This window comes from Balaenoptera acutorostrata, chromosome 10, assembly GCF_949987535.1.
Source record: "Balaenoptera acutorostrata chromosome 10, mBalAcu1.1, whole genome shotgun sequence".
Classification (NCBI taxonomy): Eukaryota; Metazoa; Chordata; class Mammalia; order Artiodactyla; family Balaenopteridae; genus Balaenoptera; species Balaenoptera acutorostrata.
In genome coordinates, this window is record NC_080073.1 from 69,256,553 (window position 1) to 69,326,693 (window position 70,141).

Consider the following 70,141-nt stretch of genomic DNA (forward strand, 5'->3'; position numbering starts at 1 on the left):
TCTCTTTTTGGCACTTTTTAAACTATCAACAGCTACTTCCTTATCTTGATATTGTCCATCTCCGCAACTAGGATATTATCTCCACAAGAAAGGAATCTGTATCTCTGTTGTTCATTGCTGAATCCTCAGCACCTAGGATGGTGTCTGACACATAGCAGGTGCTTGAGGAAAACTGAATGAATGATGCTTACATTTGAATACTAAGTATGCCAGGCCTTCGACCAAAGTCTTTTTATTTTTTTTATTTTTTACTTTAAAATTTTATTATTATTACTGTTTTTTTTTTTTTTTTTTTTTTGGCTGCACCATGCATGGCTTGCAGGATCTTAGTTCACTGACCAGGGATTGGACCTGGGCCCTTGGCAGTGAAAGCATGGAGTCCTAACCACTGGACCGCCAGGGAATTCCCCATCAACCAAGGTCTTTTAGAGAGCATTTCATTTAATCCTCAGAGCACCATACCAGTGTTATCCTCATTTTATAGGTGAGGAAACTGAGGCTTGGAGAGATGCAGCCAAGAATCCCACAGCTAATTTGCAGCTGGGTCAGAACTAACAATAATGATAATGATGATAATAATAATAGCTAACTTTATGCGGCCCAGGCATCGTGCAGAACACTTTTCATGGATTATCTAATGGAATCCCCAGAACAGTGCTATCCGATAGAACTCTGTAAAGATGCAAATGTCCAGGGCCGCTGGCCACATATGGCCGCCAAGTACTTGACATCTGGCTAGTGTGAACGAGGAATTGAATTTTTCATTTTGTTTAATGTTAGTTAATTTAAATAACCACATAGGATTAGTGGCTACTGTATAGGGCAGCTTGGCTTAAAGCCGGCCCATGGGCGTAGGTCCTATTATTAATCACATCTGTGATGCGTGGTGGGATGCTCTGGAAATGCTCCTCTGGGAGATGGGCCAGAAGTTGCCAGAGTTCTTCCCTGTACTTGGCAGTGTGTCCCTCTGGCCCTGGGGAGGGGTTCTGGCCCCTCTGCAGTTTGCGTTGGATGGGTGGTTCTGCTGTGCCCTCTTCCTCCTGGCCTGGCTGACTTCTGTTCTCTCTCCTCAGATTTCTATCACTCTAAACGCCGGCTGATCAGCTCCAAGAGGAAGCCCTAACCCAGCCGCTGGAAGCTAGGTCCTCCTGGAAACAAGGGGGCCACTGCAGGCCTCTTCTACATCTTTTGCCTGATTCCTTCAGTTTGTGTGTCTTAATTATTATTTGTGTTTTAATTTAAACTCCTCCTCATGTATATACCCTGCTTGCCCCCTCCCTCCCCATACCCCCAGCCTCTGGCATTAGAATTATTTAAAAACAAATTAGATAGCAGAAAAATAGGCTTATTAGAGTGCTAGGTATTTTTATTATGTGAACTATTATTTAAGCCCTCCTCATCCTTTGCTGTCCATTTCCTCTCTCCCTGAGGTACGGTGAGGCTGGCAGAACCCTCACCCGCTGGCTGGTACTCTCTGGAGGTACCTGGCCCCTCCCCTCACCGTCTGATGGGTGTTACAAAATTCTGCCCCTTTCCCGCATTCTCAGACCTGAATTCCTTGTAATTTGAGAAGTAAACAGATAGCACTTTGAAGGGGACCCAACAGAGTGGGGGGCATCATCGAAACTTTGAGGTCCCCTCACTCCCCTCTAAGGTTGGGCAGGGTGACCTTGAAGTGGGCACAGCCTGGAACAAGGCTGGGGATTTGATACCCTCGTGGCCCTTGATAACCCCCTCGGTCCCGTGAAGGCGTGGGGAAGGTCGGGTCCCGTAGCAGACCACCCCACCTCCCCTCCACCCGCAGGGGAGCCGGCCTCAGTGTTTGGCTTCGCCTTCCCCTGCACTTTTCTAGGAGCCCCAGAGGCCCCTCTTTCCCAGCTGGGCTCTCAGTCCCTCTCTGCTCCTCTCCCTTCCTCCATGTCCTTTCCCTTTTGTACCTTCTCAGCCCTGGGTGGCAGCTCCGGGGTGCCTGTCCCCCCAACTCAGTGGACTGGAAGGGGAAGGGGCATGCTAGAAGTAGGGTTCCCCAGTTCTACCTCAGGCAGCTCAAGCAGTGACCACCCCCTCCTCTTAGCTCTTGGGATGGTGGTCCTGGATGGTCAGACAGGCCTCCTTGAATGGGGACCTCTCTATGTGAGGGGTATGTGGGTGAGGAGCAGGAGGGAGATTGTGACGCCAGCCCCTGGAACTCATCCAAGGACGTTTTCCATTTGCCCCACCCCTCCCCCATTTCATTGCACTTTGAATAGCAACTGAACAAGGAGTTAGGTGTTTTATGATGGCGGGAGTAGAGGCTATGGATAGGGTACACTAAGTGGGTGGATATGAGCCCGGGGAGCTGTGAGTTGTTGTCTTTCCTGGCAGTGAACCACTTGGTGGCTCTGACCCCAGACACCTTCCAGCTCCTGTAACATCCTGGCCTGGACTGTTTTCTCCTGGCTCCCATATGTCCTGGTTCTTCTGTCTCCACCTAGACTGTAAACCTCTCAAGGGCAGGGAATAAGTCCTGTACTGCCCTGTGTCCTTCAAAGCCCTTCCCACAGTGCTGGGTATACAATAGGTGCTCAATAAATATTTCTGGTGACTTCACTTGTAATATTACTGTTGTCGTCAATACACCTTGTTATTTATAAGAACAAGTAGGTGGAGGTTTTTTGGATTGTTTTTATAATTAAAAAAATTAAGCACTTAAATTTTAAAAATGCAGAAAGCTTAGCAAATAGAAAGACCAAGACTATAAAACAAAAAGCAGACAACAATAACAAAACAAAATAATAAATCATCACACCTCTGCAGATTGCCACTGTCAATATTTTGGTTTCTTGTGTGTGTGGTTTTTTTAGTAAAGAATATATTGTTACTCATCAGGGAAATGCAAATTAAAACCACAATAAGATACACACCTACCAGAATGACTAAGATGAAAAAGACTGACAATGCCAAATGTTGGCAAGGATATGGAGCAACTGGAACTCTTATACCTTCTGATGGAAGTATAAACTATTTTAACTACTTTGGAAAACTCTTTGGCAATATCTCCTAAAGATGCCTCCCCTCATGCCTGCCCCATGACCAGGAATTCTATTCTTAGGTTTGTTCTCAAGAGAAATGAGTACACATTTCTGCCAAAAGACATGTTCATAGCAGCATTATTCATAACAGAGCCAAACCAGAAACAACCTAAATGTCCATAACATAAGAAAAGATACATAAATTGTGGTATCTGTATATAGTGGAATACTATATGACATTAAAAAGAACAAAGTATTCCTACATGCATCTTCTGATTACCTATTCATAGTTAACAACCCTAAGACTTAGTAGCTTAAAACAATAATGATCTATTTGCTCTGGATTGTGCAATTTGGCCAAGAACTACTTTCCAAATGCTGAATAATTCTCTGCTGTGCAGGGCGTGGCTTTGCTCCAGAATCCTGGGGGTCTGAGATGAGGCTCTGCCTTTGGGGCTTTTGGAGACTTCACACTGTTTACTTATCACCCATGGATATTTCTAGTATCGTGGGATATGCTGGGTCATACATCCCAAGTGCTTGCCCCATATCAAGGACCTATTGCAGAGCCTCTTTTGCTCTGGACTCCACTTAAACAAGTCATCCAGTATATGGGCTGCAGCAGTATTTAGTATTCTGCCTCCAAAATCCTTATTGGCCACCAGCGCTATGCCTCTTTTTAGTGGTAGGATGTCCACAGTATAATAACTTGTCCTTTACCATAGAGGGAATGTCCCAGCATGCCCCAACTCATTTGACCATTTAAAACTTAACTAACGGGACTTCCCTGGTGGCGCAGTGGTTAAGAATCTGTCTGCCAATGCAAGGGACACAGGCTCGAGCCCTGGCCCGGGAAGATCCCATATGCCGTGGAGCAACTAAGCCTGTGTGCCACAACTACTGAGCCTGCGTTCAAGAGCCCGCACGCCACAACTACTGAGCCCACGTGCCACAACGACTGAAGCCTGCGCGCCTAGAGTCTGCACTCTGCAACAAGAGAAGCCACTGCGATGAGAAGCCCACGCACGGCAACAAAGAGTAGCCCCCACTCACCGCAACTAGAGAAAGCTCGCACACAGCAACGAAGACCCAACACAGCCAAAAATAAAAACAAACAGATAAATAAATTTATTTTAAAAAAATACTTAACTAATGTGATAGGTTTCTGAATTTTTGTGGGGAACATGGTCATGACCCACTTTTTTTTTTTTTTTGTCTGTGTTGGGCTTTGTCTTCGTTGCTGCGTGTGGGCTTTCTCTAGCTGTGGTGAGCGGGAGCTACTCTTTGTTGCGGTGCACGGGCTTCTCATCGTGGTGGCTTCTCTTGTTGCAGAGCACGGGCTCTAGGCGTGCAGACTTCAGTAGTTGTGGTGCGCAGGCTTCAGTAGTTGTGGCTCGCGGGCTCTAGAGCGCAGGCTTAGTAGTTGTGGCACATGGGCTTAGTTGCTCCGCGGCATGTGGGATCTTCCCGGACCAGGGCTCGAACCTGTGTCCCCTGCGTTAGCAGGCGGATTCTTAACCACTACGCCACCAGGGAAGTCCTCATGACACACTTTTGATCCGCTTTTCTGATATGGATTGGAAAGAATGCATTGGCCGTATTATTAGCTTCGTACAGTCAGAGGCCGTGGAGACTATTCTAGTAAAGATACCATATCTGATATAATGGCTGCAATTAGGGCTGCCTCATGGATAATCATCAATCACCATGTCACATTTGGTTTCTGTAAGAGCAAGATGGGGGGGTAGATTGGGAAACACTCTGTGTCCTTTAAGTTTTTGAAGGTAGGACTAACCTTTGTAATTCCACCAGGGATGTGGTATTGCTTCTGATTTACTATCTTGACCAGTGGGATAACTTAAGAGACTTCTACTCAGTCCTTTCCCTAATGGCTCTTATTCCACAGATTAGGGAACCAATGTGAGGGTTCTGTTAGCTGCTAAGTACATCCACACCGATTTGCATTCAGGGTTAGGAAATAGCCACAGACTCACTGGACCCATTGGACTCCGAGAGGGAGCCGCGCTGCCTGGCTTGTGGGACCTTAGTTCCCCGACCAGGAATTGAACCTGGGCCCTCGGCAGTGAGAGCACAGAGCCCTAACCACTGGACTGCCAGGGAATTCCCCAGGATGTTTAATCTTGAATCAAGAGAGAGGCTTCAATAAACACTCTCTTTAGGCACCTTGTATTCCTCATCTCCCCCAGCCCCAGTCCCATACCCCTGAGATCTCCTCCATGTGTTTCCCTGTTCCTACCAATACATACCAGCCAGACCTGTAGCTTTTTGCTAAGTTGCTTCCTCCAGTAACAGGGACTGTACTTTCCTGCTTGGGCAATGCTGAGACCTGACCCAATTATTGGTCTAAGAGAAGTGGCTGGCAAACCCCTACTCTGTGGACCAGCTGACCATTTTGGATAAAGTTTTACTTCAATATAGACACACCCATTTGCTTGTTGCCTATGGCTGTTTTTGCACTTTAAGTAGTACAAAAGCAGAAATGAGTAGTTGCGACAGAGACCACTTGGCCCACAAACCTAAAATATTTACTCTCTTGTCCTTAAGGTGTTTTGCTGACTCTTGTCTAGAGGCAGAGAGGGGAGGTGGGGTGAATCTTCATGTGACGGGAGAGTGTGGTCCTCTAGAGAGGGAGGGGGCATTCTGCAGGCCTGGAGGGCTCAGGGGAAGCTGGGAGTATAAGGTTCATCCATACAAACATCTCCATTCCAGGACTAAGCACCCCACTCTTTCTTTGCCAGCTGTGGCTGTGCATTCGGTCTCTCTTGTAGCTCCACCACCTTTATACCGGATCCTGGGGCTGATTATCAGCACAGACTGCTCTTGGGCCACAGGAGATGAGGGCCATTCAGAATGCTCTGATGGGGGTCTCCTGTCCCACACAGCCTGCCCTGAGTTGAGTCTGTGATTCTCCTTCTTCAAGACTTCTAGGGCAGTCAACAGAAGCCAGCCAACCCTGCAATCCTCATAATTACCATGGCCCCATATCTTTGTGTACCTCTCCCCGGTCCGCCTCCCACAGCTGGGTCTCTGTCACCATAAGGCTGCAGCCTATGTGGGGTTGGGGGTTATCACCGCCCCACTCACTGCTGACATCGGGCCTCCATTGTCATCTCACTGGTGAGGGATCCATTTTCAGAAGCCCACCTGCCATTTCTGCTACCAACTTTCTTGGACTTTTTTCCCTCAAAAGCAACCTGAGTTGCAACCTGACGTGTGTGTAGGTGGTTTACTTGGGAGGTGGTCCTGGAAGCACAAGCGGGAGAGCGGAGAGTGTGGGAAAGGAAAGGAGAAAGCCGATGGAGGTGTTGGTGAGCAAGTTCTGCTGTGTGCACCTGGGAGGTCTGAGGAGACCGTGTGGAATGCGCCCTAGGATTGTCCCTGGGGGTACTGACCTGGGTATCTCTGGGGTACTTAACCACTGACGCCAGCCATGGCTGACTGAGGGCAGCCTCCAGGGGCAAGTTCAGGTTGCTCCTTGGGTGGACCTAGTTCCTGTGATGCCAGAGAAAACCAGAAGGATGCAAGCATTTGAGGTGAGAAGCTATATCCCTGCCAGGAACTATTAACCAAAACTATTAACCAAGACATGGGCCTGGGGATGCAGGTGGGGCATCAGCAGTGGCTGCTGTAACTACGCTTCAGCCAGCCTAGTGCCCAGGTGAGCAAGCTGGCAAAAATCACTGCAGCTTTACCCCCTCCCACCCAGCCTACAGAAACACGAGCACCATGAGGGTTGGTCTTTGCCTCTTGTATTCACTGCTGTATCCCAGCACCTAGAAAGTTCCCAGCACATCATAGGTGCTCAATAAATATTTGTTGAATGATTCACTGCGGCTTGAATTTCCGTCTTGACCTGAGCATTCGTCTCCCAAGCTCCACCCCAGCCCCAATCCTCAACCCTACCCCCCACCCCCATCCCAGCTCTCACGTCACTGCCCCTCATCACTCGACAACCAGTCTGGCGTGTGAACAAGGCCACCTGCGAATTGCTAGGGTGGAGAAGTTGGAGGTTCTCTCAGTCTCTTTTTAACAATCACAAAAGTAACAACAGCTGACATTGATTATCATCTGCCTAACACCATTCCAAATGCATTATATGGTTTAGAGCACTGAATCCTTACAATACACAACCGAGGTGGGCACAATTATGGCTTCTGTTTTACAGATAAGAAATTGAGGCAACAAACCTTTACGTCACTTGCCTGAGGTCACACCCCTACGAAGTGGTGGGGCACCAGGATATTCACGCCGATGACCCAGGTCATATTGCCTGCTCAATAACCCAGAAAGGGGAAGTGCCTCGCCCAGGGCCACTGCTGCCATGACAGCTCTTCAGAGGAGGCTTTAGGGCACCTGTCTCCTTCTGCGTCCCTCCTCAGTCTTTGACGTAACTTAGGTTTTCTCAGTCTTAGGTAAAGCATGCTATGTAAATGCAACTTCGAAACTGGTTCCCTGGCCTTGCTTTCCCCTGAGATCACCACCCCGCCTAAGCTGGCTCTAAAGATAGTTTGGAGCCGGCAGCTGGAGGCAGGGGGACCCAGGTCTCCTAGTTTGAGCCCCAGATCTCACCACTGCACCCCAGAACAGAGAGTATCTTGCTTCAAGGTTTACTAAATTGTGCAGTGAATTCGAGTATCTTTAGGGAATTGAAAATTAGTGAGCGTGAAACTTTCCCATTCACAAAACGGTCTCACTATCTTTGATCCTTGTTCATTCATTCGGTTTTTGTAAAATTTAGTTTCTGAGCTCAGTCCAGTGACACTGTATTTTAAAATTAGTTCTACTGTTTCCAAAAAGGCCTGGATCTAACTTTTTTCCTAGCACCAGGCTATGTCCTCCTGTCAGCTGGCTCATGGGCAGGTTTTTCCTCTGCCCGGTGTGGAGGGCGAGGCCAGCCTGAGCTCTCACCACCTACAGGCTCAACTCTGTGACACTCCGGTTCCATCAGAGAGGGCTGTGGCCTCCCCCGGCCATCTCTGTGCCCCTTTATTTCCATCGTTGGGAGGTGGGGTGGTGGGGGGTAGGGGAAAGTGAACTGGGGATTTCTTGAGATGCTGGGGACTTGGTCTTAAAAATCCAAACTCACTCTATTCTCAGAGAAGTGGAGAGTCCCTCGCTGTAGATAAAAAGGTCCGGGATTTGTCACAATTGCCCAAATGCAGAAGCAAACACTGCTGGCCCTCCTTCCGGAATATACCCAGAGTCCAGTCGCATCTCATCGTCACCTCACGGCTGCCCTCCTGGTCCGAGCCATCACTTGTCTGGATTATTGTAACAGCCTCCCCTTCTTTCTGCCTGGTCTCCTGCTTCTTTCTGACTTTGCCTAATACAGTTTATTCTCCACAATGAAAGCAGCCACAAGGATCATTTTCAAACTTACATAGGATCATGTCATCCTCCAAATGGCTTCCATCTCACTTATAACAAAAATTCATGTCCTTACATGGCCTACAGGTCACACTGTCTGTCATCTCTGGCCTCATTTTACTCTACCCTCCACTACCTGCTCCAGCCATACTGGTCTCCTCACTGCTCCTCATGTACACAAAGAGAGCTCTTGCCTCAGGGCCTTTGCACTCACTGTTTCCTCTCTCTGAACATTCTTCTTCCAAAACTTTTTTTTTTTCTTTTTGGCCACGCAGCTTGCGGGATCTTAGTTCTCCCGACCAGATATAGAACCCGGGCCCCCTGCAGTGGAAGCGCGGAGTCCTAACCACCAGACGGCCAGGGAATTCTCCCAAAACTTCTTCCTCACATACTCTATTCCAATATCACCTCCTCAGACAAGCTTCCTCTGACCACCACTCCCCTATCTGAAATATACCATCCACCATTCTATCCCTTCACTCTGCTTTACTTTTCTTCATAACACTTATTGCTACCAGACATTATATTACATATGTTTTTTTTCCTATTTTTTTCACTTTTGTATCCTCAGTGCTGGCTCATATTAGACACTCAATAAAAATTTGTTGAATAAAAAAAATCAGTGTTTTATTTAGCTCAATAAAGCCACGGAAACTCTGAGTATCAATTTCTCAGTGGTAAGAAGGGGGTGAAAAGGATTGTTGGTTGTGAGAATATCTATTTATTTAGGAATTCAATTTATTAATTTTGAAATCTTTTTATTTTGAAATCGTTTCAGACATACAAAAAAGTTGCAAAAATAGTAAAATCATTTCCATAGACCCTTCACCAACAGTCCCTAAATGTTAACATTTTACCACATCTCCTTCATCATTCTCTCTTGAAGGAGAGAATGTACAAATGTACAAAAATTATTCTTAAAATAATGTACAAATTATTCTTAAATTTATTTTATTTTATTTTTTATAGTTGTATTAAATTCATTTTTGAATGGGTAATGTCTAACGATGGTACAAAATAAACAGTGAAATATAAATCTCCCTCCTTGTCCATTCCGATACTTGTCCCTCACTGCTACCAGTTTCTTGTCTATTCTGTCAAAAATATCCCATGCATTTACAAACATATATGACGGCATGTGCATTTATATGGCATAAATTTCATCCACAAACAAACACTTTTTTCTTCATGCAAAACTATACTCAACAATATCTTTTAGAGGGTGTAGAGAAAATGGAACCCTCTTGCACTGTTGGTGGGAATGTAAATTGGTACAGCCACTATGGAGAACAGTATGGAGGTTCCTTAAAAAACTAAAAATAGAACTACCATATGACCCAGCAATCCCACTACTGGACATATACCCTGAGAAAACCATAATTCAAAAAGAAACATGTACCACCATGTTCACTGCAGCACTATTTACAATAGCCAGGTCATGGAAGCAACCTAAATGTCCATCGACAGATGAATGGATAAAGAAGATGTGGTACATATATACCATGGAATAAAACGTCATAAAAAGGAATGAAATTGGGTCATTTGTAGAGACGTGGATGGACCTAGAGTCTGTCATACAGAGTGAAGTAAGTCAGAAAGGGAAAAACAAATATCGTATATTAAGGCATATATGTGGAATCTAGAAAAATGATACAGATGAACCTAACTGCAGGGCAGGAATGGAGACACAGACATAGAGAATGGACTTGTGGTCATGGGGGGGAGGGGGAAGGGGGTGAGATGAATTGGGAGATTGGGATTGACATATATACACTACCATGTGTAAAATAGATAGCTAGTGGGAACCTGCTGTATAGCACAGGGAGCTCAGCTCGGTGCTCTGTGGTGACCTAGATGGGTAGGATGGGGGTGGGGAGGGAGGTCCAAGAGGGAGGGGATATATGTACACATATAGATGTTTCACTTCTTTGTATAGAAGAAACTAACACAACATTGTAAAGCAACTATACCCCAATTTAAAAAAAAACACAATATCTTTTGAAGGTCATTCCATATCAGTCTACCCGGATCTTTCTCATTTTCCATCATATGCATGTATCAGAACTTATTTAACTAGTTTCCTGTTGGTGGAAATTTAGGTTGTTTCCAATCCTCTGCTACGACAGACAATGTTGTAATGAATATCCTTTTATATCGTCATTTTGTACATCACCCGTAGGACAAATGACTAGAACTGAAATTGCTGAGTAAAAAGCTTTTTGCATTTTAAATGTTGACAGATATTATCACATTACTTTTCATGAAAGGTGTACCAGTTTATGTTCTTACAAACGATCTGTGAAAATGTTTTTCTACATCCTTTACAACATGGCATGTTATTTTTTTGTTTGTTTGTTTTGTTTTGTTTTACCAACTGGATAACTTACAATGCTATTTCGTAGTTTTATTTTTTATTTATTTTATTATGAGTGAAGGTAAACATTTTTTCATGTGTCTAAAAGCCATATTTTTTCCCATGAGTTATCTATTCATATATGATAACAATTTCTCTAATGCATTACTGGTTTTACAGTGATCTGTAAGAACTCATGATATAAAAAGGAAATTAGCTTACTTTCTGTGCTATGTGCATATTTTTTCATAGTTTGTTTGCCTTTTTGTCAATGGTAATTTTTTTTTTTTTGTTTTTACCATTCATTTGTTTTATTTTTTTCTTTAAAAATTTCTATCTGGTGGATTGCCTCAGTCTTTTCTTTTACGGCTTCTTATGCTTTTTGATATGCCTGGAAAGGCCTTAAATGCTCCAAGATTATTTTTTAAATTATCCAATAATTTCTTTTGGCATTTGTTCAAACATACACAAAAGTAGAGAGAAGAATAGAAGGAGCCAGAGTTACTCTCATCAACTTCAACAGCAGTCAGAATAGGGCAGGGCCAGTCTCATTTCACCTATGTCCCACACATTCCCCCATCCCTTGACTATTTTGAAGCAAATTGCAAACAACATATAATTGTATGATTTTTTTAAATGCTGAAACTTTTGATCTGGAATTATTTTAGAGTTAGAGCTCCAACTTTGTTTTCTGCAGATACCTAGCCCATTCTTCCCACAGTTTACTGAATAAACCATTGTTTCTCCACTGATTTGTTTTTTTTTTAAAGTTTATTTTTTAACATATTTATTTATTTGTTTGTTTGTTTATATTTATTTTGGCTGCACTGGGTCTCAGCGGCAGTGCACAGGATCTTTGTTGTGGCATGCAGGATCTTTAGTTGTGGTATGTGAACTCTTAGTCACTGCATGCATGCAGGATCTAGTTCCCCAATCAGGGATTGAACCCGGGCCCCCTGCATTGGGAGCACGGAGTCTCACCCACTGGACCACCAGGGAAGTCCCTCTCCACTGATTTGAAATGCCACCTTTATCATACAATAAATTCCCATATATAGTGAGTCTGTTCCTTTCTATTCTTATTTATTTGTGGCTGCATTGGGTCTTCATTGCTGCTCGCGGGCTTTCCATAGTTGCAGTGAGTGGCGGCTACTCTTTGTTGTGGTGCGCAGGCTTCTCATTGCGGTGGCTTCTCTTGTTGCGGAGCACAGGCTCTAGGCTCGCGGGCTTCAGTAGTTGTGGCACGTGGACTCAGTAGTTGTGCTCACAGGCTCTAGAGCACAGACTCAGCAGGTGTGGTGCATGGGCTTAGTTGCTCTGTGGCATGTGAGATCTTCCCAGACCAGGGCTTGAACCCGTGTCCCCTGAATTGGCAGGCGGATTCTTAACCACTGCGCCACCAGGGAAGTCCCCCTTTCTATTCTTTATTTTGTCCCATCAGTTCATCCATTTATATTTATGCTCCAGTACCATGCAGTTCTGATGGATGTAGTTCTACAATATATTTTGGTGTTAGGTTAGACATTCCCTAGAAGATGCTTTGGGTGTGGGCCTCCGCTGGATTTTGAAGACGTGGTCTGAGAGTGAGGATCTAAGGTAAGGCATGGCGTATACACTCAGCTTTAGCCATAACTGCACCCTTCAACACTTTGGCTGGGATAAGGTGAGGCAGGCATCATTCTGGCAACCAGAGACTCGGGTCCAAGTTCTGGCTTTGCCACTGAGAACTGGATGACCTTACCCTGAAGAGCTTCTGTGGCCTCCCCACCAGCTCCAGCTTTCTCCAGTTCCAAGATTGTAAGGCTAGGGCTCCTCGGGAGTACCAGGCAAGATGGTGAAAGTGTAACCAGTGGTCACTTCAACAGGAAGTCCCATAGATTAACACAGGAGATTGGCTCCCCGGGGAACGGAAAGAGTGATTAAGCAAGAGGCAAGACTGTTAACAGTTCCAGAGCTCGTGGGCTCCTGGGGGCAGTGGTTGCCTCATTACCAGGTCCAGGAGGCACGGGGCTGCATGCACGATTGGGAGCATCTGAGAGGTGGGAGCTACCCTGGAGTTGCAATCCTTCTTTTCCTTGGCGGGGTGAGGATGGGGGAGGGAGCTGTGGTCCCCACCCAGCTCCTGGGACGAGGTGCAAAGGGCTAAGCCCTTTTTTCATGAATTTGGAGCTCTCTGCATCTAGCGGAAGGCACTTGGGCAGGAGACTTGGATAGATTACCTACCCTTAAATGGCCATGTGACCCTGGGCAAGTCACCTGGCTTCTCAGAGCCTCGGTTTCTCTATCAGGTTAGTGGGGGGAAGGGAGAGGATAAATATACTAGGAGGTCTCTCAGACCCACTGACATGGACAATTTGGGTTCTGTGACTATCGCTATTACTTGTAGTTATTGAAGTAGTTGGAGTGAAGCGCAGACCCAGTTCCTCGGCCCTTTGGAGAGAGAATGATGGAACTGGGAGAGGCCCTAAGGCAATCGCAGATGCTGTGATTCTGTCTCTGTCCCCCACAGCATCCTTCTTACAAGCCTCTCCACTTCCTGAGGGAAAGCCTGTGGTGCCTGCTTGCTGAACCGAATCCTACAGTGGGGAGCTGATTTCTGGGATGCCTGGGAGCAGGATTCATTTGCCCTCAAGTCTGGCCTCAAACTTTATATGATTTCTTGGGCGAGGAAGTGGGGAGAGGTAGTAGTGCTGTGGGTGCGTGTGTGTATGTGTGCTCCTGGCCAGGATGAGGTTTCCCACTGTTACAGGTATGAGGTAGTGATGATCAATAAGGGGAATGTGGGGACTTCCCTGGCGGTCCAGTGATTAGGACTCCGCGCTTCCGCTGCTGGGAGTCTGGGTTCGATCACTGGTTGGGGAACTAAGATCCCACAAGACACAGCACTCGGCCAAAAAAAAAAAAAAAATAAGGGGAATATGGCAGAGGAGGGGCCTCTGACAGAGGGCTGCCCCTGCTGGCTGACTCTGAGGGTGTTGTTCTGAGTGATTCTGAGAGGGCAGGGACCTTCATAGACGCCAGCAGCCGTGAGAGGTGTCCTGTCTGACTGTGAGAGTTGACCGTGAGGGAGGTGTGTGTGTGTGTGTGTGTGCGTGTGCACATATATGTGTGCACACACATGTACACACGTGAGGACTGACTGAAGGTCGTCCCCATTGTCTCTGAGTGGCCATACCTGGCCGTGATGGGGGCATAGACTGTTTTTAGGCGCACGTTGCAAAGCCGTGAGGGGGCAGTCCACTGTCCCTGACTGATGGTGGACAGGTGTGTTGAGACAGAACTGGCGGTAGGTCACCTGCTGCCTTTCTGCCCTAGGCCTCCTGACAGGCAAGGAGGGGGCCACCCAGTACCCTGCAGGGAGAGAAGGATTGACGGACTCAGAGGGCTGACGCTGAGGCCTTCGGCATAGCGGGGACTGGTGAGGTGTCCAGGAAGTGCTGCTTTCTTACAAAGTGCCAGGGGACTGATGGAAATGGGGTGCAGCTCGACTAGGAACTCCCGGACAGCGAGGTCAAGAGCATCCCATGTCCTGCGATGTGGTCACAGGGGATCTATTTCAGGATTCTAAACTCCCTTCACTTGTGGGAGCCTGACAGACTCAGTGACGTGGTACCCACATCACAGTAGACTCTTCCCCCAGCACTTCAGTTCTAGAAGCTTCCGCGCTGGGAATCTTATCTTGCTGCTTCATGTGTGTGTTATCTCCATCAACAGAAGTACACGTGGAACTTGAGTTCCCAAGTCTCACAGCCCGAGCAAAGCCTACCCACTCTGCCCTGTTCCAAAGTCCTGTCCCATCATGGCTGCTCTGTCGGGTGTCTGTGATCCACAGAGGGGCCTCCTGTCCGCCGAGGAGGTGTCTCTCCAAGAACTGGTCCTGGGGCAAGTCTGTCCCATGACAAACCAGGAGAGTGGATCTGGTGCCAGATTTGCTTCTGACATCATGGCTTGGGCAGGTCTCTGCCTTTCGGAGCCTACCTCCCTCAGTTTCCTCATCTGCTGAGTGGGGATAAATCATATCTGTACAGCACCCAACTTTTATGAGACTCAAATGGAATTTCACCCTCATCCATGTTGTCACCACAATTGTCATGGCTAACTTTACCTAGTGGTTGCTGTTTTCGGGGCATAGCTGTGAGTGCTTTACATGGATTATATATTCAACAAATATTTGCTAAGCGCCGACTGTATCCGAGGCACTGTCCTAGGCATTTGGGATAGAGCAGTGAACAAAAGAGTAAATTCCTTACTCACATGAGGCTTCTGTTTCAGTAAGAGGAGACACAAATTTTACCAAATAAATGAATAAAAATATTCTGGGAAGGTGACAAGCGCTAAGAGAAAATAAGGCCAGGGGACTTCCCTGGTGGTCCAGTGGTTAAGAATTTGTGTTTCCACTGTAGGGGGCATGGGTTCAATCCTTGGTCGGGGAACTAAGATCCCCAATCAAAAATAAATAAGTAAATTAATTTTAAAAAAAAAAGAAAGTAAGTAAAGCCAGAAGGGAGGTGGGCTCTGCTGGGAATGGGAAGTGGTGTTTCCACTTCAATTGTCTCCTCTCATCTTCACAACAACCCCGTGTGGTAAATATTAGTCTCATGTTCCAGTGAGGAGACTAAGGCACAGGGATGTTATGTGACTTGCCCAAGGTCACACAGCCAGTGAGCAGCAAGGCTCAGGAGGCAGTCTGTCTGACTCTAAAGCACTGGGACTGGAAGTCACTGCCTCTCTTGGCCACTTTTTCCACATTTATGGGTCAAGAGGGTAGGTTGGACTCTCTTCTGGTACTGACGCTCAGTGAGTGTTTCTTTGATTACAATACACAAGGCCCAAGGCCCAGCCCATTGGAGGGTCATGGGGTCATGGAGGGAGGGAGCTCCCCTCTTAGGGGGATGGTGAGTGAGGATAGATGTTGACCTCTGGGTGTGGACAGATGCACCCCAAGGAGGGGTGTGTATCTCATCATTGTTTCCAGAGGCAACATGGAGGGTGATGGGGGAGTGGGAGATACTAGCGGAAGGACAGTTAGATTTGTGGAGGAAATTCTCTATTCTAACCCCTGGAATCTCATTCTTGGCTCCCACCCTCACCCCGGTGTTTTGTTTTTGTTTTTGTTTTTTTGGCCGAACCATGGCTTGCGGGATTTCAGTTCCCCGACCAGGGATTGAACCTGGGCCCCGGCAGTGAGAGCATGAAGTCCTAACTACTGGACCGCCAGCGAATTCCTATCTCCCCTGCTTTTTATTAAGAAATCTTTCAAATCTACAAAGGAGTTGAGCAAATAGTTCAATGAATGCTATTGGACAGATGGCTAACAATTTGCCCCATTTACTCTCCCCCTCCCACCCACACTTATTTCCTGTTCACTTGCTTATGTATTTACTCAGAGCCATTTGAAAGTGAGATGCAGACATTATACACTTCAGCACGGATCCCTTAAAGACAAAGAGATTCTTCTACATGATCACAACACTTGTACCACACCTAAGAAATTTCACATTGCTCAGTGAATATCATCTAATATAAAGTCCATATTCAAATTTCCCTGGTTGCCCCCAAAATGTCCCTTATTCCTACTGTGTTTTTTTTTTAAATTAATTAATTAATTTATTTTTGGCTGCATTGGATCTTCATTGCTGTGCGCAGGCTTTCTCTAGTTGCGGCGAGCGGGGGCTACTCTTTCGTTCCGGTGTGCAGGCTTCTCATTGCGGTGGCTTCTCTTGTTGCGGAGCACGGGCTCTAGGCGCGCGGGCTTTAGTAGTTGTGGCACGTGGGCTCAGTAGTTGTGGCGCATGGGCTCAGTTGCTCCGCGGCATGTGGGATCTTCCCGGACCACGGCTCGAACCCGTGTCCCCTGCATTGGCAGGCGGATTCCCAACCACTGCGCCACCAGGGAAGCCCCCTACTGTTTTGTTTTTTGAAGGGAAATCCAATTAACGATTGCATGCTATATTCAGGTGCCATTTATCTTTATTCTCTTGAATATAGAACAGTCCCCCTGCTTTATTTTTTCTTTTACGACACTAATATTTTTTTGAGTCTACTCAGTTACCTAGTAGAACAACCCACATTCTGAAGGACAGTGTATGTCAGCGGAGGAAACAGTGAGTAACTGAGTGTCCAACACATGCCCAGAGCAAGGCTGGGCATCATGAGGGGATCCAGGGTTAAATCTGATCTCTCCTGCCCTGGAACTCACTGCTAAATTATGTCACCTCCCCCAGGAAGTCCTCCCTGATAGGCACTGGCGAGTTGTTCCTTTTGCAGTGCTCTCACAGCACTTGGCACACAGGTTTACTGCCCCTTCCACACTGTGCTGTAATTAATTTTGTGTCTTCTCCTGCATGAGGCTATGTGAGTGCCTCTAGGGGAGACCAGGAGTTAGTCCACCCCTATAACTACAGGGCCAGGGGCTCCACTTGGGTATGTATGTTGTGTCCTGTGCACGGGTACCTGGCCAAGGGGGTGAGTGGGGACTGGAATCCAGCCCACAGTCCACTTGCCAACCCGTGGGCCCTGGCACTGGGCTGCATCTGCCCAGAAGAAGGGGCACTTTTCCTAATTTGCCTAATGGAACCTCACACATCACAGCAGCCTCGTTTTCCACTGTGCCGGCATTCAGTCGGTGCTCAGTGAACAGTTGTTGCTTAAATGCATGCTAGATCTTGGGAAGGGTTTAGGCAGAGGAGATGTTCTGGTAACTGTTCTTTGGGGGAAAAAAACCCTGATCTGTAGCATATGCTGATTCCCATGGTGTAAATGCTCCCACAGCGGCTGATTGCAGGTGGCTGAGTTGGGAAGAGAGGTACACAATTGGCTCTTGCAAGCCTCTAATGTGTGGCCCCAGCACACCACTGCAGTTTTACATCTATAATCTTAAAACTGCATCTGAAGCAGACTTTGAAGGCCCCAAGAGAGAGACAGAAAGAGATATGGAGAGAAACAGGTAGAGAGAAAAAGCAGAAAGGGAAGAGAAAGAGGCAATAACTGATGAGGAGTCAGAGACTCTACTTCACTTTAAAGTTTGGGGCCTCCCCAAGGGTGAGGAATTGCTTCATTCAGGTTCTATGCAACCTGTGTGAAGGAACTTGCCCAAGGGGAGGCTAGACCAGTGGCTCCAGACCCCTGCAATGAGCCCGTTACCCCTGAGGCAGAGCCCACATCCCTCCATTCAGCCAGTCTGTGACCTTTGACCCCAACAGGAAAAGTCCAGGGTGGGTGTAGTGCTCCTGCTTCATCAGTCCCTTCACACATGCTGTCTGCTGCTTCTAAATCTTACCCGCTTCCTTTAGAGCTTGGCTCAAGTCTCAGCACCTGCAGGAAGCTGCCTATGTGCACATCAAACCCCTCCCACCCTATACAGTTCTACGTGCTCCAGACTTATTCTCACCTCCCCCTCGCCACCCCCCACTAGGACCAGACTCTACTCCTTCCAGACTCCAGCCTCCTTCTCTCCTACCTTGAGGCCTCACCTGGACAAATCCTTATCCATCAAAATCCTTATCAATTGACTAACTGACCTTGAGTGACAGATGAAAGTACCCCAATTAATGAATTTGACAACCCTTACTTGAGCACCTACTATGTGCTACGGAGCTGGGAGCAGTGTGGACCGAGGCACAGAGTAATATTCCTATAGGGGGAGCCCAGAACACCATGGGGTCACAGATAAAGGGGCATGAACCCTGCTTGAAGCATGGGGGAGCTTCAGGGAGGAGTTTAGACTCTAAGGTGAAGGAGGAAGAAGTATCAGCTAGGCAAGGGGGTGAGAGAATCAGGGAGGTTTGGGGCAAAGGGAGCAAGCGTGGGAGGGAATCTGGCATTCCAGAAATGGCGAGTGGTTCAGAAAGGTTGACATGGACCATGATGGGATGCAGAGGTGAGGGTGTGAAGGATACGCACGTCTTGAAAGGCCATAAAAGCCATGTGGGGGAGCTACGGATTCCCTGGTACATATGTGGAAGGAGTAGAGAAATGTTGTTGAGGAGGAAAAAGAGGTTGGAGGCCAGGTGAGGCTGAGAGAGGGAGGAAGGGAGGATGGAGAGAGCCCCTTCCGGAAGCTGTGATGTGAGGAGATAAGCTGGTAGAGCAGCAAGTTGCTTCTTTCTGGTCTTTCAGACAGTGAGGTCCTGGACCATCCTGTGTAACCACCCCCAAGTAAGGCAATAGAACCTATGATGTCTGGAGAAGACTTTTTTTTTTTTTTGGCCGTGTTGGGCCTTCGTTGCTGCCCGTGGGCTTTCTCTAGTTGCCACAAGCTGGGGCTACTCTTCGTTGCAGTACGCGGGCTTCTCATTGTGGTGGCTTCTCTTGTTGTGGAGCATGGGCTCTAGATGCACAGGCTTCACTAGTTGCAGCACGTGGGCTCAGTAGTTACGGCATGCAGGCCCTAGAGCATGCAGGCTTCAGTAGTTGTGGTGTGTGGGCTCGGTAGTTGTGGCTTGTGGGCTCTAGATCGCAGGCTCAGCAGTTGTGGCGCACGGGCTTAGTTGCTCCACGGCATGTGGGATCTTCCAGGGCCAGGGATCAAACCTGTGTCCCTTGCATTGGCAGGTGGATTCTTAACCACTGCGCCACCAGGGAAGTCCTGGAGAAGACTTTTGACAGTTGAACGGAGAATTGAAGGAGATGAGGGCATGTGGATACCTCAGGGAAGAGCATTCCAGGCGAGGGAACAGAAAGGGCAAAGGCCCTGAGCGGGATGTGTGGGAGGCCGTCAGCTGGGGGTGGGTGATGAGTCAGAGAGGCCAGCGCAAGTCAGATCAGGCAGGGCTTCGTCAGCCACCGTGGGTTTTCTCCAGGGGTGATGGGGAGTCATGGGAGAGTTTTGAGCAGGGAGTGACTGTGTTCAGCAGCCCAGTGTGCCCTCACCTCTCTGTCCCCAGGCCAAAGCACCATGGAGAGTGGACAGAGAGTGCCCCGAAAGGGCCGGAAGCTAGGCTCCAGCCGCCGGCGGCAGATGCGAGAGCCAGCTGATGGCCAGGATGCCTCTGTGGCCCCCGAGCCAGAGTCCTGGTCCTCCGAGTCAGCTGCAGAACTGCAGGGCTTCTTCCAGGACTGTGGTGCCAAGGAGAGGGGCTTTGTCACGCGAGAGGACCTGGCGGTGAGTCCAAGGCCCCATCCCCCTGAATCCCTTTTCCACAGCCTTCTGAGACTCTCCCATCCCAGGAAAGTAGAGCTTGTCTGCTGTTTTCCCTTTCTCTCATCTCAAATTTGCTCTTAGGAAAGGCTAGGAATTTGTTTATACTAATGTGTAAATGATTGATAAGGCCTTTTGTGTTACCCTCTTCCAGAAACATTTGCATATTAACAAAGGAAAGGTTTTAGGCCAAAGAAGTAACTTGCAAATGGTATAATTTCAGGCCCACTGAGCAGGGAAGTTTATCTTGGGGAGCAGTCAGGGCCCTGGAAATCAAACAATGTCAATGACTGCAAACTTCAGTGAAACAGAAGATCAGCCAAGGTTGTACATGCCAAGAAGTAATCTTAGGCTGTGACCTAGACCAAGATTGGCTGGATTTTTTTTTTTTTTTTTGGTTTCTCTTCATTTTCTACAAAGGGTCCTATGTGGGTTACTGGAGTCTCACTGGACCTGCTGTCTCCTCCTGATACTGTTCTATACTCCAGACTTTGTTCTTCCCCCATCAAAACTGACCCTTCCTATATTCCACCCTCAGGGCCACAGAAAAGTACAAATGGCTGATGTTAAAATATAATTTTCAAAATGGTTAAAAAAAAAAGACTTTTGAGTAAATATAAAATCAATACTTATCAAAGATCTATCTAATTCATTATTATTATCAATCAGTGAGGGAACCAGTAAGATGTTATGACAGGTTCAAGGAGCATTTGAGAAGCTGGAATATTTATAGGCAATTTGACAGAAGAGTGTTAGGATAAATTTGCTGAGTTCAGTTTTAAAAATGGCTAATGTCCAACAGGCCATAAATCTTTGAGGTTATCTGTACTACTAGACAAAAATTATTTTCACCTCTCCTGGACAAAATCTACAAGTTAACAAGTAACTTCGATAAGTCGAAGGGGACTTCTAATGAAAGGTAAACAATGAGATGAACTAAGTGCATTCCTCTCGTCTAGACAACACTTGAGTAGTCTTTACCCCCATATAATATTGAAAGGATGTGCTGTCTACCTTTTTGCCTTATTTCCAAGTTTCAGATAATTTCCTGTGATCATAAATAATCTCCAAAGCTTTTTATTTTTGACATAAAAAAGTCTGATCTCATTTGGTTTGGCTCGATCATTTCCTTAGATGCAGCGAGGGTGCAAATAAAGCATGTGGACCTCCTTGACTGGGCTCTGCAAATCTAGAATTTTGAAGTATTGAGCCATTTTAGCTTCTCTCCAGAAATTTTCATATGGAATCTTAGGTTGGACTTTTAAAACCTCTGTTATTCGTTCTTCTACCTAGAATGACCATCTGTCCCAGTTTGCCTGGGCTGGAGGGGTACCTGGGATGTGGGACTTTCAGTGTTGAAACTGGGAAAGTCTTGGACAAACTGGAACAAGTTGGCCTCCCTACTAATATGGAAACCAAGCATAAGACTCTCTCTAGCATCTTTCACCTGCAGCACCTATAAATGTGACGGACTTCCTCTTTTCTTGAGGTTCCCAATTTTTCTAAGGTCCCTCTCCTGCCCAGAAGTAACATTCCTTATCCCTGTTTCCAGGCCAGTTTCCTGCGAGAGCTCTGCAGGCATTGCTTCCACAAGTGCTCCTTGCAGTAGGCTTGTCACACTTGATTAAATGAGAATCATCTTTTAATACAACATCCAGTTACACAACTGATCTATTCAACTATATCCCAGTAAAAAGGAGGACAGATTCTTACTGAAACTGTGTAAATAACTATATTGCCAGAGAAAGGAAAGAGATTCAGGAAAAGTATTGGTTTCTGAATCAGGAGGGGTTCAGTGAGATTCAGATACCATTTTAAATGTTAAATTTCAGTTTATGAAAGCATAATTTCCTAAACTGAAGGTTAGAGACAGCTCAAGAAGACAGAGAGAAGATTTCCTCATACATCCATAAAAACAAAACAATAAAAAAATAATATCAACTATATTCCCAGCAAATAACTACAACTCAATTTCCTTCAACCATTCATTCAGTTCCATGTGATTAATTCTTGATCTACTGGATCTTGGGTGAGCTGGCTGCTTCTGGACTGAAAAGATTCCTAGAAATTGTGATCCACTGGCTCAGTCTGAAAGTCGGGTAATGCCAGCTTGGAATCCTGTACCCAAGTAAAGCATCAATAGTTCATAGAACCTGGTACAGTCCTTTTCCACAAGACTTTGAGTCTGTGCTTTGTGGAAGACACAAATTGCCCTGCAGCTTGTAACCAAGCCTTCAGGCAAGGGTAGGAAAGCAGAAATGTGTTTAGTAATGAGACTGAAAGCCTGTAGTTATTACAGTAACTAATAATATCATAATGGAAGAGAGTAAAATGTTCTATTGGGATACGGTATATAACTATTTCATAAGAGTTTGATCAGTGTTTCCCCTGAAGATAAGAACATATTTTGCATAGTAAAGACATTGAGAAATCTCTAGGGCCTTCCCCTAAAGCATGCAGTTTCTGAAATATTTATATTAAGAGTGTTTTACCTATGTAAACTTAGCCTAGGAAAGGCTGAATATCTTTTCTGATCTGACAGTTCTTCCCACGATGCTCTTGTAATAGTGTTGAGGTATTTAATAAATAAAGAGAAAGATATCCTGACATTTTTTTTTTATCCTGACATTTTAATTTAATTTTTTTTTTTTAATTTAGGATCTGATGTTGGGAAGGCAAAACCAAAGGAGCTATCAGAGAAGATAGAGCACTAGATTAAGATAGAATCATGGGATCCTGAGAAATAGTACTTGGTTTCCTACTTAATCAAAGTGACAATAAAATAAAACATTTTGAAATAAACATAGAAGGCAACACTATTGCAAGGATATTTAGCTCTTTTATAGGGGAAGTGGCTCTGCTTTTTGTTTTAAAGAAAATTAGAACATGATAAAGCCAAAATAAAGCAGAGAAAATTATTCTGCTGAGACATGGAATCAGTTTTCCAGGCAACTTACACAGAAGATTAATAGTAACCCCTTTTTAACCCTTACCTAGAGCTCTAAGACCAATTTATCATTTTAATAGAGATGGAGCCAAATTCTAGTTTTGCATTAATATAACATGTGGCAGTAAAACTTTCACAAGATTGATTGATTTTTTTTTTAAATAAATAAATTTATTTATTTATTTATTTATTTGGCTGTGTTGGGTCTTCGCTGCTGCGCACGGGCTTTCTCTAGTTGTGGTGAGCAGGGACTACTCTTCGTTGCAGTGCACGGGCTTTTCAGTTCTAGGCACGCGGGCTTCAGTAGTTGCGGCACACGGGCTCAGTAGTTGTGGCGCAAGGGCTCTAAAGCACAGACTCAGTAGCTCCACGGAATGTGGGATCTTCCCGGACCAGGGATCGAACCTGTGTCCCCTGCATTGGCAGGTGGATTCTCAACCACTGTGCCACCAGGGAAGCCCCCTATTGATTGAGTTTTAAACCCATCAAAACTGAGCCAAATTTAGCAAAATGTTAACATATACTTCATAGTCTATTTTCAGACTCAGGTATTATAAATCAAGACAAATAAGATTCCCTTTCAACAAATCCTCTACTACTCTCTATATCCATTCAGATTTTGCTTTTTCATGTTCTGGAACAACCAAGCACTTTAAGACAAAACCACTTCCCTTATCCCTTGGAAAGCAAAAGCACATCCCATTTTCCTTGCAGACACAGTTGTTTTTCTCTGTCACTCTTGTTCCTAGTATCATCTCAAACATCGGAGTGATTGTAACTTTTAACAAAGTAATTAAACTCTATTTCCCAGAAAAAACTAATGGGTAAATAATTGAGAACTGTCTTAGACAGCATTTTAGTAAACTAGCAAAGCTCACAAATACACAATATGACTTTCTACAATCACACATATCCCTTGCACAACTTGAAAAAAATTGTGATAAAATATACATAACTTAAAATTTGCCATTTTAGCCATTTTTATGTGCAGAGTTCAGTGACATTATGCTGTGCAACCATCACCATTACCACCATCCAACTCTAGATTTTCTTCATCTTCCCTAAAGAAGACTCTGTACCCATTGAATACTAACTCCCATTCTCCCAGCTCCCTCTCTCCTAGAAACCCCGACTCTACTTTGAATTTGACCACTCTAGGTCCCTCATATAAATGGAATCATATAGTATTTGTCTTTTTGTGATTGGCTTGTTTCACTTAACATAATGTCCTCAAGGTTCATCCACGTTGTAGCATGTGTCAGAATTCCCTTCCTTTTTAAGGCTGAATAATATTCCATTGTTTGTATATACCACATTTCGCCTATCCATTCATCCCTTGATGGACATTTGAGTTGCTTCCATCTTTTAGCTATTGTTAACATAGCTGATATGAATATAGGTAGACACATATCTACTTGAATCCCTGCTTTCCCTTGCATAACTATTTAAAGTGGAAAAAATGAATTCGCTCACTAACATGACCCAAAGAACAGCTGCTCTTTAGCATGTAAAAATAAGTAAAAAGATATATATTTAAAATTATGCTTAGCTATCAATGTTTCAGTATTAAATTTTTCTTAGAAATTTTCCAGGTAGCCAAAAATTATTTATCAATTAACTTAATTATTATTAGTTCAGTTTCAAGTTACCTAAGGCTCTCGGAAATTGTGTGTAAGGTGACACACTAAAAAAAATAAGTACTGTTGATATAAAATTTGTTACAATAATGAATCAACTGAGTTGAACACAAATTCACATTTTTAAAAAAAAAATTTATTGATTGATTGATTTTTGGCTGCATTGGGTCTTCATTGCTGTGCACGGGCTTTCTCTAGTTGCGGTGAGCAGGGGCTACTCTTCATTGCGGTGCGTGGGCTTCTTATTGCTGTGGCTTCTCTTGCTGCGGAGCATGGGCTCTAGGCACGCGAGCTTCAGTAGTTGCAGCAGGCGGGCTCAGTAGTTGTGGCTCACGGGCTCTAGAGCGCAGGCTCAGTAGTTGTAATGCACAGGCTTAGTTGCTCCAGGGCATGTGGGATCTTCCCGGACCAGGGATCGAATCCTGCATTGGCAGGGGATTCTTAACCACTGCACCACCAGGGAAGTCCCCAGATTCACATTTTTATAATCTTAAACATCGTGTAAAGATAATGTCGGCTCATTTGATAAGTAAAACAAAATGAGAAGTGTAGGAAATTCAGATTGACTAGTTTCTTCACGAAAAACAAATCCAGATCTTATGAAAAATAGAATGTATACTTGTATTATATTTAATATAAGATGGAGAAAACAGAGATAGCTATTATTTGTCTTTTGTAAACCAAAATTATTAAACCAATTTAAGTAATTAATTAAATTTTTAAATAAATTTATTTTATTTATTTATTTTTGGCTGTGTTGGTCTTCGTTGCTGTGCACAGGCTTTCTCTAGTTGTGGTGAGCAGGGTCTACTCTTCGTTGCAGTGCACGGGCTTCTCATTGCGGTGGCTTCTCTTGTTGTGGAGCACGGGCTCTAGGCACCTGGGCTTCTGTAGTTGTGGCACACGGGCTCAGTTGTTGTGGCACACGGGCTTAGTTGCTCTGTGGCATGTGGGATCTTCCGGACCAGGGCTCGAACCCGTGTCCCCTGCATTGGCAGGTGGATTCTTAACCACTGCACCACCAGGGAAGTCCTAAACCAATTTAATTTAATTTGTCAAAGATTCACCTTAATTATCTGAACCTGGATCCTTAAAAGTTTTCTTAGTTAGCAATTTCTTGTAAGAGGGATTTTTTTTAAAGTCCAGCACATTTAAAGCATTAGAAGTTCAGTTTCTTTTTTTTTTTCTGTGACTTTGGGGGCCATTAGATTTATATAAACATTTATTTGTCTCTACAAACCAATCCACACAGAACCCCTGTGAGAGATGTAGTACTCTAAGTCATTAATACCCAGATACAGAAAAATATTCACACTCAAAATGAGAGTTAAGGGCCGTTCTGAATTACAGACATGTAGACACACAGACAGGGCTTCTTTTCTCCAACCCTAGCCACAGGTCAAAAGTAAACACAGAAACAAAAACTCTCCAGTTCAGATTTCAAAGAGCTGTTCTCCTCCCCAGCGGGCACAAAATTCTTAACCGATTTGAGGTCACACCTAGAAAAACAAACACACCACCACCAACAACAAAGGATTAGCAAACCAGATTTTCTGTTGTCTCTCAACCAACAGACACTAGGTCTCCTTCATGTATCCCATGGAGATCTACAAATGGTCAGTCCATAAAACGGAATTCCCCATCATGGTTACCACCAAAACCAGAAGCAGAAAATCAGTAAAAACAAAAACGTAAAAACTAGAGAAACAGTCAGCAAACTTAAAGTTCTGCCACACTTGGGATTCCCTTCAAGAGCCAAGAAAAAAAGTTCCTGGGTTCCCAGAGTCCATCTGGGGCTCTTTTTCCAGCAATGCAGTTTACTGGGTTCTGACAGCTGAGTCCACTGGGGCATCTCCATGAACCTCCAAAACTGTCAAAGTAGAATTTCCAAAAAGGTAAAATCATGACCCTTAGACAAAAATAAAATGAGTCTATACCAGAGGTTTTATTTAACTCATTTATTAATGAGAGATGTTATGAATGGTTGAAAGAACACTTTAAAAGCTGGACAATTTAACAAAGAAATGTTAGAATCGGATTGCTGAGATAGATTTTTTTTAAAGCTGGTTAATGTACAACAGGCCGTAAATCTTTGGGGTTATCTGTTCTGTCAGACAAAAGTTATTTACATCTCTCCTGGACAAAATCTACAAGTTAACATGTGACTTCATTTAGTCTGGGACCCCTAATCAGTACCATGTGTTGAATTAAGTACATTCACAGAATCTAGAAGATGCTTGGGTGGCCTTGACCCCCCTGTAGGATACTGAAAGGATGTGCTGTCCACTCTTTGTACTTATTTTCAAGTTTTAGATAATTTTCTTTTCGGTATTCATTGCATTTTATTTATAGAAGCGAAAACAGAGCCACAAAATGTCCAAGAATAGGGGAAAAGTTAAGTAATTTTGGAACACCCATTCAAGAGTACGAAGGAGCAATTTCAATGAGAGTTATGGATGTGAAGAAATTATGGATAAGAAAAAGGTACAGCATTATATACATCATAATATTGCAGCTATGTAAAATATATGCATCTGGGAAAGGTGGGATGGAATTATTTTCATATGAGGAAAGGAGGATACCTTTATTTCTTGCTTCTTCCATCCTGTTGTCTGGAATAGAGATTTCTGAGTTCCGGAGGCTTCTTTCACCTTCATGTGGAGGGTGGCACTGAGGGACAGTTAAGCCTCGAGCTTGAAGTCTGAGGCCCTGCAGACATAGTGGAGCTGCCACAGCAGCCCTGGCCCAAATACTTCAGATTACTTATCTCAGCCTTTATTATTTAAGCCTCAGCTATTTGAGTTTTTCTGTTATTGTTTGTTAGTTTGTTTTTGCTGAATACATCTGAGCCTAATCCTAACCCATATGTAATAAAAAAATAATCTAGGATTCATTCTATATTTAACAGGAACAAGCAATTCCAAGTTTTTTTTAAAAAAAATAAATTTATTTATTTATTTATTTTATTCTTGGCTGTATTGGGTCTTCGTTGCTGTGTGCGGCCTTTCTCTAGTTGCAGCAAGTGGGGGCTACTCTTCATTGCGGTGCGCGGGCTTCTCATTGCGGTGGCTTCTCTTGTTGTGGAGCACGGGCTCTAGGCGCATCGGCTTCAGTAGTTGTGGCACGCGGGCTCAGTAGTTGTGGCTCATGGGCTCTAGGGCGCAGGCTCAGTAGTTGTGGCGCACGGGCTTACTTGTTCCGCGGCGTGTGGGATCCTCCTGGACCAGGGCTCAAACCCGTGTCCCCTGCATTGGCAGGCGGATTCCTAACCACTGTACCACCAGGGAAGTCCTCCAAGTTCTAATTCAAATTTTAAACTAGATATTAATATTTTAATTCAGAACATAGTCTATTATACTGCATCATTGAATAGTTTTAGATAATTTTTGAAGACTGATAAACACATTCTGGGGAGGATTGGCTACTGTCCTTTATTAGAGTCCTAAAGGGATGAGACTCAGAACAGGTAGGTTTTGATGTTGGATGGAGGAAGGGAAAAGGTGTGGACAAAGTTCAAGGCACTGATGAGAGGGTGGCCTTGGATAGGGTCCAAGAGCCTCAAGGGTCGGCCTTGAGGTCAGGTTGGCGGTGGGACTCCAAAACTGGGGAGAGGGGAGGTGGGGATGGCTGAAGACAAACACCTTCTCCTTTTCTGAGGGTGGTCCAGAGCCCTCCCCAATGGGAACAGCGCCCAACTTACCTCTTCCTTGCAGGTGGCCAAGTTCAGCTTCCTGGGCAGCAAGGAGGAGCCGGGGATGATCTTTGACTGGGTGGATGTGGAGCGGAAGGGACGCCTCTCCCTTGAAGAATTCAGCTCTGGGCTCAGTATGTCTGTCCTGGGGGGGCCTCTGGGGAGTGTGCCCAGCATGAGGCAAGGCTGGGCAGACAGGAAAGACCCCAGGACTCCCTACCAATCACAGGACCTTCATAACATGCCCATGTTCTGAGCATGGATGATGATACAGATTTCTGTGGAGATGAGAACACTAAGCCTGAGTGGGAAGGCAGTTGGTTCGAGGCAGAGCTGAGCCTGAAGACTCTCGCCCAGGAGACTTGACTTCCTTTCCACCAGAGAGAGCAGTTTATTGGCTGGTGGCTCCCCTGAGCATCCCCCTCCTCCAGAGAGGCCTCCAGGCTTGCTTTCTGATGCCTCCCTTGTCTTCTCCCCAGTAAAAGTTTTCCCTTGAGCAAGAGGTTAAGCACCACTTGTTCTTGAGACCGCAGGCCTTGTTTCTGCCTGAAGAAGGTCACATTCTGGCTTTGGTTAAAGGAAATCGAGGCCCCAGGGAGCAGCAGAGGGTGATGTTTAGTGGGTGGGGGCTTCCCAAGCCCTTCCTTAGCCCTCACTGGCCAAGGTTACTCCAACACCGGCTTCTCAAGACATTCCCAGAAGGACCTAAAGACACCAAAGCCGGAGATGCACAATATTCCTGCTGAGCTTGATGGGGGAAGACCTTCTGGCCCAGGGAATGGAAGGAGTGGTGTCCTTGCAGAGACCCTGAAAAGCACTGTTCAGCTTTTAATGTCTGCAAAGCCATCTGGAGTTCTCAGGTCTGCTGAGTGTTCAAGAGTTTGGGGAACAACAGGAAGGGAGGCCAAGAATCTGCATTTATAGGTTGGGGCCTCCCCAGGAGGTGGTTGCTCCAGTTCTGGTGATTGAAAAGCTGGGAGTAGGGAGGGGAAATGAGGGTCTGGAATCGGGAGTGGGGCAGAGGGAACATTTTGTCCATGTAGCCCCGAGGCCATCTTCACATCTGTGTCCATTGTGCCCACTATACTGGGGACTTCCCAAGGTCTATGGAACAAAATTCAACCCCCTTCCCAGGGCCTACAGGCCAGCGCCATCCAGACCCTTCCAACCTCTTGGGCTCACTCAATACCACTCGCCTCCTCCAGCATGCCAATCTGGCTCTTACCTCAGGGCCTTCTCATGTGCTGTTCTCTCAGCCTGGAATATGCTTCCCTAGAAATCTATATCGCTTGTTCCTTCTTGTTAGTCACATCTCAGTTCCAATGTCACTTCCTCAGGACACTCCTGACCACCTCCTCTAACGCAGACTCTGTCTAGTCTCTCAGTGGAAATTACCCTGTTCATTCCTTTAGCTCACTTGGCAAATCTACTTAAAAAAAAAAAAAAAAAGTGTCCTTTTCAGCATTCATAGACTGTCAGCTCCACCAGGGCAGGGATTTTGGCCAATTTTGTCCCTAGCACATAGTAGATGCTCAATAAATATCCCTTGACTGAGTGAAAAGACTGTGTTGGCCACCGTGGAGCTGCTGTGTGACTTCCAGCAAGTCTTTTGGCCTCTCTGGACCTCAGATGTTCATCTGTAAAAGGGACACAGTGTCTACCTTGAGTAGACTCCAAAGGTTGATGTGAGGAATGTATGACCCTGGCCCAGTAAAATGTGACTGACATAGATATAATGATTTCCCCAATGACTGGAGCAAGGCAAGGTGGGAGGTCAAGGGATTGAGCTGAACCTCACTCTGCTCCCTTCTGCACCCCTCTGTCTCACAGAGAACATCTTTGGCTCCAGCCCGAGCACCCACAGGCTCCACAGAAGGAGGCCACAGTCCTCCAAGCGAGGATCTGTAGCCACCAGCTTCCCAGTGCAGGAGGAGGCCGACACTGAGGAGAAGGAGGCGTTCTTTGCCTTCATGGAGCAACCGGCAGCCAGCCACTCACTTCCCGAGTAAGGCCAGCATGGTTGTGGGTGCAGGGAGAGCCACTGCTGGTCAGTGGGGGTGAGGACTCTCCTGGACACAAGGTCGAGTGGGAGCCACCAGGTAGAGCTGGGCAGAAATCCTGGTTTAGCCACTTGTTAAGCTGTACGACTGCGGGCAAGTAGCCTAACCTCCGACCTCTGTTTCCCCGGCCACAGAGTGAGCATAAGAGCTGCTGTGGGATTAAATGAAGCCACGTGTGGAGAAAGCCTACCCACTAGGAGTCCATCCCACTCAACCTCTCCCTCCCTGTCCTGCCCCACCTGGTCACTCCTCAGAAGGATTAGTGAGTTGAAGGGTCAGCTCCCTAAGGGGACTCAATTCTTAAAAATACAAAGCTCCCCGAGGGTGCCAAAAAGAGGGTCCCCCAGGGGTATGATGGGGGATGCTTTTCAGGCATGGTGATGCTTTGAGTTGGGCAGGACTGGAGACAGGAGAGCTTGGAGACTGCCTCAGGCTCTGGGCTTTTGGCGTTCACTCGTGCTTAGAGAAGGGGCTCCTGCCTAGAAATGCCCCTCTCACACCCCCCAGGTCCCACTGGGTCTGTTAGAACCAACAAGGGAATCGCCCTCGCCTGTCTGCCCAGGTTCTCCCAGGTTCTCCCGCCCCGCAGGTCTCTGTGAGGACAAGCTCTCAGAGGGTGGGGCAGCTGTTGTGGGGCAGGCAGGGTGGGATTGGGGTGCAGCCTGGTGGGACAGGTGTGGTGGGGAGTGATTTACCTGCTTGGCAGCTTTGGCCTGGGCTCAGCCCTCAGGCATCTGTCTTCATGACCTAGTTAAATCCATGTGAAAGCAGCATTTATTGAGTGCCAACTGGGTGCCAGACCCCAAGCCGGTGCTTTCACTGGGTGTGTCTCATTCTCCAGTGGCCATTTTACAAGTAAGTTCAGAGAGGGCATGGGACTTGCTAAAGGTCACACAGCTAGAGTGGGAGAAGAGAGAAGACAGATGGAAGCCCTGGGCCATCGGACTCCCAAGTTCCCTCACCCCACAATTAATCACCAAACCATAGAGAGAAAAAGTGTTGTGGGGCTTCACGAAGGGAAAGGGCACAACTGGGAAAGGTTCCTGGGGGAGGTGGCATTTGAGCTTCACCTTGTAGGGTGTAAATAGATTTTCGTGGCCCAGGTGCCCAAGTCTCTTGGAGCGTTGCCATTAAAACCGAGGAGTGGGGCTCCCCCTGCCTCCTGGTCCCACCTCGTGTCTAATCTCTGGCTATCCTCCCCTCCCAGGCAGGCGGAAATCTGGCAGCTATGGAGGAAGCTGCAGCAGGAGGATCCCCAGCTGACAGGCAACCTGCAGGGCTTTCTGGCCAAGATGAACAGTCGCCTGCAGGAAGCACGGACTGACAAGGAGGTTCTGGAGCTGACCCTGAGGAAGTGAGTTGGGGCCCGGGTGCCTTGCCCGGTGTTGGCACACAGTGGGTGCTCTTTACATTTTAGTTGAATCTTAATTGAATTCTCTCAGCTCCAAAGAATGGAGGCCAGGCGTCCACTGCAGGGCCTGGGAGCTGGACGGGCAGAGCTGAACTGGAAGAAGGGGTGACTAAGGGGACCTACTGGGGAGGACAGAATTAGGCCTTCAGCCAAAGAGGGAAAGGTCAGTGTGTCTTGGTGCAGGGCCACTGTGGCACCTAACTCCAGGGCAGCACTCACATAGATTACAATGCATGTGGTGATCCTGGGGTTGACATGGGCACAGCCTTGCCAGGGAGTCTCAGTTATGGGGGTAGGAGGACAGCAACAGCCGGAAGTGGGGACAGAGTGATGGGGCTTTGGGGACTATGAGAAAGGGCCACAGGAACCAACATCTTGATGATGGTTATGGGAGTCGGCATGATGGGATCCGATGATCTATATCAAGGGCATATATGTCAGGAACTGTTACTGGGGTGACTGTTCTCAGGGCGACAGGGGTCAGTGACCGCTGGCAGAGTGAGGTGGACAGCAGCATAGGCTGCAAACCCAGGCCCAGACCACCTCTGCCAGCAGCAAGGTCCCAGGGTGCTGATGGGCTGCCTGGCCCCGCCCCCCACCCCCTTCCAGGCGGGACTCTGACCACCATCGCGCGGTCCAGCAGCTCTATGAGGAGATGGAGCAGCAAATCCGGCAGGAGAAGCAGCAGCTGCAGGCTGAGGTAGGCTCTCCGCGACAGCCAACCTCTCCCCCGGCCCTGAACTCCCCTGCTGGCCAAGCAGCGGGCCGGCCACTGGCCAGTGTGGGCAGCAGGAGGCTGCTGGGAGTAGATCTTCTCATATCCCTGAGCTCGTATTCCTCAGAGAGGTGGGTGGGGAGTGCCGAGCCTGGGCCCCCTGCTCACCTCTGCCAGGTCTCGCGTGTCTCCCGGAGCCACTCCTTCTGCTCTCTGGGTTTCTGTCTCCTATTGCCTGATCCAGGGCAGCTGTCCGAGACCCCTCCTTGTTGAGACATCCTGGACCCTGCACCCTAGGCCTGGGTGGAGGTGAAGTGTGGGGAGGGCCAGCCCAGTCCAGCTGGGTCTTAGATTCGGCAATACAGGGGCTGAGACCTTTCTGCTCCCCAGAGCGACTCCCGGGGCCTGGCCCTCAGCTCCCAGATGCAGGAGGTCCTGGAGGCCAAGGAACACGCGGTGCAGCGCCTGACTGTGGGCCAGAAGGAGGTGAGTGACGGCTTTCCCCGGGAGCCCAATTTCTGAGGATTCACAGACCCTGACACCCATCTCCTGAGGGTTCCCTGGGCTCGCTGGGCTCCTGCATCAGAGCTGGCCCCTAGGAAAGCGATGTCTCTGGTCTTTTTCTGAGATGAGGCCGGGTAGTGCAGTGGAAGTACTGGGACATGAGTCAGAAGGTCCAAGTTCAAATTCCTGCTGTTCCAATTAAAAACCATGCAAATCCGAGGAAATAATTTTGCTTGTCTTGGCCTTAGTTTCTCCATTTGTAAAATGGGAATAGCCACATCTACTGCATCTCCCCAGCTAGTTGTGTCAAATGAGGTAATAAATGGGAAAGCATTTTGAAACAGGAAAGCAATGGGCAAACACAAAATCTCAGCGTTGGAGAAGCTTGGTGATAGGATGGTGTTCAACTTTCATCTGCATTGTCAGCTGAGTCACCTTGGGCAGGTTTTTAACCTCTCTGACCCCTGGTTTCCTTACCAGAGAAATGGAGATCAGAACTTTTGCCTTAGAAGGCTGCTGTGATTATTAGAGATACTATATTTGAGGGCCTAAGACGGTGCCTGGCTGGTAGTAGGTGCTTTACATATCACAGTTGTTACTGTCGCTGAACCTGACCTAGCTTCCTGGTCAGAATACCTGCTACCCCAACACCTCAGGTCTCGTAACCTATAGTCACTTCCAGTTGGCATTGTGCTAAGCCTTTGGGTCTGAGACCCTGCCCCATTGTCTCTTCCCTCCTCAACTTCCAGACCACTGACCTTAGTAAAATCACCATCTGTTGTAACCAGGACAACCTGCATTCCTTCAGCACTGGACCAGGTTCCCAGAGTCTTTCCCACTGTTGCCTTGGCTGGTCCTGCTACCTGGTCTCACCCTCCTGACATGGGTTGATTTCCCAGGTGCCTCTGCAGTAGCTGCTCCTTGGAAACTGAGGCGGGCCCCTTCTGCTAAGGGAAGAGGTTAGACTTCCCACATGGGACCATTTTGTCCTGTCCCCTGTGGATGTGAAGCCTCTCCCCGCAAGGCTATTCATTCCTTCACCCAACAACTATTTATGGTGCACCCACTATGTGCCAGGCACTGTTCTAGGTTCTGAGGAACATAATAGACACAAATAACTCCTGTCCGTGGAGTTATTGTCTAGTCAGAGAGAGAGATGATAAACTAAATAAGCAAGTAAAATCTATAACATATTAGATAGTGAAAGTGTTAAGGAGAATAAAGTAAAGCAGGGCAGGGGGACAGAAGGGTTTTGATAGGGGAGTCAAGGAAGGCCTCACTAAGATGATGACTTTGGAGGAAAGACCTGAAGGAGGTGAGGAGTGGACCATGTGTTATCTGGGGGAAGAGCAGTCCAGGCAGAGGGAATAGCAAGTGCAAAGGCCCTGAGGCGGGTATGATGCGCTGTGAATGTCCAAGGACCAGCAAAGAGACCTGTGGGCTGGAACAGACTGCGGGAGCAGGTTGGGGGGTGGTAGTGGGAGAGGAGGTCAGAGATGTAACAGAGGTGGGGTTGAGGGGAAGACTGTTGTGAGGACCTTGGAGGCTATTGTGAGGACTTTGCCTTCTGTTCGGCATGGTCAAGAAGCTCTCCATCTCCCAGTCTTGTGACCTGCTGTTGGATCAGGAGCTCCTTGCAGACCAGATGCGCTCAGAGATGAGCAGCCATTGCAGAACGTTGAGCAGAGGAGGGTGTGATCCCATGTATGCTTCAGGCCCTTGTGGTGCTGGCAGTTTGTGTTTCTTAAACAGTTCCCTCTCTCTTCCCCATCCCCCAAATTCCAGTGTCTCTCCCGGGTGGGAGGTAATGGAGCTAATTAGGCCAGTGAGGGGGTAACAACCGCCCCCACCTGCCCCTATCCTATGTTTTAAGCTGGGTCTCCAGGAGCCTGGAGTCTGTGCCCCACAGTGGCCTTGGGAGGCTCTTTGTTCCCCTGAAGGGCACCTGGGCTTCCCTCCTCCTCACCCTCCACCTCCTGCAGCTGGAGGCCCAGCTCCACCGCCTCAGCAGCACACACCAGGAGGCCAGCTCGGAGAACCAGCAGCTTCGGGAGGCCCAGCGTGACCTGGCTGGGAGGCTGGAAGAGGTGCGGGGGCAGCTGCAGGTGACCAGGGGACACCTGAACACCACCAAGGGCCATGTGTCCTGGCAGATGGAGGAGGAACCGAGGCAAGTAGCTGCCACCCTTGGGCTGGGCTGGAGACCAGGGGCTTCCTGGAAGAGGGGAGGGTGGCTCTGAGTTCTCCGAGGCTCTGCTCAGTGCCCAGAGCACACAGACTCCCTCCTTAAACCTCTCAACAACCCTGCCAGGCTGGGATTATCATGCCCATTTCTCAGACAAGGAGACAGACAGGGGAAAGTCATGTGCCCAGACACACGTGACATATGAGTCACACAACTGGGATTCACTCACACACACACACACACACACACAGGCTAGTGCAGTGCTGGATCCTTGGCGGGTACAGCACCCACTCTACTCGTTACAGGTCAGAGGAGTGGGATGGGCCAGAATGGTAGGGAAGGCTTCCTGGAGGAGGTGAGGCTCTATATAGGCCTGGAAGGATGAGCAGGATTGGAGGTGGGGAAAGGTAGGGAGTGTGTGCCGGGACAGAAGCGCTGCCAAAGGGAAGACTGGGAGGAAGGGCTAGCGGTGAAGTGCGCACCCAGTGGTGATGGATGCCGACAGGGTTGGTGTGACCTCTACCCGCCCCTCCCCTGACCTTAGCTTCCCACACCCTTTCTAGTGTCCCCAGAGCAGGTGAGGAGAAGGCCTCAGTCTCCTCTGAGGAGGCTCCCCTACCCGGACTGACTGGGGACAGCGATGACTGGGACCAGCTCTGCAGCAGCTTCAGCGGCACCCGCCACAGTGCCCTGCAGCTCTCCAGGAGCCCACCCCCAGCTCCGAGAGCCTCCTCAGGCCCCCAGACACCCCGAGCGGTCAGGCAGATCTCCACGTCGGAGCCGCGTGCTTTTCTCTTTGGTCAGGAGCCACCTTCAGATCCAGATGGGTCCCCAGGAAGCCCCCCTGGGGTGCCTTCCGGGACCAAGGAAGAGAAAGGAGTGGACCCAGAGGGGCAGAACATCAGCCCAGAGCAGACTGGAGAGCCCCCCAGCCTGGAACCTAAGGAGGAGTCAGGGCCTAGCCCTGGGGTCCACTTCCGCTGGGGGCTTCCAGGGGCTCCAGCCGGGGAGTCTGGGGGCCTGGTGGTAGCTGCGCTCAAAGTGCTCATTCCTTTGGAGGATGGGGCCCCTCCTCATGTGACCTCTCCCCCTCCCCAGGCCCCAGCTGGGCCCAGTGAACAGTTCCAGGTCTCATACCCAGATGATGAGGGCCCTGGGCCTGGGCCTGTCCCAGCCAAGCCACCCAGGCAGAGAGAGGCCCTCCCTCAGGACCCACATGCCGCTGGCTCTGAGCCAGGGCTGGGGTCCTCAGGAGCTGGAGCCCTCACAGCAGGGCTGGATGAGCCCTCCCAGGGCCTGGAGCCTGTGGGTCAGGCTCCCACAGAGGGATTGGAGCAGGGCAAGCTGAGCCCAGATGCACAGGAGGGCCGTCCTGGGGGACTACAGGAAGCTCACAGCCAGGTCCTTGGGCCTGAAGGGCTGCCTGCCATACCCCACCAGAGTCTGGAAGAGGAGCCCAGGGCTGACGAAAGGAAAGCAGGGGACCAAGGAGGGCAGGATTTCAGGTCAGAGCTGTCCGCTGAGGCTCATGGCCTGAAAACTGGGCACTCGGAACTCCCCCAGCACGATTCCCCACCTGCTCCTCTCCCACCCGACACAGCACAGGCTCAGGCTGAGGCACAAGCCCCAGCTCCTGAAAAACCATCACCTTCAAGGGGCTCTCCCCCAACAGGGGCTCAGCCTGGGGATGCAGCAGGGCCCCAGGAGCCCACACAAACCCTCCCCACCAGGGCTGAGCTGGAAGCCCAGCCCAGGCCCCAACCTATAACCGCTCACGCAGAAAAAGAACCAGGGCCCCCTCAATCCAGGGAGCCAAGGGCAGAAAACAGGCCTGAAGATCCAGGAATGGACTCCGGAGGCATTGGGCTGACCCCATCCCCACGGGACCGCACGGCCAGTGAGTCTTTGGCCAATCCTGATTACGCCTTCCACGTCATCTTCCTGGGAGACTCGAATGTGGGCAAAACATCCTTCCTGCACCTGCTGCACCAGAACACCTTCGCCACTGGGCTGACAGCTACTGTGGGTAAGGGCCACCTGGGGAGGGCGGCAGGGGAGGGAGGGGAGACCCGGGGGACCAGGCTGAAGAGCTGGAGCAGGCCCAGAGCAAGCCATCCCTGAGGAAGCTGTAGGTTCTGCCCTCACCACAGGCCCTGCATTAGACATTATTTTATATGGGCATAATCTGGCTATTTTACTAATCATCTCTAATTACAGGTAATTTGCTTTTTCTGCATTGATCTGATTAGCTAATAATGTACCACATCAATAAAGCACCCTGCAATTTAGCTGCCAGCACTGGCTGATGGTGAAAACAAGCAGGTCTCCACCCATGTGGCCCCTGGGCAGGCCACCGCAGGCACAGGGTCCCTGCTGCTTGAATTTGCTCAGGACCAACCCTAGGCCAGTCAGCCAGACTCTGGCAGGAAGTGGCCTTTGGCAAGTTGAATATTTTACGCAGAATGTGTTTGTAGAGTGGGGTAAGTTAGGAACACAGGTGCCTGAGTTCAAAATCCAGCTCTGCCTCTTACTGGTGGTATGAACTTGAGCAAATTATGTAACCCCTCTGAGCATAATGGGGTCAACAGTAGTGCTGACCTCATAGAGGGGCTGTGAGAATTAGTTCAGTTAATACATATCAAGTTCTCGGAATAATATCTGGCATGTATTAAGTGCTCAATATTAGTTATTTTTATGGTTATTATTATAAGTAAACTTCTGATAATGTCTAATTCAGTGGCTTTTGCAAATGAAATGTACCATAGCACAAAGCCTCCTTTCTTTAAAAATATTGGGCTATGTGGCCACTTGAACATTGCATAGAGCCACAGAAAAGAGCTCGTGGGAACAGCCAGCTTAGGGGCAAAGTTGGAAGGATTCATGTCTTTGTGTCCATCAGGGTGCGTGCTGATGGGGATCAGTGCTAGACCAGTGGATAAAGTTCTCAAACGTTATGTAAGAGAGGCCCCCCAGGACAAGTTCTTGAAACTTTCTCTGCCTGAGGATCCTCACCTGGGGAGATAGTTAAAAATGCAGTGTTGGGCTTCCCTGGTGGCGCAGTGGTTGAGAATCTGCCTACCAATGCAGGGAACACGGGTTCGAGCCCTGGTCTCGGAAGATCCCACATGCCGTGGAGCAACTGGGCCCGTGAGCCACAGTTACTGAGCCTGTGCGTCTGGAGCCTGTGCTCCGCAACAAGAGAGGCCGCGATAATGAGAGGCCCGCGCACCGCGATGAAGAGTGGCCCCCGCTTGCCACAACTAGAGAAAGCCCTCGCACAGAAACGAAGACCCAACACAGCCATAAATAAATAAATAAACAAATACTTTTTAAAAAGAAATGCAGTGTTGTCAGGAAAAGGGGACCCATAGGAAGCCTGGTCTGATGTTGAACAGGGTCACAGGGTCTGCAAGGCCACCATCCTTAATCACCTAAGCTACTGGTTACTGACCACCTACAATGCACCAGGCATACATGCCTTATTCCTTACATCAGCCCTCCCTGTGATTGAGCCTCTCCCATTATTATGTGGTAAGAAGTTTCCACAAAATTCAGTAGAGAAAAATACAGATTGCATAACTGTAAAAAGACAAGGCAACTCTGCATGCACTGCTAGCCAGCTGGGAGGACCTGAGATCCAGGTGCGTGATCCAAATCTGTCCCACTGCTAGCTGTGGTTTGGTGCCCTTGGTGGCTGTCATCCATCTGGTTTAACTATCACTGGGGACGATTCCTGCTTCCTCAGCCATAAACATTTCCCCACTCAGCATCACCCTGCTCCATTCCCACCCCCCTTTCTCACCTGCCTCCATTTGAGAACAGGGCTGGTGGAGGACCAGAGCCAGAGCCAATCAAATTATAGCTGATTGTGCATTTTTTTGAGGCTTCTCCATATCTACCCCCATTTTACAGATGAGGAGAACAGAGAATTGAAGACCCAGTTAAATTTCTTGCCCTACCTGGGCCCCAAAGTTCAAACCCGGGTCCACCTGCCTTCAAAGCACGCGCCCCCACTCCAGAAGTTTTACCCTCTTATGGGTTCAGCCTTGCCCTCTCCCTGGGGTTGTTCATGTAAAATAGCAGATTACTTGGGAAGCTGAAAACATTATATTTCTAACAGTTTATGTGGTTAAGTTGTAACATGTTTGGGGGAGGGTGTGGGGTTACATGGGTGGATTGAGGAGGATGATGGGCAGGGAGGTGGAAAGTGGGAGTTAAGTTACTAAATGCAAGGGTTTAGTTAGGGTTAGGGTTGCTCAATAGATCACACAGTGGGTATTTAAGCAGAGGCTGGATATCATCTCGGGGGGTGGGATTGGATAACCTCAGAAGTTCCTGCAGATCATGGGCTTCCTTAGACCTTGAGGAAAGAGGGCAGTAAAGAGAAACGGAGGGACTTCCCTGGCGGTCCAGTGGTTAAGACTCTGCGCTTCCACTGCAGGGGACACGGGTACGATCCCTAGTCGGGAACTAAGATCCCGCATCCCGTATGCCACGTGGTGCGGCCAAAAAAAAAGAGAAGTGGATGCTACAGACAGACTTTTGCTTCAGCATCTTGCTGAGGTCAGGACTCCCAGCTGCCACTTCTCCCAGCTACCTGTGGAGAACATGGGTGTGGGGGGTGGTCTGTGGCTTCAGTCACCACCAGGGACAGCAGCAGGTGCTTCTGGGGGCTGTCATGAGAGACCTAGACCTTGAGGAAGGTCTTACCAGCTCAGGGATAACATGAGGAGATGCTCCTTTCCTGAGCTGGTCTGGGCCCTGCTTGAGGAGTTGGGGCTCAGGGAGATGAGAATTCATAGTGATAATAAAAATTACCACCTCCTGGGCTTCCCTGGTGGCACAGTGGTTAGGAATCCGCCTGCCAGTGCAGGGGACGCGGGTTCGAGCCCTGGTCCAGGAAGATCCCACATGCCGTGGACCAGCTGGGCCCATGCGCCACAACTACTGAGCCTGCGCCCTGGAGCCCACAAACCACAACTGCTGAGCCCGTGTGCCACAACTACTGAAGCCCACGTACCTAGAGCCTGTGGTCCGCAGCGGGAGAGGCCACCACAGTGAGAAGCCCGCGCACCGCAACGAAGAGTAGCCCCCGCTTGCCGCAACCGGAGAAAAGCCCACGTGCAGCAATAGAAACCCAACGCAGCCAAAATTAAAGTAAACAAAATAAATAAATTTATTAAAAAAAATTACCACCTCCTAAGCACCCCCTAGAAATTAGGCTGAACCTTGGACATAAGTCATTTAATCCTCCCAACCACCCAGTGATGTGGGTCTTTTTAAATTGCCACCTTGCAGATGAGGAAGGAAGGCTCAGAGAGGTGAAGTGACTTGCCTGAGGTCACACAGCCAGTATAGCAGCAGAAGGTGGACAACTCATGGCCCAACTGGTCATTCTTGAAGCCAACATTCCTTCCACCCTCCCAAGCTGCTGTCTGGGTAAAGGGGGAAGATGCATGCAATAATTAGGAATGAAACAAGAAGTATTATAAAAAATAAATTAACAAAACTGATTTTCCTGAGTAGCCTGAGGAATAAACACTGCCGTGCAGTTGAGAAGACAAATTTTTTTTGGTAGAGGTAAAAACAATGCAAGGTGCCTCACGCTGGCCAACCCTCAGGGCAGGAGTGCAGTGGGAGCTGCATGGTCAGGGAAGGCTTCTTGGAGGATGTGGGCCCTCAAGTATGGATGGGATTTGGAGAGCAAAAGGGAAGCCCAGCAGCTGGAGGTTCCCATTCCACCCTGGCTGGTACTGGGGACAGGTATGTATTCAGGCAGGTCTCAGCTGCAAGTCCGGGATGGTAACTTGAAAGTAAGCTTGACTCTCCTCTGTGTGTCCTAGGAGTGGATTTTCGGGTCACAAACCTGCTGGTGGACAACAAGTGCTTTGTGCTGCAGCTCTGGGACACAGCTGGCCAAGAGAGGTAACGGGCATTGTCGGCATTAGTGGCTGAGCCTGGACTGCAGAGGAGTGGAGGGCAGCCCTGACCCTGAGGAGTCCAACATGGGCTAAGAGGCAACCAAGTGCAAATGCAGCTTCTACCCCTGATGATTCAGGAGGTCAGGGATGGAGAGATGAGTCCAGTCCCCGTGCAGGAGACAGGACAGCAGACCCAGAGTTCCCCTCAGCATGGCGGGGCACCTGTAATGGCCGTCCCAACAGGGGACAGCCACCCAATCGCCTGTCCTTCTGAAAACGCTGGCTTTCCACTTTCTGGTTAAGCAGTAGTGATCAAAACTGAAAAGGCACATCTTCTGTGACCCAGAAGTTCTACTTCTAGAAATTCATTCTATTGATAAACTCATACATGCCTATAATATCAAAGGGACCAAGACTGTTCATAGCAACACTCTTTATATTATGAAACATTGGAAACAACCTAAACACCATCAGTAATGGACCAGTTAAATATATTAGAGTCTCTCCACACAATAGAATATTATGAAGCCACACAAAAGATGGAGGACCCTCTTTATGTACCAATAGGGAAATATCTTCAAGACATTTTATAATGTGGATAAAACAAAGTACAGAATACTGAATATTAATAGGTACAGTGTTTTACACCGTATTTGTTTAAACAGTGTGTATATGGGTATATGTGTGTGTGTGTACATATACATTTATGTATCAGTATAGATATAAAATACCTCTGGGAAACTATTTAAGAAATGGGTAACTCTGGCTGCCTCTGGGGGTGGCTGCAGGATGAGGGTGGGGTTGGCTGGGAGAGACTTTTCACGGGGTGCCCTTTGGTACCTTCTGAAATTTGAGCCATGAAGACTGTTACCTATTCAACAATAAGCACACTGTAAGAAGGAAAATACATGCACGCTCTCTTTGGGAAGCAATTAGAAGCAGATGGAGTGGCTGAGGCCTAGAGAGGTCAGGGCTTGGGGTCAGGCCGCCTGGCATGGCCTGATGCGGACTCTCTGGGCAGGTACCACAGCGTGACGCGGCAGCTGCTCCGCAAGGCTGATGGAGTGGTGCTCATGTACGACGTCACCTCCCAGGAGAGCTTTGCCCATGTGCGCTACTGGCTGGACTGTCTCCAGGTGAGCCGATGGCTGCTGGGGTTGGCCCCAGTGTGTGGAGTCAAGAGGGAACTTTTATCCTTCCCACTCCCTCTTTTCTCCCAGGATTACAAACGACACAGCAGACATATGGGTGACATAATCTACTGAGGGTATGTGGCTGGATGGGCTGGGAACATAGTAGTACAAAGAAACTACAACCACATAGTACGGCCTCCAAAACAAACTCTTTCCTTTATCCTGTGACCATTTTTTCCCTATCTACAGAAGCTCTGTGATGTCTTCTTAACACCTGGGGATAATGCAAGTCTAGTGCCACTCTAGGTGATCATTCCTCTGTTCACACATCTCTAGTTCTTTCCCCTACGTACTTACTTGCTGTGTGTATACATGCTGAAATTCTGCAGTATGTGCTAGCACAGAAGAGGGGTATGAAGAAAGACATGTTGTCTTCTCTCTAGAAATTTCTAGTCTAGTTGAAGAGATGCAAGAGAAGCAGGATAAGGTGATACATGAGGGGAGCTGGGCTCTGGGTTCTGATAAGACCTGGGTTTGTATCCCAACTATCCCATCCCAACTCTGTGACCTTGGACAAGTGACTTAAACTCTCTGAACTTCAATTTCCCAACTTTTCTCAGAGAGCAGTTGTGAGGATTAACTGATATAACTGCTTTCAGCACAGCACCTGGTATACAGTAAACAGAAGCTATTATTATTATTATCCATGAAACAATTAGGAGATGAGCCAAGGCAGCCTGCGTAATCAAATGCTGGGCTGTTCAACACAGGCAGAAAAGAGGGGCATGGGCAGGAGCAATCTAGGAAGGCTTCCTGGGGGAGGTGACTTTGAGGTTGGCCTTGGAAAGTGGGTGACATGTTTGCAGGCAGAGAGGGGGGTAGGTTCACTGCAGATGGAAGGGAAAGTGTCAGAGGTGGGAAGAGTGTGGAGTGGGTGTGATATGGAAATGTGGGCATGTGTGGAGGGAAGTGGCACACAGTCAGCTTCCTGGAGAGCATGGCCAAATCTACCCAGGGCCTGGCACACAGCAGGTGCTCAACATGTGTTGCTGAGGGAACATGTTCTGTGTACAGGATGCAGTGTCTGACAGCGTGGTCATCCTTCTCTTGGGAAACAAGACAGACTGTGAGGAGGATCGGCAAGTGTCCACCGAGGCTGGGCAGCAACTGGCCCAGGTGAGTACCTGGGCATCAGCCCCTCCCCCAGCCTGGGTTGGGCAGACCCCTCCCTGAGGGTAATGAATAGGTCACCCTGGCCGAGACCACAGAGAAGGATCCGTTCCTGCCCTTGCGCAATCAAAGACCGACAGCCTCCCACCCACCCGGGCCTAAGAGCTAAACACCAGAGGGTAACAGTGGGCGTGACATTGAACCTCACTGTTGAATTAGCAAATCCCCACAGTGTCCCGACCTACATAAAAATATCTTCAGAGTCAAAATCTTTTTAAGCTTCACTTAAAATTCCCAATCAAATCTTAATTTTATCTCTGGTCTCTAATTAACATAACATTCCTTCTAATTTATTCTATCTTAAGACCCAAAATCTTCCCTGGGAAGATTGCATCAAAATCCCTGTTACCAGACAGGGGACAGTGGATACTATTTATTTATGAATAGAACTGAACTACATTCCAGAAAATCTGGAGAATAATAAAGGTGGAACAAAGACTCGCTCCCTGCCCTACCTCTGACACCACCCCTCTTGGCATTTCCATATCGTATTTCCTTCCTGTTTCTTCTCTCATTTCTCCTGATCATGAGGTCATCATTGTGACTCCTGGTTGGTGGGAACTTTTTCCTCTTAAAAGTAGTAGCTCATCTCCTTGATACAGTAATTCCTCCTCTAGCAATTTATCCTAAGGAAAGAGTCAGAAATAATAATTCTTAATGATGTACTGGATACCCGTGTATTATGTATAATTGAACATTTGTATGAGGATATTCTTTACAGTGTTATTTATAAGAACAAACCTTTGGCAACAGTTGGTGGTTAATTTGTGGAGCTTCATGTGAGAGGCTAGCATTTGCCATTAAGAATCCTGTTCTAAAAAATATTTAAGGGTGTGGAGGAAATGCTTACAATATAATGTGAAGTCAGAAAAGCAGCTGCATCTCTGGGTATAGGTTAGGTTGAATCATATGAGATTGCTGATATTTGACTGTTTGGTGTCTATCAAAACAGCACTTTCATATGGTTTAACCTAAAGTATAACGACGTTTAGCCCACCACACTCACCCCCCAATAAAAGGGTTATATAAAACAGAATGGAACTATATACTCAAACACTAACAGGAGTGTTTTATATTTTGTATTTCTACTTTTTTATGCTACATTTTCAAATATTTCCCCCAATTAAATATTTTTGAAATTAAAAATACATATAACTAATGACTTAAAAATGTCCCCAAGGACAATTCTCCAAGTTGGGACACAGGCTTCCCACCGTCACTCTGAATGCTGTGGAGTTTTCTAGGTGGCATCTTTGATACCTTGTCCAGCCAGGGTGGAGAGACAGTGGGCAGAGGGCCAAGGCTGGGCACTATGGGCCACAAGGAGATGGAGATGGGCTGCCTCACCTGTTGGGGTTGCCTGGGGGTGTACTGGGTGGGACTCTGTCTGATGATCAGGTCTTTGGTGGTGGGCACTGCCACCTAGACTCTCAGTGGTCTCCCCCACGGCACCTGAACCCCTATCTGTCTGGCTGCAGGAGCTGGGGGTCTCCTTTGGAGAGTGCAGCGCTGCCCTGGGTCACAACATCCTGGAGCCTGTGGTGAACCTGGCCCGGTGAGTGCCACCCCGCTGCTCCCCACCCAGAATCTTCTGGACAGCCTTCAGCTGACTCATGTGGGAGGGGAAGGCCCATTCCGAGGAAGCACCTGTGAAAGCACAGGGCTCAGAAGTCTGGGGAAGGAGAGAGAACACTGCACGGAGTCTCCTCACTCCAATTCTACCAGGCCTGTTAGCTGCGTCACCTCTGGGAAGTCTCCTGTCCCCTCTCTGAGCCTTGGTGCAGTGGCCGGGGGGCCGGGTTTGATCCCTGGTTGGGGAACTAAAATCCCACAAGCCAAGCGGTACGGCAAAAAAAAAAATAATAATAATAATGCAGTGCATTTAGAGTAAAATCCAAATGCCTCTCAGTGGCCTGTATTGGCTCCAGTGCCATCTCCCCGCCCGCACCCCCCCCATAAGCTTCAGCCGCTCAGAGGGACCCTCCCTGACCACACCCCCTCCCACCGCTATTCTGGATTACCTTCTCTGTTTGTGTCCTTCAAAGCCCTTCTTGAAAAAAAACAAAAAAGCCCCTCTTGACAAACTGTAGCTGCACATGCATTTGTCTGTTTTCTTTTTGCTGCCTGCCTTCCCTACCAGGCTGTAGCTCCTGGAGGGCAGGGTCATGCCTGTTTTGTTCAGCCCCTCCTCCTGGGGCCTGGCACATACTAGGTGTTCAATAAATGAATGAAGTAAGTGAGGCGGGAGGAGTATTAGACCAGATGATCTCTGGGCCCCTTCTCTGACAAAGCAGCTAGAGTGAGCTTGCTAAACTGCAAACCTGATCACGCCAGATCCCTCCGACAGGAAACTGCTCAGTGGCTTCTCTTTGCTTTAGGATAAAAGCCCAAGTTCCTGAATGTGGCTTCCTGGCCGGCAGAGCCCTGAATCCCTGCTTGCTGCCTCCAAGGCTTCTTTCTGGCCATTTAGTCCTTAGGCTCTGTGATTTAGGACAGCGCCAGGCGCACAATAAATATATTGTGAATAAATGAATGAACGAAGGGGCTTTGCTTCCCGAACACGCAAGCTATCTCTCTGAGCTTTTGCCCTCTGCCTAGAACACACCCCTCCCTCTTTTCTGCTGGTGAACCCTTGCCCACCGCTCAGTCTCAGCTCCATCTCTGCCTCCTTGTTCCCTAAATCCCTCCAGGACCTGGTGTGAAGTCCCTCTGTGTGCCTCCCCATTCCTGGGTCCTGATCGCCCCTTCCCCTCTCTGTCTCTCTCACTACTCAAGGCAAGGACATGATGGCTTCATTGTCATAATCAGAGTCCCTTGCGCCTGGCACGCAGTAGGCTACAGAGAATGCCAGAAAAGAGACAGGAAGCCGGTCTCCGTGGCCCCATTTTTCTGGTGCCATGTGGAACGCAGGACAGGGGCAGAGCAGCTGGGAGAGAGGAAGCTCGGTGGGGGGGGGCAGCCCTCCAGCTGCACCCCTGGGCCCCTCCCTGCTGCCCCTGGGAGGTGAGAGAGAGGACTGATGCCCAGGCGTCTTCACGCAGGTCACTCAAGATGCAAGAAGACCGCCTGAAGGGCTCACTGGTGGAGGTGGCCCCCGAGAGGCCACCGAAGAGAGCTGGCTGCTGCTCCTGAGCACCTGGCCTGGCCAGGGTAGGCGGGCCACCTCCCTGGGTTTCCTGTTCCTCGGCTCCTGTCCCACCTGTCTGGACACAGCAATGACAGAGGTAGCCAGCTTGGAAGTTCAGGAAAATCCTCCTCGGGTCAGGACTTGGATCCCAGGGGAGTGGCTGCACTAATGCTGCCCTTTGTACTCCAAAGGACTTTTCTGAGTAATAAGGCTGTTGGGGGGGGGGGAGGGGTTAAAACTCTTTAAAGAAAGAAGAGTCTAGAAAAGTGACTTAAGGAAAATACACCACAATATTGGCAAAACATCTCTGGGTGGTAAAATTACAGGGTAAATGTGTGAGGGTGTTTTCCTTCTTATATGTATTTGTATTTTCAGATCTTCTATAATGACTGGGTATTGCTTATGTAGTCAGAAATAAGAGCAAATGTGGAGGGGTGGGAGAGAAACTTTTCAAAGAGCTTGCTTTGGTGCTGATTACAAATTGATATGGCCTGTTAATCGCAAAGTACACTGTTTATTAAAGCAGCCCCACCGTTCCATGCCTGGCAAAGCCGGTGAACCTTGTCACACTCACTGTATCTGTTTGCAAGCATGGGGTTCTTTCGAGCAGAATCCGATTCCTGGGGAAGAGCGATGGGCTGATGGCCCCGGATATGCTCCAACCCCCCTGTCTCCCCGAGCCCCACCCCCATTCTCTTTCCCCAAAATGTGCCTCTAAGGGGCCACATTTGGGGATCCCACTCCTGCCCCCAAGCCATGGTGCCCCTGGTGCAGCCCTCTGCCTTGACGTGTCAATCTCTGGATACACTTGAGGCGCAGCTGGGGTGTGGCCTGTGGAGCCTGGGGAGCAGCAGGGGAAACTGGATTCCGATTACTCAAGGGTTCCTCTTTGGAGCTTTTGTGAGAGTTCCCAGAATTGCCCCACATGTGCCTCCTGAAAGGTGGCTGCACATTACAGCCGGGGGCTGGGAATTTCAGTGCCCTTAGGGAGCTTGCTTTGAGAGTCTTAGACAGCCTCTTGGTGTTGGACTATCTCCTGCCATCTGTGTTTGCTGTAAATGTCGACTGTCTCATCTTACCGTTAACCAAAATAATGCTCGCCAGGTACTGCGGTCCAGTGTGGGCAGGGTGCTGAGTTTGGTACTTTGTAATCATTTGGGTACTGGTGACTTCCTCAGCTGAATCAGAGGAAACCTCAGTTGCATACAGAAACAAGCAAATACAGTTCCGGAGGCAGAGGTACAGAGAGAGAGAATGAAGGAGAAAGAGGAGGGCATGAGATAGAGGAAAGAGACCTCCAATCAGTTTAATCAGAGTCTCCACTCTTGGCCCCTATCCCTCTGCTCAGTTCTAAAAGACTTTGAGCTCTCTGTCACTAAAGGCATACAAGCCAAAGCCAGGTAACACTTGGCAAAGAGGTGAGGTGGGGAAGATTCAGGTATCAGAAGCCACCAGAGGGTTAGATCAGATGCCCTTAATGGATCCCATTCAATCTCTAGACTAGTAAATGCAGAATGATTCCTGTGATACAGCCATTTCTCTTACTGGTCCCGCTCACTGATTCTTTCTTAGCGCCAATGTCTTCTCCCTTCCTGGATCCTGTCAGTCCACAAGCCTCCTCCTGTTCTGAGCAGGTTCTAGGCTGTAGTAGGCTCAGAGAAAGACAGAGACAGACAGAGAGACAGGGAGAGGTGAGCTGGGGTAAATGATGCCTGGCCCTGGCTGAGAGTGGGGGGCAGGTCCTACTGTTGCTAATGGCTCTCTCTCAGGGGTCTGGGGATCTGGCAGGCACCAACATCTCTGTCCTATGGGCCAGTGAGTTAATGAGGCAGGTAAGCAGGGTGTGATTCCTGGGGGAGCCAGTAGAGTGGATAGAGCCCTTATTCTTTGGGGGATCCAGTATAGAAATGGCCTCTCTGCCTGCCCCTCCCATCTCAGCTCTGATCCCACCTCAGGCAGCTAGCTCAAGTTCCTTGGAGGTGGGGTGCTAGAAGGGACTGCACACCTGCCCAGAAGCCTCTCCTGGCTTTCTCTAGCTGGATCCAGCTTCTGTGCAGAGTACAGCTACAGAGGGGGCGCTAGACTTTCCTGGTGTCAAAGGGCTCCAAGTCACCAAGCAGGGCCCGGGAACCTCAGAGCAACACAAGGAAGGTGAGGAGAGCAGCAGGAGGGACTCAAGGTAGACTTCAGAGTGAACTTCCAGGCAAGTGGTGAGTTCTAAGGGCATGTCAGCCAAGGGGGCTCTGGTCATAACTTAGCTTGAGGCTGATTAAGAAATGGAGGGTGGGACTAGGTTGATGGGTCTCAGGGTGTGGAGTGACAAGGGGAGGGCAGGGGGATAAGATGGAGCCTGGCCAGGGGTGTCAGAGAAGAGAGCTTTTTGGAACTGAGGGTGGGCAGGATCAGAACAATAACCATCATTTACCAAGCACCTACTATGTGCCAGGCGCTGTTCTGAGCACTTAGCTTGTATTACCTCGTTTAATCCTCACATCAACCCTTTGAGATGGGGCCTGTTATTATCCCCATTTTACAGATAAGGAAAGTTAGGCATAGAAGATTGAGTAGATTGCCCACAGTTACATAGCTAAGCAAGTGGTTGAGCAAGGCTTTAACTCCAGGCTCCAGTGCCCCATAAGCTTAACCCTGAAGTTATAGAGCTTCTTATAGGAAGGTATGGATGCTTAGACAGAGCAGGGACAAGGTCCTTTGAGCCTTCTCTTTTCCCTTCTCCCTTTCCCAATCATATTTCATATTATTAGCAGGCAAGCCTGGGCCATGTAGAAGAAATAAAAAAGCAATGACAAATGCCTAGAGAGTGGCTCAGGAACAGTGTCCTTCCCCTGCAGCCCCTGGAACCAGAGTCTGAGATCTGGGGCGTCGGCGGCAGAATTTATAGAGAACCCCCCCCCTCCGGTCTCTTCTCAGCTGTTTTCAGGCAAGTGGCTGCCGTTGGGCCCCGGAGACCAAGCAAGTCCTCCAGGCAGGGTTCTGCAGGAGGGACCTAGGGGACCCCCAGCCCTGGCTCTGAGCCAACTACCAGAGGGGCTTTCCAGCCTCCACCCCCTGGTGTAGGAGAAAAGGGGATGGCGACATCAGCCCCTGAGCCAACTCTGGGATGCCTTGACCCCATCTCCCAGCCTGAGTTCTCTCATTTGGGGGCTCCCCATGTCCTCAACATGTCGGATGGAGTGGGGGTGAGGAGGAAGATCTGACAGCTGGGGTGCAGCACATCCCCCCCACCCACCGCCAGGTAACCCGCATAGCATGACCACAGAGGGCAGTGGTTCCCAGGCTGGTCTTTCAAAACTGCCAAAGCCCAAACCAATCAAATCCGGTCTTTGGGGGTGTGACCCATGTATTACTATTTTTGAAACTCCTCAACTGATCCCAATGTGTAGACATGCTTGGGAACCACTGATTGGGGCTTTATACCTTCTCAAAGCACTTGCACATTCATTTTCCCACTTGAACTTCAAATTAAAACTTGCTCATTTTTGTAAAGCAATTATACTTCAATAAAGATATTTAAAAAAACCTTGCTCATTTCACAGGCAGGGCAAGGTTTTGTTAAAAAAAATATATATATACACAATAAATAAATATATATACTAAATATATATACTATAATAAATATATATGCTAAATATATAAATAATGTTTATCGGATTTAATTTGTACTCCCTGCAGAAATTTGAGAAATACAGAAATTAAAAAGAAGAAAATGAAAATTACCTGAATCTCATCCTTTAGTGACAGTTACTGTTGACACCTGTTTTATTTCCTTTATTTCCTCATTTCCTTACAGTTGAGGAAACTGAGGTAGAGAAACGTGAGGTAACTTTCCCGAGATCATGGAGCTCCCAAGGAGCAGAGTCAGGATTTGAACCCAGGGAATTGATGGAGCCCATCCCATCAGGTTGTTGTGAGGTCTAAAGGGGCTGGTGCACGCCAAGGGCACCCACTGTGTGCAGGGGTCTGTGAAAGGAGGGGGCTCAACAGGGAAAGAAGGAGGCAGCCCTTGGGCAGGTTTCTATACTGTCCTTGTGTGTCCAGAGCAGGAGAATGGAGGCCAACGCCACATCCACCACCGGGCTCACAGCTACACCTGAGCGACGGCTCCGACTCGTCTTTGCCAGGGTCTGTGGCCTCGTCCTGCTGGTGGGGCTGCTGGCCAATGGGCCAATGCTGCTGGTGGTGGGCTGGGGTCTGGGCGCCCCCCACCACTCCTCACCTTGACCAACAACCTCATGGCGAGCATCACGCTGTCTGACCTGCTCTTCCTGGTCTGCGTGGTGCCCGTGGTCCTTCTGAGCTTCCTGCGGCAGGACTGGTGGCTGGGCCCCACCATCTGCACCATCAGCCAGGCTGCCAACAACGCCACCATGTTCTGCACCTTCTATGGCATGGTGGCCATGGCTCTTCTGTGCCATGTGGCAGTGGCCTGGCCTGACGTGGCCCTCCCGTCTGGCCTGGGTGCCCGCCTGCTGCTCTGTGGGTCCTGGGCCTCACTGCATCGCTACCCAACTGGCTGTTCCAGCGAGTGGTCGTGGAGGAGGAGGCCCAGGCCTGCCTCTTGCTCCTGAACCCTGCTCAGACCTCCTGCTACTTCACCCTGCTGGGAGCCCTGGCCTTCCTGCCTTGCATGATGAGGCTGGGCTGCTCTTTCAGCCACCTGGGCTGGCTCCTGTGGAGACATACCCGTAGCCCCAGGGGGTAGAACATCTGGGAGCACCGGGAGAACACAGGGCTCATCCTTGTAGCGCTGGTGGTCTTCATGCTGATGTGGGGGCCCTGCTCTGTGCTAGGCTATGTGGCAGCTGTGGGTGACCTGCCTGCCATGCCGGTGGCTCTTGTGGCATCCAGCTTCTGCACCATCCTGGCCTACTCCAACTGTGCTGTCAGTCCCATCCTCTGCTTCTACCTCTCTCGCCCCTTCCTGGCAAGGCTCAGGGACCTCTTCTGCAGGCCAATGGCAGCCAGGCATCCCAGGGATGTGGGAGGGGCTGGTGTGGCGATAGAGAGCATCCAGCCTGGACATGACAGGGCCCCAGAAAGCCTATGGGGTCTGGCGGGGGTCTGAGAGGTTAGGCTGATGGGAGAGCTGAGATTCAAGAGAGATGGGAAGTCCCCTATGACATTAGATCCCATCCTCTCCATTTTACCAGTTGGGAGACTAAGATCCAGAGAGGGCAGGTAGCCCAGCAAAGGTGACACAGCAATTTAATGGCAACTAGGTCGCTGCTCCCATTCCACCTTGGGGCTCAGATGGATAACTATAGGCTCCATTACTTTCTAGTAGTATGACTTGAACAAGTCCCTTAACCTCTCTATGCCTCAGTTTTCTCATCTGGAAAATAGGATCATGATAGTACCTTCTTGATGGTGTTGTTATGAAGATAAACTTTCTTAACACATACAAAGGGCTTAAAAGAATGCTTGGTACTTAGTACATATGAGTGTTGGTCATTACTATTATTATTATAATCTTATTTTTATTAATTCAGGGGCATTTGAAGTGAGAGTGGTAAAGGGACTTCTAAAGGCAGAGAAGTGGGTAGAGGAATGATCTGGGGGCTGATCATTCCTGGGGTCCTCAATCCTGGGGTAAGGCCTGGGGATTGAATGGGCTGCCTGGGTAGGGGCTCATAGCCCAGGCGGACCCTTCAGTTGCCTCTCTCTTCTCTGCCTGTCCTCCCCCAGCTCTGTCACACACACACCTCTCAGCCCAATAAAGGAATATCATGAAGTAAAGTCAAAATGGAGCTGTGAGTCTGGGCCTGTGAATTTCTGAACGCCCTCCTTTCTTCTCTGTGGTTTCTCTTCCTAATGTGGCAGGGGCAGGGGCCTCTTTTGAGGCCCCTTCCTTCTCTCCAGAGCCAACTGGAGGTCTTCACCTCTCCTACCCCATCCCCTCTGAGAAGTTCCCCAACTCCATGACCTCCTGTGGCCTCCTGGGAAAAAGCCTCAGGCTTTTGTGTTGGCCTGGGAACCAGGGGGATTGTCTCTACTGAAATTCCCAAGACAACATGTTGTGCTTGGTGATAGTGTTACAGCTAAACACACACACACACACACACACACACACACACACACACACACACACTCCGACCCCATGGGCAAAAAGCTTAGAAAAGGGGCTTCCCTGGTGGCGCAGTGGTTGGGAGTCTGCCTGCCAATGCAGGGGACACGGGTTCGAGCCCCGGTCTGGGAAGATCCCACATGCCACGGAGCGACTGGGCCCGTGAGCCACAATTACTGAGCCTGCGCGTCTGGAGCCTGTGCTCCGCAACAAGAGAGGCCGCGACAGTGAGAGGCCCGCGCACCGCGATGAAGAGTGGTCCCCACTCGCCGCAACTGGAGATAAGCCCTCGCACAGAAACGAAGACTCAACACAGTCATAAATAAATAAATAAAAGAACTTGAATTTCTTAAAAAAAAAAAAAAAAAAAGCTTAGAAAACATTGGGATGAACCAAGTCAAAATAGTCTCTTTGCCACAGGACTAATCAAAGCCTCGAATACCCTGAAGGCCATGGGGACTCTCTGAGAGGGGCTCGGAGTGGGCAGTTTCCCAAAACCCATGCCAGGGAACCAGTGTTCCGTGGAACACACCTTGGGAAAGAACCCAGCTACCGTGTTGAGCACAGTAAAGACACTCTCGGTGCACCAGTGGCAGCAGCTCTGAGCCTCGACTGCCCTGCCAGGCGGCCTTCTCCTCCCGATGCTTTCCCACGGGAGCCCAAGGTGAGGGAAAAACGGGTCGCTGGTTATGGGAACTTTCTTCTTCTCGAGCTGTGACTCCAGCCGGTACCCACTCAAAGTGGATCGGAACGCAAGTCAGAGGGGCATCTAATTATAAGGACCGCGGTGAATCAGCTCTAATTTACCATAAAATCGTCTAAGAAGCAAGCAAGTCCCAAACTTTGGTATAATTAGTACCAATTTCTTGTGATGTGCTGGTTGGGAATGGCTGCCTGGAGGGCTAATCTGAGAGCAAACTCACCTAGAGGAGGGAGAAATCCCCTTTCCCTGTGATCCTGGTCCCTCACAGCCACAGGGACTTATATGTGAAGAGGGACAAGGAGGAAAGTGGTGTTTACTGTGCACCTAGTGCAGCAGGCCCTGTGAATGTCACACGCTTCATGCGTGCACATCTACACGTCACTCTGACCACACAACAATCCTGCAAGGGAGGAGTGACAGTTCCATCACACAGAGGAGCAGTAAGTCATCCTGGGCACATGACCTGTGAGGCATTTAGGCTGCCCCAAGAGCCCTGCTTTGGTGGCCACAGATCCTGGTCCCATTCACTGATTTGGCGTCAATACCCCAGGGTGGTAGGATTTCCTTGCTTATTGCTCCAGAGCAGGGGTTAGGCCCATGAGGGTGCAACTGTGTGTGAGGCAGTGTCTCCAGGGCCTGGCACTAACGCTCACTAAATACTTGTTGAGAGATGAGTGATCAAATGCAGTAAAGTCACCCATGGAATAATCTGATCATGTTACTCACCTCTCTCACCTCCTCAGTGGCTCCCTGATTCACTCAGAGTAATGCTGAAGGCCTTACTGTGGCCTACAAGGCCCTGAACATTCCAGATTCTTTACCCTCAACCCCATCTCCTGCATTCTCCCCTCCTTAATGCAGCTTCAACCACACTGGCCTCCTTAATGTTCTTCAAACACACCTCAGGGCCTTTGCACTTGCTGCTCCGTCTCCTTGGAGCCCTCTTGCCTCAGATATCGGCATGCCTCCCTCTCTTTGCCTCAGGGCTCATCTAACTGTCATCTCCTCAGAAAGGCCCTCCTTCCCTGACCAACCTCATTTAAAATATCACCCTGTCATTCTCTGTCCTCTTATTCTCTTATTTTTCTTGTGACTCTTATCACCACCAGAAATTATATTATTTACCTATTATGTGCTTACTGTGTTTCCCCTGTCCTATTTGTGTGTCTGTTGTAAGTTCCATGTGGAGACAGGGCCTATGTTTTGTTCATTGCTGCATCCTCAGCGCCTAGCATAGACCCTGGCACGTAGTAGTTGCTCAGTACATTTTTTTGAACAAAAGAATGGAAGAAAGAGAGAGGAGAACCTGGACTCTGTCACACAGCAACATCTGTGCTATTTTTCACAGGAGAAAGGAAAACAAGGAACTTTAGTAAAAGAACCAAATTTACTTCAGTTTAAGGCAAATTCCACACAGAGACTGTCTTAGAGACAGGCACAGGACCAGACAGCATAGAAACACCACCATCATGCATGACAGGAAGGGAAGCAGTGTCTGGCAACAGACGGGGTGGGGCCTGGTCTCCACCCAGGAACAGGAGGTTCAGTGGGCTGAGGAGCCCCATGCGGCAGGAGGGACTGGCATGCATGACCATGTGGGTAAAGGCTGGGCAGCTGGGTGGGCCCAGGGGTGAGATCATCTTTCTCACCTTTCCCACAGCAGGGGCAAGGGCTCAGGCTCAGATGCCAGAGCCCAAGGCTGAAGGACTAGGGTGGATTTGGGGTGATGGGATGGAACAGGGTGACCCTAAAAGCCAAGACGGCCTTAAGGGGTTGCACTGGTGAGGAGTGGGATGGGGGAAGCTGGGTGTGGGATGAATGTGGACTCTCAGGGTATCAGACCTGAAGGTAAACCCAGGGCCATCTGGTCAACCCTCTTGCCTTACAGATGTGGAAACTAAGACCCAGAAGGTAGAAAGGCCTTGCTCAGGTTCCCACAGCCAGCAAGGGCTGGAGGCAGGACTTGAACCCAGGACTCCCATCCCCTATCCCCATAGGATAGAAGGGCAGTGTGGGAGTGCTGGAGCTGGGCTGCTTCTTGCCCAGGCCTCCAGGTGGGCAGCAGAGGATGGTGCCCCAAGGACACTGGGCAGTCTCTGGGGAGAAAAGGGGATTCCTGGAGCTAGGAGCCAACTGCGGAGGTACCTACGGGCCCAGACCAGGGAGAGGCCTGTGCATCTGTGTGTCTAGAACCAGCGTCATACTGGGCTTGAGAGGCACCAGAAGCAACTCTGTGCCTGAAAAGCCTCCATTCCTTGCCCACCATGTGGCCTCCATCCACTATCACAGCATCCCCTTCATGGGTCTGTAGGACTCCCACTGCATGCAAGGGTCCCAGGGAGGGGTCACATGTTCAGGCACTCCTGCAAACCCAGCAGCCTCACAGGGTTCACTGGAAATGGGACAGGATAGATACCAGGTGGGGGTCAGGGGCCAGGTATAGGAGTAGACACCACAGGAGGAGGGGAGGGAGAAGGGGGCCTAGAGGTGGGAGGCTTAGCCCAGGCTTCAGGGTGATATAGGAGCAGATGGGATTACCCAGGTAATAGTTCAGGTGGGCTGAGCGGGACCCCAGTCGTCCTGATTAACATCTTCCTGGCTGGTCCAGAACCAGGTGTCAATGAAAGGAGAGAAGAGCAGGGGCGCAGATCCCCACCTCCACCACCTGTACCCCCAAACTCTAGGGGCTTGGGCAGTATGGGAAGGAGTCTCCAGAAGCCCTACCCGCTGTGGGCCTCCCAGGCACACGTGTTCCAAAGGCTGGGCAGGATGGTCTGTAGCTGGGTCTGGGTACCCCGCCTCCCTTTCTACTGGCCTAAGCCCCAGCCATCTGAGCAGACCAGGCTCAGATGTGCGTGTGCAGGGGGGAAGCAGGGGGCGTGCGGGCGGGGGACTGCGGAGGCGAGCACGCTGGGGCCGCGGGCGGGGAGCGAGGGCGGATGCCCTGCGCCTTCATGTAGGACACCAGCTGGTCGGGAATCTCAGCCAGCACATCGCGGGCCAGGCGCGCCATGCTGAGCACGTGGTTGCCCGTGCGGTCCACATAGTCCCTGAAGGGCACAAACTGTCCAGTGCGGGAGGCAGGGTCAGGCGAGGTCTCCCTCTGGACACCAGTCCCCCAAATCTCCAGGTCTGGGATCCTGTCCCACTCCTCCCCAGCCTCTGCCCACTTCACTCAAGCCCTCCCCGTCATGGTGAATTCTCTGAGGGACTGTATCAGAGTCCCTGTTCTGTCATTCACTCAACAAATAACTTACTGCACACTTATTCATGCCAGGATACGATACACCGCTGAACAAGATCCCTTCATCTCTGAAGTCCTGGCACCAAGCACAGGCATTCAGCAGGCACTCAGGAAATGTTGAAGGAATCCCCTGGCTTCTGGAAAATGGGCCCTGCGGGTCTCCTCCCACCTCTCCTGCAGGGCGCTCTCTGTCTCTGCTTCTGCTCTCCCCTTTCTGGGCCAACACCTACAGTCAGGCCCCTCTGGCTTCATCCCAGGAGATGTCTGGCCCCCTTCCCAGTGCCTCAGCCTCACTCCTGCCTCCAGGCCTTTGCATACACAGGTCCCACCTCCCAGACTGCCCTTGCTCCAGTTTCTAGCTCCCTGTCTTTCGTCTCTACACCTGGAATGACCCCTCCCCCCTAAATTTTTTTAATGGGGGAGGGGGTGGTATGGAGAATGTCAGTTTTTTTATTCTGAATCTCCTAAGCACTAGGGACTCAGTGTGCAAGAGATTCACAGAGGGATGTGCTTACTGAGGTGCATTCTGAGGCTTGACTGGACAGGGATTCCCTGAGGACAAAGACCTGTCTGCTCGTTACATTTGCCATCCTACATGGAGACGTTGATATTGATTCAATCAACCAAGCAACACTCATTCTTGGAAAGGGCTGCAGCAACACTAAAGACACCTCCCCCACCCTTCATGGGGTTTGCCATCTCACTTAGGAAGGCAGCCCAGAAGAAAATAACAGAAGGTGCAAGTAATTAGGCCTCTGTGTTCTACAGGAGACCCTGGAGGCCTGGGGCTTAGGGAGGGCATGGCAGAGCATTCCAGTCAGGGCAACACAATGTTAGGGGTGAGTCTCAGCCATGGTAGAGGTGGGTCCAGCCCTAAGACTGACTCCTGTTTCCTTCTGTGAGGCCAAGCCATTAGGGCTCCCAGTGCCTCCTTCCAGGGCCCCTTTCCAGAGAAGCCCCAAGAAGGGGGAGTTAGGTCAGCCTGCCTAGAGGGGCTCTTGCATTTTCCGTGGGGCGGGCAGGGTCTGGGCTTCACCTGGACAATGTCCCGCTCGGCCAGCTTTCCCCGGGAGGAGATCCGCACGTCATCACCATCCAGCTCCACCATGGCTATGGGGGGGAGGGAGGGGCAAAGGCATGGGGTGGGGGGACTAATTGGTGGGCACCTGGGCCTGGCAGGACAGAGACCGCCAGCCCAGACCCCCACGTTAGAGATGAGAAAACTGAGGCCAGGAGACAGGAGGAGCCCAACCACGTGAGTCTCTGACTTCCAGCCCATGGTGCCACTCCCCCACCCTCCACAGGCTCCCAGGGTGGAGGAGGGAGGAGTGACTTGGGCCCTCCTCCCCACAGCCTTGGTGTGTGGGTGTGCGGTACACACCTTGACACACCCCTCCCTGTGCAAACAAACGCACACTCACACCCTGCCTGCTCATCCAGATAGTTGCACACACCCTGATGTGAGCTCTCACTCTTTTGGGAGGGGACATTCCCAAGGGCCTGAAGCCTCTGGGGGAACATCTAGGTGGGTGGGGACTCACCATCAAACTCTGCCTGGCCCACGCCGATGATGATGATGGACATGGGGAGTTTGGCAGCCTGGGAGACAACATGGGAGGTGGGCGGGGTGGTACCCAGCCGAGGGGCCAGTTAAAAGAAATGGGAGATCACAGGTAAGGACAGGAAGGGGTGGGTCAAAAGAAGAAAGGCAGGAGGACAGGGAGGAAATGGAGGAGAGAAGGATGGAGACACACAGAGAAACACAGAAAAGGGGGAGGAGGAGGGAGAGAGGATAGCCAAGGATACAGGGACACCAGAGAGGAAGAGGGGGTGGAGAGGGCAGGAGGCAGAGGGGGAAATGGGTCATAGGTTTGCTTCTGCAAGACACCCTCTTCTGTCCCCTCTTCTGCCTCTGGACCTCCGTCATGTGGGACAGCTTTTATGTGGGCCCAGAGGGAGGGCCAGCTGTGGCTGGGGCCCCTATATAGGGAGCCATGTTCCTGGGCCTCCCCCTCTTTGGACCTCCCTCCTCTTCTACCTGGCCAAGCCAGGCTGGGGTTTGGGGCAGCAGCCCTAGAGATGGGTTAATGAGGGCACCATAGGAGTCTGGAGGGAGTGGACCATCCAGTGTGATGAAGAGGTAGGTAGAGAGCTCGCCAGCCAGATCCTTCATCAGCCGGAACCCCCTCCATCCCCCAAACCCTACTGCTGGCCCTCTAGGCTCTACAGCAAGAAGCCAGGAGTGGTCCCAAAGAGGGCAGGGAGAGGAGGAGCCATGCCCCAAGGGTTTCCCTAAAGGAGGGGGGGAGGTGCACCCCCAGGTTTCCCCATGCTCCATCCCCATCCCTGCTCACATTGACGATAGCCTCCTTGGTCTGTGCCATGTCTGAAATGACCCCATCCGTGATGATGAGCAGCACCGAGTACTGGGAGCCGTCCTGCACCTCGGCCGCATTCCTGGGGCAGGGTGGGGGCAGAGGTCTGTCTGGTGGGACTCTGGGCATGTCGTCCCCCCAACACAAGGACCCTTAACACTGGTGGGGACAGCTCTTTGGTGGGAGGGGGTCTCTTTAGGGTCAGGCCTCCCTGAAAAGCAAACCAGTGGGAAGGGACACTCCCTCCCACCTTTCTGGGAGGACAGTGGTAGAAGGAAGCAGCTTGCGAGCTGTGGGGATGGTCCAGTGACCGCCACACTCACCTGGCCACATGGGTGACCACGGGGGCGAAGTTGGTGGGGCCGTAGAGCTGCACCGTGCGCAGGCTGTGGTGGTAGGCCTCCAGGATGCCATCGATGCCACAGCACGAGGGGTTCTCCTGGTTGCCATTCTGAGGGCACAGAGGGCGAGGAGGCTGAGCCCAGGAAGGAAGGAGGGATGGGAAGGAGGGCAGCTGGGTGGTCTGTGGAGGCAGAGCCAGGGTTGGGGAGGCCGACAGGCCTGGGCTCTCCTAGACTCTTCTCTGGTGGGGCTTCAGGGGTTCGGGGCAGGGGAGGGAGCCCTCGGGGCCCACCGTGAAGGGCAGCACATGCTCCAGGTGAGCAGGGTCCAGACCTGCTCCTTGTCCTACTCCCTGTACCTGCTCAGACAGCATCCCCCCCGACCCCCAGAGCCCTGGCTGCTTAGGGAACCTCGGGCAAACCCACCACCCCCTAAAATGACTGCAGAGTCTGAGCTGCTCTGGAGGGGCCAGCGGCTGCTCCATCCTCCTGTGTCCTGTGCCCAGCACAGTGCCTGGCACCCTACGGGCATGGGAGGGACATTTGCTGTGAGTGATCCAGCAACCGACTGAGTGTCCCCAGCTCATGGGAGGGAGGGAAAGGAGGTGGCCTGAGGAGCCATCTCCACAGGGCCCCCATTTCAGACCAACCCAGGGAACTCCTGGAACTACCCGCAGTTGTCCATACCCAACCCACATCCTTTTAGCCTCATTTCTGGGGCCTTGGGGAATAGTTCAGCCACATCCCCGCTCCACCTCCACCTGGGTCTTGTTAGGAAAAGGAGGGCAGAGCCCACTGTGGACGGCTTCAGACATGGAGGGGAGGTGCTCGTGACTGAGGTGGGGGGTGGGTTTCTGGAAGCTCTGATACAAGCTCCCCTACATCCAGCAGGCAGCCTACCTCTGCAAAGACTGCACCTCAAGTCCCTGGGCGGGCAGGATGGGAATGCCCCCCACCCCAGGCCTGTCACCACACCCCCAGTCTGGTCAGCCCTCAGCCCTTCCTCCCAGGACCTCCTACCAGCGGGAACTCATGGGATACCCTGCCGTCAGGGGGTAGTTTGGCCCCGAAGCCAAGGGCGGGGAACATCTTGTCGCTGTCGTAGTGCTGGATGATCTCCCCAACGGCGGTCAGTGCGAGCGCGTAGGCATTCAGCTGGTAGGGGCTCATGTAGTGCAGGGACGTGGACTGCGAGGGGTTCCCTGCAAGACAGGGCATGGGGACATTTGCCGGCCTGGACACTCCAAGCCACCAGGCTCAGAATGCAGAAGGGGGTGTCCAAGGGAACCCCTTTCTTTCTCTCTTACCGCACATTCAATCCTTTAGCAAATCATGGCTGCTAAACCCTCAGAATACATCCAGAATCCCACCTACTTCTCCCCTCCTCCATGATACCATCCTCTTGCTCATAGGACTGCAGCAGCCCGATCTCTGTCTTTCCACCCTTGTGTCCATACTCAGCACACCAGCCAGAGCGAGTCTATGTCAAAACTCGGGCAGCTAATCATACCTCTTCTCTGCTCAAAATGCCCCAGTGCTCCCGTTTCACCAGGAATTAAATCTGAAGTCCTTACAAGGGCCCACAAAACCCCACCTGATCTGGCCTGAGGTTACCTCTCTCCTCATCTCCTACCATCCTGTCACTCACTCAGCTCTGGCCTCTCACCATTCCCACCTCAGGGCCTCGGCAAAGGCTGTTCCCTCTGCTCTGGGACGCTTTTCCACAGATGTGCACATGGCTTGCTCCTTCACCTCTTGAGGTCTGCTGTGGTCTTCCCCGAGCAGCCTATTGAAAGTTACAGCCTCCTCCATACTCCCTATCCCTCTTCCTGACTTGTTTTTCTCCACAGCCCTTGTCACCACTAATATTGTCCATATTTTAGTTACTCATTTATTAATAAGAGGCAGTACAGCACAAACTGCCAAGTATTAATCCGTTCTACTTCCTACTAGCTGTGTGATCCTGCATAAGTTTCTTAACCACTCAGCCTCAGTCTCCTCATCTGTAGAATGGGGGTAATAACAGTCCACACCTCACAGAACTGTTGTGAGGATTAAACAGACGTTATTATAACTCTCCTCACTGTTATGAATACTAAGGCCCCTCCCAGCTCTGACATCCCACCACTCTGTGATGGGAGGGCCCTCAGCCATGAGGGGGGTTTCTGACACACCTGTGGAGTACGAGACCTGGGCATCTTCTGACTGGCACAAAAATGAGCATTGAGCACTGCTAATGGGGGTCCAGAATCCAAGGAAGGTTGTGATGTCTCTAACAGTGTAAAGTTTGGCATTGATTGCTCCCGGCCACTTGGTCACAGCCTGACACTGGAGAAGGTCAGAGGAGGAAGGAAGCCCGAGCAAGGGTGAGGACCAGAGCTCCTGGGCGTTCCTGCCTCCTTGAGGACCACAAGGCTCAGTCTTGCCTCTGGCTCTCCCCTCCAGCTTGTGGGGTGGACTGCACAGGGGCTGTGCAATCTGATCCTGTGAGGAAATACCTCTGCTCCAGGGCTCTCCATGGGCCCAGAGAAGCTGTCCTATTCCCCTAGGGAGAGTGGGTATCCTCAAGGGCAAGGCTGTGGCTCAGGATATGTAGGCCCAGAGGCCGGATTTGTTAGTGACCATGATCCAATCTGGGGGTACCTTCGCCACCTTCGTTGCATCTTTGGCTCTCTAGGCCTAAGTTCCTCCTCTTCGTGAGGATGAGGCCAGAGAGTATGGGAGATCTGCTCCCAGCTAGGGCCAACTACCACAGCCCTGAAAAGCCCTCCCCTTTCCAGGCCCCCAGCCCCCATCCAGCTCCTCTGCCCATGCCCCCACTCACCATTGGAGGCTGTGAAATCGATGGCCACCGTGAAGTTGATCTGGGTCCTAGAAAAGGAAGAACAGCAGGGGAGTAACCTGGACAAAGGCAGGCCTGTACTGGACAGGGAGTGAGAAACCTGGCTTCCACCCCAGCCCCACTGCTTGTCAGGTATGTAGCCTTGGTGAATTCACTCATCTCCAGTTCTGGAAAACCAGGATAGTATCATCAGCTACACCCTCCCCCAAAGGACTATTGTGAGCATCAAGAGTTAGGCAGTGTGACAGCTCTCTGAAGATGATTATGTTCTGCTGGGCACATGGCTGCGATTTCTTATTTCCTCTCCAAACCCTGCCCCTGGGTCCACCTGAGGCCAGTGAAGTAGGGTTTCCCTGTGTTCCTGGCGCAAATTTGGAGTCAGATTCAGGGTTAAAACTTATTTGGCAAAAAAGAAAGACAAACAGGCATTGTGCATCTCCTGAGGGAAGAACAAATGAAGTCGTCTTGCCAAAAAATTGAACTGGAATCTAACTGAGCTTCTGGAACTATCTACCAGTTGTTTACAGGAAACACAGGGGATAGAGGAATATGTTAAATGATACCATGGGGGATGCAGCCAGTAAAAGCCAGTCTGTGGGTCTGTGGGAAATTCTGTAGGAGCGCTCCTGGAAGAGCACCCACGGACCAGCAGAATCAGGATCACCTGGGAATCTGTGAGGAGTCTCAGGCCCCCCTGGACCTACTGAATCAGAATCCCTTGGTGCGGTGCAGGAATCTGTTTTAGTAAATCCTTCAGATGCTTGGGGGAATCACTAGATGAAAAGATAATTAGGAATTCCCTGGCAGTCCAGTGATTAGGACTGGGCACTTTTACTGCTGTGGCAACTAATCCCATGTGCCACAACTACTGAGCCTGTGCTCTAGAGCCCGTGAGCCACAACTACTGAGCCCACGTGCCACAACTACTGAAGCCCACGCACCTAGAGCTGTGCTCTGCAGCAAAGGGAAGCCACCACAATGAGAAGCCTGCGCACTGCAACAAAGAGTAGCCCCGCTCGCCACAACTAGAGAAAGCCCGCGTGCAGCAATGGAGACCCAATGCAGCCAAAAATAAATAAATAAATTTATTTTTAAAAAAAAAAAAAAAAAAAAAGATGAGGCAGGGCTCACCTCACCTGCATTTAGCAGATGGTCCCTATCAGAAACCACAGCCCTCTTTCCACTTCATCACAGCTGAGCTGCTGCTCAGGGACCCTTCGATCTCCAGGAAAGGTGAAGGACATGGTTAGCAGGAGACCCCACCCAGGGTCTGCTGGCCAGAGACAGTCCTCCCCACACTCTTTCCCCCTCGTCTGCTGCCTGGGGGCAGAGCATTCAGTAGACTCCAAGCTCTGAGGGAGAAGGAGCCACAAGGCGGCAAGAGGTGGGTCTGGCCTGCAGGACTACAGCCGAGGGACATTGTTGGCCTGGCTCTTCCAAATAAAGGGTGAGGGGAGAGTCAGGCTTTTTTTTTTTTTTTTTAATAGTAACCTTTTATTTATTTATTTATTTATTTATTTTTTATATTTATTTTTGGCTGTGTTGGGTCTTCGTTTCTGTGCGAGGGCTTTCTCTAGTTGTGGCAAGTGGGGGCCACTCTTCCTCGCGGTGCGCGGGCCTCTTCACTATCGCGGCCTTTCTTGTTGCGGAGCACAGGCTCCAGACACGCAGGCTCAGTAGTTGTGGCTCACGGGCCCAGTTGCTCCGCGGCATGTGGAATCTTCCCAGACCAGGGCTCGAACCCGTGTCCCCTGCATTAGCAGGCAGATTCTCAGCCACTGCGCCACCAGGGAAGCCCCAGGCCTTTTTTTTACTCCTTAAGTAAAAACCCTGCTCTGGGTTCTGAAACAGCTCAGAGAAGGAAGAGACTGGAAAGCAGCTACTTTTGTGGAAAAGTTACTCCCTGCAGGCTCGCCCCTCCTGCCTAACGGCAAAACACAGGCTGCTCAGCAACCAGCTCCATCTCAGACTCTGACGTGGGGGCAGAGGTGCCCATAGCCTTCCTCCTGGTCCAGGGGGCCGGGGGAGGGAGGCCAGGGAGGAGAGAATCCCTAGACAGAGGCCTCCATCAGCTGCCTGCCTGGACACACACGTCGACCTCTCAGGTTCTCCAGAGTGTGAAGACAGCAGAGGAGGAGGGCCAGGGCTTGCCTCTGTGAGCTCCTTCTCAATGAGACAGCACCCAGCCCTTCAACTCATCCGTCTCTATCACACCTCACCTGGGAGCTGTGAGGGGGGTTCATTACTATGGAAGAAATGCAGCATGTGGTGACGGAAAGAACCCTGCCACCGACTTAAGTGCTGGGGCCTTGGACACGTTATGTAAAATGGAGATAATCATCTTCACCCAGCCCATTGTGTTCTGTAAATTGGGGGCACTATGCAAATAAGAAGGATAAACAGGATGAGGATTGTTTGAAAATTACCATGGAAGATAAGGGGTGGTTGCTTAATAGGATAGAGAGCAGAGCAGTTTGGGTGGGGGAAGGGAGCCAGGGCAGGGCCTGGAGAAGGCACAGAGGAGGGGCAGGAAAGCCTGTGGGTGACTGCAGGAAGGGCATGTGCTCAGGGGGTAGGAGGAGAGCTTGAAACCTGGGCGCTGCAGGCTCAAGGCAGCAGGGAGCCTTGTCATGAGAAAGTAAGAGTGGCTTCCCAGGGCCTGACTTTTCCCTCTGCCCCAGAGAACCAGGCGGCCAAGCGCCCGCTTGGCTGGGATGAGCCTTTGGCAACCGCCCTGCCTGTCTCCTTTCAAGACAGGTGTAGTCACTCACCTGCCTGCACCTGTGCGCTCGGCTACCCACACCCGGCCCTGGCACCTGTCCTGGCAGGGAGCGTGCTGGGTAGGACCTCACCTTGGAGTCAGGCTCTCTTTCCATGAGCTGTTGGCTGGAGCCACCAGGCTTCTCTGCCTGCCTGGATGCCGACCCTTCTGGTTCTTTCTGCTCCTTAAACTTGTGTTTGACCATCCCCTGGCTCATTTCCCAGTTCCTCCTGCCCTTTGTAGGTCTCTAATGACACTGGGAAGGTTAATCACTGCCCGCCCCCCACCAGAGAGACCCTCGGTATCAGAAGCTCAGAGCAGGAAGGAACCTTAGAATTCACTTAATTCCAACTCTCTGTGCAGAGGAGGCTGATGCCCAGGGAGGGAGAGTGATGTGCCCAAAGTAACCCAGCAAATTCAAGGCAAAGAGGGGCCTAGGGCCTGGGCCTCCTGCCTTCCAGACCGGGGCTCTTTCCACCTCCCTAAGCCCATTTCTTTTTGTCATGGAGTCCCTACCACCTGCAGGTCCCATCTCCGCACAGGGACCTCACGGGACCCAGGCTGGCCTCCGTGGCTCAGTAGTGCCCTCTGCAGCCACTCAGGATCAGGGGCATGCAGGGCTCTGGGTGAGTTGTCTGAGGGTCTGCTCAGAGCCCATGACCGCGGGCTTCGGCCAGGGCCTTGAAGAGGCCAGGTGGGGCCAGAGCTGCTCATGTCAATGTGCGGGGCCCCTTCCCTCTCCCTGAGGCCGAAGATACGAGGCTGCATCTCTTCTCACCCTCCTTTGATGTAGTCAAGAAATGTGCACTCTGACTCCACAGCAAAAGAAAGCAGTGTGACCTTGAAAACAAAAAGAAGCTTGGTCAGCGGGGAGCACTAGGCAGAGGGAGAGCATTGCTGACAGTTATGGAGCACCCAGCACATGCCAGCATTTGCCTACCTCATCGCAAACAGTGCCCACAACAACTCTATGAGGTACTATTATTATCTCCATTCTACAACCAAGGAAACTGAGGCTCAAAGAAGTGATGCAGTGTGTCCAAGGACACTACCAGGACATGGCCAACTGAGATGGGAACCCAGGTCTGTCTGGAACCAGACCCTGTGCTCTTGACCTTGATGCCAAACTGCATCTTTGGAAGGGCCCTGTCTCTGTCACTGGAGTACAGGGGCTCAAGCCAAGGAACTGAGTTTCCCCTAAGTGGACACGGGTGTGGAGTGTGGAGGGAGAGGGGGGTCTTCCTGACATAGGACTACGATCTGCCAATGCTGACAAGCTCCATGCTTCCATGTTCCGCTGTTAATCCTGAAATGTGTCTCTTTGGTCTGCAATGGTTTTAAATCTTACTTGTCCCACCTCATCCCTCTAGCGTCTTGATCTCTACCCTCTCAGACACAAGACCCTCCTGCTAAGCAGCCTGTCCTTTCCCTGGAGGTAACTGAGCACCTGGGGCCCCCTCTCCCAAGCAGAGGTCTCTTGATCGATGCCCCTGGCAGCTCTCTGGCATCAGCTTTCCAAAGACAGGTAGCTACCTGGCAGCTCGTTATGAAAATGATTTAGGATGGTGGAGACAAGTGAAAAGGTTGGCAGCTAAAATCAATTAAAGGAGGGAAGATTGGGGCGGGGAACCTTTTACCTGTGTCAGACAACTCCACTCTAGGATTTGGGACGGCCCCTACTGGTACAGATTCAGTCATCTTTATCAACTCAATGGGAGGCCAGGTAGTGCCTCTGCTTGACAAAGGGGACGAGCCATTAGCCCGAATAATGGGAGGGTCTGTGAGTACTGAGCTGGACCTGGGAAACCCCCACTCGCTGTGGTTACAGTGTTAGGCACGTGGATGGACAAAGCCTCCTTTCTCTAGGAATGGACTATGACAGTGGCCTCTACTCTGACTGTGGTCATTAGACTCCCTGGGAAGCTTTTAAAACATCTTGCAGCTGGAGTGAGGACCCCAAACCAATAATATGAGGGTTTCTGGGACAGGGCTCTGGCCCTGGATTTTTTTTTTTTTTTAGCTCCTCACATGAGTCTAACCTGCAGCCAGGGTTGAACCCTGCTCCAGGCCCTGGGATGAAGTAATTGCCTAACTTGCCTGGCCATATGGATTGACCCAGGGACTTGGTACTCAAAGTATGGTCCCCGAACAGCAGCATCAGAATCACCTTGATGCTGAGTAGAAATGCAGATTCTTGGCATTTTAACAAGATCCCCAAGAGACTCTGCACATAGTAAGTAAGGTATGAGAAGCACCAAATACAGATTCCTGGGCTCCAGCCTGGCTTTCCTAAAATGGAACCCCAGGGAACTGGCCTGAGCATCTGTATTTTAATAAGCATCCTGGACCCTGAGTGATTTTTTTATGGTAAAGATTGGGAAATACTGGAGCAAGGGAAAGTCAGGAGACCTCAGCCCAGTCCTGCTCTGTCCCTAACTCACTGTGTGACCTGAGACAAATCACACCTCCTCTCTGGGCCTCAGTCTCTTTATTTCTAAAGTAAGAAAGCTGGATGAGATCAGTGGTTTTCAACCTTTTTTTTTAGCTGTACATCTAATATTTCTTAGCTGGGGAACGTGTTGCCTCTCCTAGGGGCATTTGGGAATGTGAGGGAGAGCTTTGGGGTCTCATGATGACTGGGGCTCTATTGCTAGCTATGGGCTGAGGCCAGGGGTGCTAAGCATCCCACCATGTATGGGGAAGTCCTGTGAGACAAAGAATTATTCTTCCCCAAATACCGATAGCATCCCCACTGAGAAACACTGCAGCTTCAGACAAAGGAACTATTACTCCAAGCCTGCGTGTGAAACAATTACAATCAGAGAAGCAGTGGTCAGCCCCCTCTGAATGAGCAGAGTACTTTACAGTTTACAGTCCTGCATCTCTCATGTGTCTGCCACAGCCACCCTGTGCATTAAGCAGGGGAGGGATGATGTATTAGCCCCATTTTACAGATGGAGAAAATAAGGTTCCTTGGAGGAACGCTGGAGTTCCCTGTCTGTGACCTCTTCTAGTCTGGAGTTGCAGTTGGCCTGACTCAAATGGCTACATTTGGCTGTATTCGGTGATGGGGCTGTGGCCCTCTAGAGTGGGAGGGACACGAAGGGTACAGACTTGGGTACATTTGCACTGCAAAGACATTGGTTTGTTCTATAAATGCACTGGTGGGCTCCACCTCAGGGTCTTTGCACATGCTGATCCCTACAGCTAGAATTCTTTTTCCTCAATATCCTCAATACTTGCTCCTTCACCTTCTTTAAATCTCTGCTCAAATGTCACCTTCTCAGAGAAGCTTTCCTTGACTACTATAAATAAAATACTAGTTTCATCTCTCGCATTCCCTATCCACTTACCTCACCCTACTTCTTCCCACAGCAATCACAACCACCTGACACACACAGGTATTTGTGTGTATATTCGTGTTCTGTCTCCCCCCCCACTAGACGATAAGCACCAGGAGGGCAGGGATTTGGGTCTGTCTTGTTCCCAGCTGTATCCCTCGTGCCTGTAAAGGCACCTGGCACATGGTAGCACACAGTAAATATTTGTTGAAGAAAGGCACGAATGTCCTGAAGATCAGCCCCCAGAAGCCACTGGGCTGGTATAATCCCAGCATGGTCATGGTTAAGCAGGGGTACAGCCCACAGCAGCTGCAAGCTCTGAATTTAATTGTTGTGCTCACTGCCATGTCTACCACCTTCTAGCTCTGTGACCTTGGTTGAGTCACTTCCCTGCCTGCAGCCTTGGTTTCCGCTTTCATGATGTGATGATAATGTCTGCCTCTTAAGGAAACAACCTGTGAAAAGCACCCAAATGGGGAATTTCCCAGAGTAAGGGCCCAATAAATGCGACTCCTTTTCCTCTTCCTTCCACAGGAAGTCCCCATGGTAGTTTCTCTCTGGGATTTCTCGTTCTGTATCACAGGGCCTGATGCGTCTCCTACACGTCTACCTCCATCGGCCCCATCCCTCCCCACCCCTAACCCTCCAGGTCTGGTTCCCACACCCCGCAGGAGCACACACAGACACACATGACTCCTGCCACCAGACCTAGCTCGGGCTCAGGCTGTCTACACCCATGGCAGAAAGGGGGTGGCTACTCACTGTGCCAGAATTCACATATTTCTTTTTCTTCATTTTCTTTTTCGGGTTTACCACCTGCAGAAAAAAACCGGTTACCAGGTAAGAAGGAGCGTTTCCAAGCAGTCAGGGCTGTGCGTGGCCCTGAAGGCAGGAGAGAGGGAGGAGTCATGGGTGACTAGGTAGACACAGAAGGAAGAAAGAACTGGATTTCGGGCACAGGTGGGAAGTGCAGGTGGGAGGCTAGCAGGCTGTGCAGGTGGAAACTGAGAGCCTGGGGAGAGAAGCCCAGAACAACCTTGGAGCCAGCACAGGCATGAAAGTCACCCAGATGACGTGGTGCTCACTGACATATTCATGGGACGACAGCTTGCTAGGCAGCCTGTTGAGATGAGGGCACACTGCAGCCCCAAGACTACACTGCGTCTCAGTTTCCCAACCTGTTCTATGAGGGTGTGGAACTTTTAAAATTTACCAGACCTCAAACTGTTACTCCAAAGTAGCCCTCCCAGTGGAGGAGAATGAACATGGACTCCTGGGGGCCTGGGCGTCGCCAAAAACTCTGGCCACAAGCACATTTCTTTGAAGTCTTCTCTGTTATCTTTAAATTTGCCTGTATTCCACATTTCCACTCTCTAATTACAACTGTTTTAATATTAAAGCACTGTTTTGTTCTCAGATCTTCCTATGAAGTGGGCACTGAGAGAGCATCCTGTTTGTTCTGAGGTTTCATGCATAACCCGGCACACAGCCCTTCCCCCCCCGTACCAGCCTCTCCAGCCCTAAGCGGCTGCACCCCAACTCCTTATGGGGGACCAGCACCCCCTAGGGGCCAGCCTAGCAACCTCCCAACTCCTGAGCTGGAGTTCCAAGCCTTCTCCTCTCCCTCTCCTCAGATCCCCAGGGTCTCCAGGGCAGGTGTGGGGTCTGCCCTCCTGTGCAAGGGGGCACTGAGTGGCTCCCAGGACCAGCAGCTGTGCTGGCTCTGGATACAGTGGTAAGACATTGCCTCCCTTCCTGAGGACATCGTGGTCTTTGAGGGGGTAGGAAGTATGATAAACAGGTAATAGGTATGGGAGTGGGGTGGGTGGGTGGAGCAGGAGGACCAAGGAGAGGCACCCACTTCAGACCTTGGGGTAGAGTGGGTGTGCAGGGGGAGGCTTCCTGAGGGAAGAACATCAAAGGGAGTCTCCAAGGCCCAGCAGGCCCCACCAGGTGAAGAAGAGCAAAGAGAGCCCCAAGGGAGGCACCAGCACAAATGA

General features: G+C 50.0%; 3 protein-coding genes and 1 pseudogene across 5 annotated transcripts in view; 3 read left to right on the forward strand and 1 right to left on the reverse strand.

Annotated features, from left to right (window-relative positions):
* The window catches only part of CDKN1A (cyclin dependent kinase inhibitor 1A), an 8,460-nt gene extending 5,871 nt beyond the window's left edge, over positions 1-2,589 (forward strand). For both annotated transcript variants that reach the window (XM_007197957.2, XM_007197958.3), the window contains exon 3: positions 1,074-2,589. In XM_007197957.2, the coding sequence (XP_007198019.1) occupies positions 1,074-1,123 (50 nt within the window). In that variant the 3' untranslated portion in view covers positions 1,124-2,589. The remainder of the gene's footprint in view (positions 1-1,073) is intronic.
* Positions 2,590-19,648: 17,059 nt separating this feature from the next.
* Positions 19,649-46,457, forward strand: RAB44 (RAB44, member RAS oncogene family). The gene is made up of 13 exons (XM_007197956.2): positions 19,649-19,855; positions 28,189-28,300; positions 29,997-30,171; positions 31,434-31,580; positions 32,247-32,337; positions 32,743-32,838; positions 34,839-35,026; positions 35,605-37,067; positions 40,885-40,966; positions 41,984-42,098; positions 43,170-43,271; positions 44,804-44,880; positions 46,367-46,457. The coding sequence occupies exons 1-13, from the start codon at positions 19,649-19,651 to the stop codon at positions 46,455-46,457; spliced, it is 2,946 nt and encodes a 981-aa protein (XP_007198018.2).
* Positions 46,458-50,517: 4,060 nt separating this feature from the next.
* Positions 50,518-51,172, forward strand: LOC103000736 (pyroglutamylated RF-amide peptide receptor-like; annotated as a pseudogene).
* A 3,480-nt stretch (positions 51,173-54,652) lies between these two features.
* The window catches only part of CPNE5 (copine 5), an 86,999-nt gene continuing 71,510 nt past the window's right edge, over positions 54,653-70,141 (reverse strand). For both annotated transcript variants that reach the window (XM_057554986.1, XM_057554985.1), the window contains 9 exons: positions 68,904-68,957; positions 65,579-65,640; positions 62,022-62,068; positions 60,218-60,399; positions 59,180-59,307; positions 58,836-58,938; positions 58,023-58,080; positions 57,518-57,591; positions 54,653-56,301 (listed from right to left, as the gene is read on the reverse strand). In XM_057554986.1, coding sequence (XP_057410969.1) covers positions 56,083-56,301; positions 57,518-57,591; positions 58,023-58,080; positions 58,836-58,938; positions 59,180-59,307; positions 60,218-60,399; positions 62,022-62,068; positions 65,579-65,640; positions 68,904-68,957 — 927 coding nt within the window. In that variant the 3' untranslated portion in view covers positions 54,653-56,082. The remainder of the gene's footprint in view (positions 56,302-57,517; positions 57,592-58,022; positions 58,081-58,835; positions 58,939-59,179; positions 59,308-60,217; positions 60,400-62,021; positions 62,069-65,578; positions 65,641-68,903; positions 68,958-70,141) is intronic.

Excerpts from the sequence above, each read along its gene's own strand:
- RAB44 (XM_007197956.2), top strand. The coding sequence starts at position 19,649 with ATGGAGAGTGGACAGAGAGTGCCCCGAAAGGGCCGGAAGCTAGGCTCC. Across the intron at positions 30,172-31,433 it reads GCCAGCCACTCACTTCCCGA|GCAGGCGGAAATCTGGCAGC; the intron begins GTAAGGCCAGCA and ends CTCCCCTCCCAG. Across the intron at positions 43,272-44,803 it reads CTGGGCAGCAACTGGCCCAG|GAGCTGGGGGTCTCCTTTGG; the intron begins GTGAGTACCTGG and ends GTCTGGCTGCAG.